Source organism: Triticum dicoccoides, chromosome 3A (genome assembly GCF_002162155.2).
Source record: "Triticum dicoccoides isolate Atlit2015 ecotype Zavitan chromosome 3A, WEW_v2.0, whole genome shotgun sequence".
Taxonomy (NCBI): Eukaryota; Viridiplantae; Streptophyta; class Magnoliopsida; order Poales; family Poaceae; genus Triticum; species Triticum dicoccoides.
Genome location: NC_041384.1, coordinates 595,458,848 through 595,522,477, shown reverse-complemented (window position 1 = coordinate 595,522,477; position 63,630 = coordinate 595,458,848). Strand labels below are relative to the sequence as shown.

The 63,630-nt window shown below is 48.9% G+C and overlaps 4 protein-coding genes across 4 annotated transcripts; all 4 read left to right on the top strand.

The window, feature by feature from the left end:
- Positions 1-3,140: 3,140 nt before the first annotated feature.
- Positions 3,141-5,466, top strand: LOC119269437 (amino acid transporter AVT6C-like). The gene is made up of 5 exons (XM_037551264.1): positions 3,141-3,640; positions 3,760-3,909; positions 4,242-4,445; positions 4,539-5,004; positions 5,083-5,466. Exons 1-5 carry the CDS (start codon positions 3,232-3,234, stop codon positions 5,231-5,233), a joined length of 1,380 nt encoding a protein of 459 aa, XP_037407161.1. The 5' UTR covers positions 3,141-3,231; the 3' UTR covers positions 5,234-5,466.
- A 9,800-nt stretch (positions 5,467-15,266) lies between these two features.
- LOC119269436 (TOM1-like protein 6) lies at positions 15,267-20,111 on the top strand. The gene is made up of 9 exons (XM_037551263.1): positions 15,267-15,500; positions 16,378-16,456; positions 16,647-16,745; positions 17,684-17,797; positions 17,972-18,120; positions 18,227-18,308; positions 18,426-18,511; positions 18,692-18,919; positions 18,990-20,111. The coding sequence occupies exons 1-9, from the start codon at positions 15,352-15,354 to the stop codon at positions 19,921-19,923; spliced, it is 1,920 nt and encodes a 639-aa protein (XP_037407160.1). The 5' UTR covers positions 15,267-15,351; the 3' UTR covers positions 19,924-20,111.
- A 4,155-nt stretch (positions 20,112-24,266) lies between these two features.
- On the top strand, positions 24,267-27,514 carry LOC119272635 (EP1-like glycoprotein 3). The gene is made up of 2 exons (XM_037554083.1): positions 24,267-24,671; positions 26,438-27,514. Exons 1-2 carry the CDS (start codon positions 24,267-24,269, stop codon positions 27,512-27,514), a joined length of 1,482 nt encoding a protein of 493 aa, XP_037409980.1.
- A 4,317-nt stretch (positions 27,515-31,831) lies between these two features.
- LOC119269435 (protein NUCLEAR FUSION DEFECTIVE 4-like) lies at positions 31,832-34,073 on the top strand. The gene is made up of 2 exons (XM_037551261.1): positions 31,832-33,049; positions 33,297-34,073. The coding sequence occupies exons 1-2, from the start codon at positions 31,914-31,916 to the stop codon at positions 33,778-33,780; spliced, it is 1,620 nt and encodes a 539-aa protein (XP_037407158.1). The 5' UTR covers positions 31,832-31,913; the 3' UTR covers positions 33,781-34,073.
- Positions 34,074-63,630: the final 29,557 nt, after the last annotated feature.

Sequence of the window (63,630 nt, the reverse complement as noted above, 5' to 3'; positions counted from 1 at the left end):
CCATCAGCTGCTGCTTCTGCCGTAGTCAAGCCCACCGCATCAGGGTATAAGAGTAATTTTCTTCTCATTATAGATATACCTACATAGTCTTCTGCCAGTTTGAGTACTCACGACGAACGCCGTCCACACGCCCCAGAGCACTTCGAACACGAGGCCGCCAGCGAGCATGGGCAAGGGAGCTGGCGCCGCCGGCGTGGACGAGCCGCTGCTCCCGGAGCTCTCGGGCGGGCACGGCGGCGGGGCGTCGGTCTCCGGCGCGGTGTTCAACCTGTCCACGAGCATCATCGGCGCCGGCATTATGTCGATCCCGGCGGCAATGCGCGTGCTCGGGGTCGTCCCCGCGCTCGCCCTCATCGCGGCCGTCGCCCTCCTCTCCGACGTCTCCGTGGAGTTCATGCTGCGGTACACGGCCTGGGCCAGCGGCACGCCCTCGTACGCGGGGATCATGGGCGACGCGTTCGGCCGCCGCGCCGGCGCCGCGGCGCTCAACATCTTCATAGCCTTCACCACCGCCGGCACCCTCGTCGTCTACCTCATCATCATAGGTACTGTACGAGGCTGAGCCGCTCCGATTGGCATTCCCGACCGTGAACCGTGGCGCGCGCCTAATCTCGTCGGAGGTCGCAGGGGATGTGCTGTCCGGGAGCGTGGAGGGGGGAGGCGAGCACGCCGGGGTGCTGCAGGAGCTGTTCGGCCGGCAGTGGTGGACCGGCAGGGAGTTTGTGATACTGGCCACGGCCGTCGTCGTTCTGCTGCCGCTGGTGCTCCTCCGCCGCGTCGGTGAGTTCGCGTTCAATTCAATGCACTGCACCTTTGTTTATCTTAGTTACAGTAGTTCGATTGACTTTCATTTTTGGCAATACTACTATAGCTAGGTGGCTTCCTGGAGACCATGTGACAGCCAGATCGTAGCTTTCTTAGAAAAAACTGATAGCCAGATTAGTGAGTTGGCGATCAGTTCTGATTGTGACATGATCTTCCCATACATGCATGTGGGGTGGGGCAGTCAGACTGGGATCTGATAGAATGAGCTAGGACTCCCTCCGTTCCTAAATAAAAGAAGATTCTAATATGAACTACGTACGGAGCAAAATAAATAAATTTAGATTTTAAAATATGTTTATATGTGCATCCATATGTACTTCATATTAGAATCTCTATAAAAGGTCTTGTATATTTAGAAGAAACGGAGGGAGTACTCCCTTCATCCCATGTTAATTGACGCTTAAACAAATGCCTTTTTTTAGAACTAAACAGATGTATCTATTATTGAAGAGTACAATTTAGTGATTAGTTGTGACCTGTGAGTTTGACTTGAGCGATTTAGCATAGTTTTTGGACACAAAAATGAGTAATGCTTAAGCTCGAATGTATCTTGGGTGTTTTGTGCTTGTTTCCGGGGATATGCATAGATAAAACTGCGAGCAAAAACCCAATTTGAGGAAATGGCAGAGCGAACTTGCATAGAATGAAAAAGGTTTATTCAAAAGTAAATTTTTCATTGATTACTTTAGGCGAAAAAGGAGGCATATTTGTGCCTCGCTCTTTTTATTTCAAAAAGAGCACTGCTACACGGACGACACTTACCATCTTAAATTTGCACGACATGCCATATCACACCATTTATGGGCAAGTCTAAACAGCAACAACCAGTTGGATTATGTCATGTAAGTAATTATGTTTTGGAAAATAGGATAATTCTCAAATCTCTACATTTATTGGTATCGAAAACAATGACAACCAGCGTCATCCATTGATATCGAACAAATCAGGTTTACAAAATCCAAAACCATCCATATAAGGCCTACCTCGCGGCATCTTCTTTACAATCTTATCCAAACCGTATGACCATTGACTATATTCGCCGGTGAAGCAATTTTGCAACCTAACAAAAGGCGTAAGACCCTGACGCAACATCTTTGAGAAGGAACTGTCGCTGGCATGCCGATGACTGATCCAACCACAAGTAGAACCTGGAGCTATCACCCTCAAAGCATAACTAGGAGTCAACACCTTCAAATATGAAAGACGCCAACCCAAAATGATAAATCATTGGTTTTCACACCGAGAGAATAAAATCTCGATGTCAATTGCTAGTTTCGTCATCCACCTCTATTCTAGCCTGCTCACACAAGCTGGCTGAATGAGAATTCAACGAAAGAGGAGACACCATCACATTACTTCCAGTTGACGCCACACCATCTTCTCGCCGATTGTTGTCGTGCCCACCAGCATAGGCTAGATTCCGTGAGGTCCTCGTGCACACCGCCCAAGGCAGCCATCGATGGTCGGATGCAACCCGCCGCCCCTCACAACACGGCAAACCACCATCCCCTCCAAAGTGTTGTTCGGTTTCCTTCACAACAAGGAAGAGCCCTGCCACCCCTCACCAGCAGCCGCCTTAGAAGGAGGTGAGGAGAGGGGTGAGAGGAGTAGGGCGCAGTGGCGGAGACAGGGGGAACCAGCAGGGGCCCTGGCCTCCCCCTAACATCTGGATTTTGCTGCTAATCTGCTATGAACAGTGACATAATTAGTAATCTATTGCTGCTGAAAATCTATTTTGCTTTAGCTTGGCCCTCCCTAACTTGTTTTAGCAGCACTTGGCCCCCCTAATACATATTTCCTGGCTCCGCCACTGGTAGGGCGGCCGTGTAAATACTAGGGTTTTGTCCTCCACGCCCAATGTACCTCCCTCCACGGAAGAAAAAAAATCGTAGAAGGATTAGAGCGAAAAAAATCGTACTCCCTCCGTCTCGAAATGTTTTCATTAAAATGAATAAAAGAGATGTACGGACGGAGGGAGTATCAAGATCTGCACGTCACTCAATAATGGTCTGCAGGTCACTTGCACTTGCACGGCAGAAGAAAATATACTGCACGCGAAACACATTTCAGAGGAGGCAGCTAGAAAATGGTTTTGGACAGCAAAGTAGGCCACGGTCTAGTCGTCTGTAGCGCTACTCCGCTGGTGCTCGTGGGAAGCACGAACGTACGGTCGCCATCTGGCTTCTCTACCAGACAGGTCCACCACCACCGCAGCGGCAGTAATCAAGCCGTGGAGCTCCACTCGATCGCCCATGTCCGTGTGACTCAGCTCTTATCCCTCGGCACAGTCACCCCGTCCCTTTCTCACCACTCCTCCATTCACGCTCTCGAGCCGCCGATTACAAATTCGCACCCACTCCGCCGCTGTGCTCTCTCCCTCCCCTTCTTGCTTTTATCAAGTCAACCATGGTGTCCAAGAGCTCGCGCGGCCCCGGCATGGCCGCCGGCGGCAGCGAGGCGGAGGAGGCGCTCCTGCTGCCGGAGCGCGTCGTGGGGGACCTCGCGGGGGCGCCTCCCGGCAACGCGTCGGTCCTCGGCGCGGTGTTCAACGTGTCGACGAGCGTGGTGGGCGCCGGGATCATGTCGATCCCGGCGGCCATGCGGGTGCTCGGCGTGGCCCCGGCCCTGGCGCTCATCGTGTGCGTCGCGCTCCTCGCCAACGTCGCCGTGGACTTCATGCTCCGGTACACCCGGGGCACGCCGTCGTACGCGGCGCTGATGGGCGGCTCGTTCGGCCGGGCCGGCGCCAAGCTGCTCAACGTCTTCATCGCCTTCAACTGCGTCGGGACCCTCACCGTCTACCTCATAATCATCGGTAATCAATCCCGGGAAACCCCACAGGCTCTGGCGCGCAGTGCAGTGCCGAGCGTGGCGCGCACATGCTTGCGTCTGGTGTGGTGAGAGATCCTGAGTGTTGGGAGAGTTTTGGTGCAGGGGACGTGATGTCCGGCCCCGTGGGCAGCGGGGAGGCGCACGCCGGGGTGCTGCCGGAGTGGTTCGGCCCGCACTGGTGGACCGGCCGGGATGCGGTGCTGGTGGCGGCCGCGGTGATTCTCCTGCCTCTTGTGCTCCAGAAGCATGTAGGTACGTACCCCGCCGCTCGAATCGGGCACAGCTATCTGGTGCGCGACCGAATCGGGCATTCGACCTGTTGACGTAGCAAAAAAATTTGTCTAAAAAACCAAGCTACGGGTAGATCGTGAGGCCAGCCATGTCGAGGACGAGCACGTGGCGACGTGGCGTCGTGGCCCGGCGATTGCTCAGTGCACTGTCGCTGTGCACCCTCGTGCTGCATCTTTGATTGTACTAGCCAATGATTGATTTCCATTCAAGTGCCGACAGTGGGGAATGTACCACTACCACCAGTAGAGTTGCAACGACAAAACAAGATAAAATGGTTACTGTAAATTTTGCAGATTCGCTGAGGTACACATCGGCAGTGTCCATCCTTCTGGCGGCGGTGTTCATGCTCATCACGATGGGGATCGCGGTCTACACTGTCTTCACCGGCACCGCGAAGATGCCGCGGATGCTGCCGGACTTCTCCACCCTCGCGTCCCCCTTCGAGCTCTTCACCGCCGTCCCGGTCATCGTCGTCGCCTTCACCTTCCACTTCAACGGTACTCCACATCGACCGCGCCATATGCTTCACAGTAGCTTTCTTCAAATATTCGACGCTGTACAGTACAGCTCACCTGTGTCTGCCTTGGCAGTGCACCCGATCCGCGCGGAGCTCAGCAAGACGTCGGACATGAAGTCGGCGGTGCGCATCTCGCTGGTGCTCTGCGCCGCCATCTACGCCGCGGTGGGCTTCTTCGGCTTCCTCCTCTTCGGGGACGCCACCATGCCCGACGTGCTCGCCAACTTCGACCGCAGCTCCGGCTCCGGCGTCCCGCAGGCGCTCAACGACGCCGCGCGCCTCAGCTACGCGCTGCACCTCGTGCTCGTCTTCCCGCTCCTCCACTACTCGCTCCGCGTCAACGTCGACGAGCTCCTCTTCCCAGGCCGCCGCCCGCTGGCCACCGACACGCGCCGCTTCGTGGCGCTCACGGCCGTGCTCATGGCGGTGCTCTACGTGCTCGCCATCGCCATCCCCAGCATCTGGACGCTCTTCCAGTACTCGGGCTCCACGTTCGCCGTCTGCATATCGCTCATCTTCCCTGGCGCCATCGTTCTCAGGTGCGCCATTGATCACTTGCTTGTACACATAAAACTTAACATTTCCTGGCCTAATCCGACACCTTGAAACTTTTTCAGGGATGTTCACGGAATAGCGAAGAGGAAAGACAAGGCAATGGCAGCGATGATGATCACTCTGGCGGTGATCACGAGCAGCATCGCCATTGCTTCCAACGTCATGAGCTCCATCAAGGGCGAAGTGAAAGGTGTTAATGCCGGAGCTAGCTAGCATGTACAGTTTCATTATTTATATAGCTATAATATAAATCAAAATTCTTTCACCCGCAAAAAAAAAAAAGAGTTCCTCCGCTTTAGGTTTTGATCGTGGAAAATGTCACACGAGGCATTGTGTATGTTGTCTGTAAGAACTAGCAAATGGCAGTCGGCCGTTGTTGTATAAAACAGTTGCCATACATTTACCGTGTATAAATATCAGGCGAAGAAAAAAAACGCTTTTTGTCAGACGAATTTGCTGTGGATACGATGTTTCATGTCTGACGCTCGAATCGAACGGGGGATTAGTGCCGTCCAACTGCAGCTGATGATGGCCACCGTACGGTAGTGTATACAGCTTCAAATCCCACTCTCGATTTCTGAAAAATATATAATCATTTCTGCTTCGGTACAACGTCCTAAACACATCAATAACACGTTAGCTACATGTAAGGCGACTGAATTATTATTTTCGGTCAGTCAAATTTGTGGCTATCGATTCAAAATGCTTTGTGATAAGTACATGTGTAGGAGATCGACAAACTCTGTTACTTGTTCAGTTGATTTTTTTTTGCCTATCCTTGGTCAGAGCACGATGCGCCTTCATGCATGCATGCATGTCTACAGTTCGTGGCTCTTGCATGCACATGCATTGATGAAATGCATCCCAATATTAGTGTGTGCATGCTTTTTTTGTCCTTGTGTTTGCTTTTATTTTCTGCGCATGTTTGCTTTTGGTTTCTATTTTTAATTTTTCAGTTGAGTTTTTTTTCTCACTTTATTTATTTTCAGATGTTGAGTGTGTGTAAAAGTATACATGCAAGTACTACATGTACAAATTACATTAGAGTACGGAAATATCACTCTTATATGTTTATTCTATATATTATAAGAAGTGCATTTTTTGTGCTGATTTTCTGGAAATTTTGTATTTTCTTTCTTTTTTAAGGGTAATACCAATGCTATTTTTTCTGCTAAATTTTACTAATTCATTCTTTAAAAATACTTTTCAATTAATATTTTTTTATATGTATGCACACAAGTACTATATAATATGTCTGCAAATTATACTAGATTGTGGAAGTTGCATTATTTTACGTGTATTCACCGCATATTACAAAAAGTGCAATTTCACTCAATGTTGTGTGCAAGTTCTTTTAATTTCATTTCTTCTTAAGAGTAATACCAATGTCACTAATTCATTTTTTTTGCTAGAAAAACTTCACTTTTTATTATGTCTTAGTTTTTATTTCTTTTTCTTTTTTAACGTTAATACCAATGCCCCTAATTCATTCCTTGTTTAAAAACTTCTTTTTTATGTAAATTTCACTATTATCAGTGTATTCTTACATACACTAAAAAAGAGCAATTAATGTGTAAATTGTTAAAAGTCAATACTGAGGGCACACATACATTTTTCTTAGAAAACTTTTTTTTATTTCTATACCATCACTAAAGACATATACGTACTCATATCCATCATCCCTAAAAAGTCGAACTGTTAATGTGATGTACGTGTGACCCATCCATTATCCATGCATGTCATGCCCAAGCCCAACAATTGCATGCACGCAAGCATGCATGTACCCAGCCAGGCATATAAGAAATTAGGTCCCCTCGCCTCCCGCTGCCATGTTGGCGTTGAGAGGTGGGGGGACATCGGATCTTCAAGATATTTATCTTCTTCATCAAGTCTAGTGATCATCATAGTTTTGCGAGAATAAATTTTCTCCCGTCCTTTTGACGGTGCCATGAGGTTTGAGAGTTTTTTTGTTTTCGTAGATCTGATTATTCGAGTTTGATGAGCTTATGTTGCTGTGTCAAGATAAGTTTTTGCTGGTCTGATTCTTTGTGGAGGTGAAATCTTGAATCGACACCATGGTGAAGATATAGTGATTCGACGGCCTGCACTTCTAGGTGATCATCCCCGACCCAAGTACGTTCATCGATTAAGGCTTTCTATCTTTTTGGATGGGCGATTCAAGGCGCTTTCAAAAACCATTATTGGTAATGTTCGTGCGGGTGAAAGAGTGACAACGCCGTTGCTCCAGTCCAATTGCAGCTTATTTACCAAAGTCTATGGAGTATTTCTTCGAGCAGAGATTGATATCACGAAGAAGGTGATTTCAAGATATTTCGTTATATTCTTAGTCATAGGAGTTACTTTGTCTTTTTTTAATCTTAGGTCCAAATCGGTTTATCTACAATTGTTATAAGCATGAATAATGTTACAAGTGCTTCTAAAAAAAGCCAGGCATAGCGTTGCCAGAGGGGGGGAAATTGACTGACCCAAAATACTAAATCAATCGACTTGTATGTAGCCGGTCCACATCAATAATCGCCCACGCTCTAAAATTAGAGAGCTGTGGCATCAAACTCGAGACCTACCGCGGTTGTGAGCGCGTTGATAACCATTAGAACCAACCAGCTTTGGTGATGTACTATATACGTAGCGCGGTTTCTTATCAACTAAAATGGATGTACTGTAGCAGTTCAAACCAGCACTATACAACCGGGCCGGACACTGTAGCGAACCGATCGAGGGGGTATTGTAGCTAATGTGTTTTTTAGTTTTTGAAAGAACGAATGTTTTTCAAAAATACAAAATGTTTTTCAAAATATTAACTTCTTTTGGAAACACGGTTTTTTTCAAGTATGCAAACCTTTTTTTATGGGAAATACAAATATTTTTAATTTTTTTGAACAATTTTTCAGAATTCTGAACATTTTTATGAAAGTGTGAACATTTTTTCAAAAATATGATTTTTTTTCAAATTTGCAAACATTTTCTTGAAAACATGAACAATTCATAAAATTTGCAAACATTTTTTTGAAAATACAAACACTTTTTCAAATTTGCGAGCATTATTTGAAAACAAAACATTTTTGTCAAATTTATAAACATTATTATTTATTATGGCTTTAGTATTTTTTTCCTTTTCTATTTTTTTTGTTTTTCTTCTTTTTTCAGTAAAATGTATCATAAGTTCTAAAACTATTGAAGGTGTGTCAGTTTAGTCCTATAACTTCGAAACTGTAATTTTGGGTCCCAAAACAATGTAAGTTTGTTCATCTCGGGTCCTAAGCTTGCATGGCCAAAATCTATTTTGGTGAAAAAAAAATTCAAATGAGCCATTTTTTTAAGGTCCTAAGCTTGCATGGCCCTCCATACGCTTCCACATCGCAATGTGTGTTGCAACCTGCACGACCACCACCTGCGTGGCCATGAGGTGCAGGACAGCCTCGCCGAGAGGTTTGGCGCGGCCGCCGGGGAGATCCCAAGCCAGTCAGCATGGAGGACGACATCCCTCTCTCTCAGCACGTTCGCCGGGGAGACGTCGAGCTAATCGGGATGGAGGACGGCATCCCTCTCTCTCGGCGCGTCCACCGGGGATACCCCGAGCTAATCGGGATGGAGGACGCCATCCCTCCTCTCTCTCTCTCATGACATCTTCGTTGCCCCGACACCCTTGTCATAGAACTTGTCGTGTAGGTTGTTGTTTAGGCACGAGTATGGCCACGAGTGGGGAATTGTCGTTGCTATCACACGGCGCGGAGGAGTGTGCAGAATTTGCGAAGCTGGCGCAAAGGTCGGTGAGAGTGACATAGCCCCAGCAGCAGCCACAAGTGGGTAGCAATTGGACATTGTGTGATGTGTCGTTCTGCCACTGTGGGGTGAGGCCGAGATGACCGGTCTACTCTCCTTGTTGGAGCTCAAGCCATTATGCCTCTAATGGCCCGCGTTTCGAAGTTATAGGACTAAACTGACACACTTCCAACAGATTTAGAACCTAAAACTGCAGTTTCGAAGTTATAGGACTAAAATGACACAACTCCAATAGTTTTAGGACCTAAAATTGCAGTTTCGAAGTTGTAGGACTAAACTGACACACCTCCAATAGTTTTAGGACTTATAATTCATTTTACTCAATTCAGTTTCTACTTTTAAAGCTTTATTATTCTTTTTGAAACCCGTTCAAATATTTGAGAAAATGTTTGGAGTACCAGAAAATGTTCTTATTTTCAACTATTGTTTACAATTTGAAAAAAATGTTCTGGAATTTCATAAAATGTTCCCATTTTTTATTTTTCTGCCCACAAATTTAAGATATGTCTGTGTTTCAGAAAAGGTTGATAAATTTCAAAAGGTACGTGGTTTGCAATTTTTTTCAATATTTTCATCAATTGTTGGCAATTTGTTAACTTTGGAAAAAGTGTTCAAGTTTGTATAATTTTCATACAAAATTTGAAATTCCGGAATTGTTGAAAAAAATAATGATTAGGACAAAAAAGTGTTCATATTAATATATAATGATGGAAATTGCAAATAACAGAAGCATTCAAATTAGGAAAAACTATATGCTCGGAGATGCACCTGTCTAGCATAGTCTGGCACACTCCTCTTAATTGGTGTTTTTTGAACTATGAATAAATGACCCAAACTTCTATAACGGTCTGGCACGGACATACGAGGCATCCATGCGAAAATTGAACGAGTCCGGGCACTGTTTACATGTTGCGACACGTTTGGCCATTTATTTATCATTTTTCATCGTCGAGAAAATTTCAGAAAATGCAAAACTTGTAAAAAAAATATCTAAACTACTTGGCATGATGCCTTGGGGCCATTTGACGGATGTCGGAAAACAATGAGCTTTCAAACAAATCCTTTTGGCCTAACCAAACACCCTTCGTTGACCATTGTCTATATTTTGGCATCCTTAAAATGAGCCCAACTTTGCAAGATGGTAGGCAATGCCCATGGTAGGCACCCATGATTGGTTTGGACGACTTTCGACCATGTATGCAAGTTGCGACATGTTCGGTCATTTATCAACCTTTTTAAATGGAGAAAACTCCAGAAAATCCAAAACTTGTCAAAAATCCAAACAACTTAGCATGATGTCTTGAATTGTTATACAAGGCCATGAAAAAAATTGGGGCCATTTAAGGGGTGTTGAGAAACAAGGTGCTCCCAAGCGGACCCTTATAGCCTACCCGAACACTGTGCGTTGAATATGGTATTTCTTTGGAAATCTTATGATCGGCCGCAAATTTTGCAAGCAGGTGGGCATGCCCATGTTAGGCATACATGCCTGGCTTGAATTACTTCTGACATATGCACGTTGCGTCACGTCTAGTCATTAGTCAACCTTTTTCATCGAGAAATTCCAGGAAATGCTAAACTTGTTGAAAACATAAACAACTTGCTATGGTGCCTTGAATTGGCATACAAGGTCATGGAATACAATTGAGGTGATTTCAATGATGTTGAGAAACAACGTTCTCTGAGACGGAGCCTTCTGACCTACCCGAACACCCTCCATTCAACATGGTCTATTTTTATACGTCCTTGGAACGACCCCAACTTTTTTCCACTAGGTGGGCATGCCCAGGATAGGTACCCATGCCAGGTTTGAATGATTCCCGATATTATATGCAAATCGCGACACGTCCGACCATTTATTGGTCTTTTCTAACCGAGAAAACTTAAAAATATATAAAACTTGTCAAAAAAACAAAATAACTTTTCATGGTGCCTTGAATTGATCATAGAAGGCCATAAAATAATGGGGCCATTTCAAGGATGTCGAAAAACAACGTGCTCTCAGACAGACCTTTCTGGCCTACCCGAACACTCTCCGTTGAATACTGTGTTTTTGTGGAGATCATTGAAATTACCCCAACATTTGCCACCATGTGGACATGCCCATGGTAGGCATCTATGCCAGGTTTGAATGACCTCCGACACTGTATGCAAATTGCGACACGTTCGGCCATTTATCGGCCTTTTTGACCGAGAAAACTCTAGAAAATGCAAACTTGTCGAAAAACCAAGCGAAATGGCACGGTGCCTTCAATTGGTCGTAGAAGGCCATGGAAAAAATTAGGGGAATGGATGCCTACCATAGGCATGCCCAACAACTGGCAAAAGTTTAGGTCATTTTAAGAATGTCGAAAAAAACATTATCAACGTAGGATGTCTAGGTAGGCATTCATGCCAGGTTTGAAGGGAAAAAGTATTTAAAACCACAATTTAAAGTACTTCAAACTTTTATTTTAAGTTTTTAACATAACTAATAAATATAAAGGAATAAAATTATAAAGAATAAATGCTTAAAAAGCATTTAATAAATATTTGAAGGAAAAAAGAATTTAAAATAATAATTTTAAATATCTACTTAATACTGTTATTTAGTATTCCAAACGATATCAGATTCTTGAACAGGTTTTAAAAAGGATAATAAAGTTCAAAAAGGTGAAAAATGAATTAATGAAAAAAGAGAAGAATATCGAAAAAAACATTTAGGCCTTGCCCAACTAAGCGACGACATCGCTGCCGTTGAGCATCTGTTGGAATTTGTTTGGAATTTAAAAAATGTTACTGTTTTTCTTAAATGTTCACAAACTAAAAAAATCTCCAGGCAAATTTAGACCACATTTTTTGCTTACAAATATTTGTTCATCCTTCTGAAAAATGTTTTGAAATTTCAAATATTGTTTATGTATTCAAAAAATATTTGTTTTCAAAATTTTGTTTGTGTTTTTCAAAAAATAAATGTTCGCGTTTTGACATTCTGAACAAATTTTGAAAGACACAAACATTTTTCTGAAATTCCCTTACAATTTTCAAGAATGCGTATATTTTTAAATTTATGAAAAGAATTTGAAAACGACAAACATATTTTGAAATTTTGAAAGGGCGGCCATTTTTTGAAAAAAAAGAAGAAATGTAACAGGAAAAAAACATAAGAGAAAAGAAAGAATAAGAAACGGTGGAAAAAAGATTGGTTCGGAAAGTGTTCGTAAAATCTATTTAAAATTCCCAGCCCGTTCGTTACTTAAACTAGATGATGCCTCGCACGTTGTTGCGGAAATATTTTGCAGTATTTTAGTGAAATTTTGGTTATATGGAACATGAATATTTCAAATAATAGTTTTTAAAATTATATAAAAATTAAATCTAATTCCATTATAGAATGGAATTTTACATGCATGCATGTTTGCATGTTGAAGTGGATTTTTAATATGCATAGTTGCATGGTGAGGTGGGTCTTTCCTATGCAAGTTGAATGATGTGGTGGTATGCTTGCATGTTAAGAGAAATATGTAGTGGAGGCTAGCTATTTAGATATACTCCCTCCGTTCCAAAATTCTCGTCTTAAATTTGTCTAAATACGGATGTATCAAGTCACATTTAGTATTAGATACATCCGTATCTAGATGAATTTAAGACAAGAATTTTGAGACGGAGGGTGTAGAAGATAGAAGATGTCTGGCTTCACAACCTTCACTAAAGGCAGACAGTCCGTGTCGCTATGCATGCACGTCATGTTGTAGGCGGACACGTGTTTGATCCCAGCTAGTGTGATCTTTTTCGTTAACTTTCATTGCGTGCTACCGCAAATGGGCTGGCGTAGGTGAGCCGCCTTTTGCGAACGTATGGCGTATACGTATACTATGATTTGCGAAAGGTTCCTATTACCATGAACGACTGAACTAAATAAATAAATAAATAGGATGAACAACTTTTGTGAGAATCAGGCGTAACCATGGTCTACTAATGGTCCCATTCATATGGCTACACAAACGCAGGTAAAAGGTGAAAGGAACAAATTGGAATGGCGATTGTGGTCCGTTTGAAGTCTGGAGTCTGAAACATGAAATGAAATCTAGGGCGAAAAGGCCGTCGTGTTATTCAGTGGCAGTGCTGGCCATGCTGTCAAATGCTGTGTTTTGTTAGTTAGCGTGTGTGATCATTCGATGCTGCCACTGCGTTTGTGAAGTGGTTGGTTGTTGCGCTACATAAATGAAGTGAACACGCGTTCTTCCAGCTCAATTATATACCTGTCACCACATAGAGAATTGGTAGTTACGTAGGCATAGAGTTAGGCGATGATAAACCAGAGTACTACAGACGAGGCTCCAAATGACAACATTTTTCATTTCGATCCCTCCAAGTGTCTCCAGGTCGACTCAAGGTTACCAAACGAACAAAAGCTACTACGTGTCAGTCTGCATGGCTGAAACTGCAAGAAAGAATTGACATGTAAAGAGTGCCCATCTGGTTGCAATCTGCACAACATGTAATTTTTTCAACTGGATCTTAGGCGAAACGGAGCACCTATTTCATTTTAGACGAGAACTGACCTGCTGAATGGTTAGGAGGACAATGATATCATTAATAATCAAATATCATATTTGACACTTTGTTCTTTTATATAAAAAGATGGAATATTTGTTTGGTGGGGGGTGACGTTCCGTTGATAGCAAGGCGTTTGTGGTGATTTTGTTAGTCTCAAGACCCGTTGGCTCAGTCTTACGAAGATGATGTGTTTATTAGAGTGAGTGTATGCACATGTTTGTGAATGTCTGCATTTGTGTTTCTTTTAAAAAAAACTTCAAAAGTCATAGCACCACAGGAAAAAACGAAAATGCTAGAAATCAGGCGTCAAATTTCCATGCATGGAGAATCAAAGTTTTTTTTATGGCAAATCGTGTTGTTGGTATAACAATTCTTTTCAACAAGCATGGCAAATCCTAGCAAAAAGCAAAAGAATACGAACATGCTAGTGTTTGCTAGGCTTCCTAAAGGGAATTGTTAGGTTCGCTCACGACACGTGATTTGCTGTCAGAATTTACCACGCTTGCTGAAGGGAATTGCCAGGCTCGTAATACGTAATTTGCTGTGTTTAAAATTTCGACATCAGATTTTTTTAACGGTTCCAAAAGAAAAGGACGCCGATAACGTCTACACATGTGGGCGTTAAAAGGTCTGACCACATGTTTTGTGTGGTGTCTAAGAGAATCAGCCCACACATATATGTGTAAACAAAACAAGTAATGTTCACACGTCTTTTTTTTTGCCTTGTGGTCACTTTCACATGTCTACGTGTGGGCAAAATAGATAACGCCCACACGTCCGTACATCAGGCCTCCTATCTCATGGTCCCGCTCGCCCTGCGTGACAGTCATCACGCGTCCCCGCAGTTGCCATGGTCCGAACCCTTTTTCATGTTCGTTTAACTGCAGTTGCCATGTTGCTGAACTACAGTTGCCATGGTTGCTCAACTGCAGTTGCCATCTCAGGTCAAGTGACAAATGCCATTTTTGGACAACTGCAGCTATTGCCATGTAGCACTAAAAACGACATGGCAAAATAACATGTTCGGGTAAAGGAGAGAGTTGACATCTGCTTACAAGCACACTAAAAGCAGTTGTCATGTACCCTGCAAAACACATGACAATTGATAGCTTTGGATGTGGAAGAAGAGGTGGGCGTATGGGCGCGGTGGTATCTTTAGGAGTTGTTATCTATTAAACACTAGACAATTGCCATGTAGCACTATAAAAAGATATGATAAAATAACATACATGTTCGGGTAAAAAAAGAGTTGTCATCTGCTTACAAGCATACTAGGGCAGTTGCCATGTACCCTACAAAACACATGGCAACTGATAGCTTTGGGTGTGGGAGAGGAGACGGACGTGTGGGCGAACTGATAAACGCCCACACACCAGCCCCTCTGTGTGCGTAGAAGACGGGCGTGTAGGCGAACTGCTAAGCGCCCACACACCAGCACTTCCACATGTGAAAGAGACATGTGGGCGACCGAATAAATGCCCACGCACCAGCCCACTCCTACGTGGCATAAAAAACTGGCAAAATATACCAAGATTCATGCAAACTCAAACCGATATTGATCAATGTCTGTGTGCGAGATGTAAACGCCCCACACGTGTGGGCATTAGTATTTTCGAAAAAAAAACTTAAGAAGGCAGGGTAAGAAAAAGATTGACCCGTTGACCAAGAGTAGCACCTTAAACTGCCAATCCAATCCCTTGGGCTGCCAGTACCGTGCGGGCTCCAGCCCATCCGTCACGACTGAAGCAAATTTACGAGACGGCGACAGATAAGAAGATAGCGCCATTTTGTTCAGGTCCAGCCAGCCACGCGGCCACGCCTTCCTCCGCTGCGCCCGTCCTCGTCAAAAGAAACCGACAACCAGATTTTTTACAACGACAAATCCCAAATCCCCTTCCGCTTCGCTAATAACGGCGCCACCGGTATAGTTGCTGCCCGTCCCCTCGGTAGCGCCGCGCGGAAACCCTAGCTAGCCGGCCGGCGAGGCGATGTACCCGTCGGGGGCCATGGTGGCGGCCGCGGCGGCGCCGGCGCGCCAGGCGGCGTCGCGGGTCGACAAGGCCACCAGCCACCTGCTCATGGGCCCCGACTGGGCCGTCAACCTCGAAATCTGCGACATCATCAACGCCGACGTCTGGTGGGTGATCCCCTTCCGCCGCCTCCCCTTCCTGGAGCCCCTCTCTCTGTGCCTGTGTTTGTTTCTGTTCCTGCGTGCGGAATTATGTGCGGAGTTTTGATGATTTTGGGCTCAGGGCTTGAGCCTTCAGTGGGACATAGTGTTGGCTTGTTCAATCGCTCCCTGTTCTGGCAGAAATCGGGGTTAATTTTTGGTATTGCGATGATAGGAGGCAATTTGGGCAAGGGGATCCAAGGCGAGCTTTAGCTTCTGGTGTGGATGTAATGGTCTAGTGGTGAATCGACCGCAGCTTAGCTTGAACGCTTAGCACGAAATCGTCCTTTGCCCTTTTGTAAGCTGTTGCTAAGAGACCTTATTATGGTCATGAAGTGGGGGATAGCTTCTGAAGGGCCGTGGCCAAAGGCCAAAGCTAGAGGTAATAGAGCTTACTGCATACATCTCACGGTGAATCATAATGATGAGGGGAACATGGCATGGGGGATTTGTGATTATGGTAAAGACTAAAGTGTTTCCAAAATTCATCATGCTAATTCTATCCGACTAACATTATAGTGATCATTATTAGTATGAAAAAGACCTCTGGGCCCCTATACCAATGGACAATCATGGTACAGACATAACCAGATTGAAGTATCACATTTGCTTAGAGGTGTACTATGCGGGCAGTGGAAGCGTACCTTGCATCTGCTTTTAGCACATTTATTCCTGTAAGAAATTTAACTGTAAACATATTTTGCACCTTTTTCACTTTTACTTATGCAACATGTGAACATTTGCATTCCATTGATAGTATTAATATTATACTTAAATAAATAGTGTTTTTTTGGGTCCAAGTAGCTGTCTGCCTACCATGCTAATTTGTAAACACCTTAATCAGGCAAACAAAAGATGTGGTAAAGGCAGTGAAGAAGCGATTGCAACATAAGGATCCGAAAGTTCAATACTATGCTTTGACGGTATGTACTGCAATGATGCCATGTTGCGCTCTGTAAAATTTCTTTTTGGAACACCCATTTAGTTTGAATCTAATGCAAATGTTGTTACTTCTCATATGTTTGTTTTAGCTTCTGAGAGCATATCTTTTCTTTGCTACAAGATTTGAAGATACTGTTGGTCCTGCTCATATTAGTTACAATTTTTTTGCAGTTATTGGAGACGATGATGAAGAACTGTGGAGAATATGTTCAGTTTGAAGTCGCTGAACAGCATGTTCTGCAAGAAATGGTTAAAATAATCCAAAAGAAGGTTGTTTTTTTTACTTCCCTCCTTGCCTTTTATTGTGCTTATCCTTACCCAACACATAAAGTCTAATTCTGTAAGATGATTATTTTAGCCTCAATAGTTCTCAATGGCATTGTATCTGTCTTGTATGATTGTATACATTGAGAACATACTAAGTAGTCTGTCACATTTAGAACCTCATGGGTACACTAATCCTTGTTCTTAGTCACTCCCTTTAGTGGGTTTTCACTGGTTCTCTTCTCGAGTAAGTAGCCTGAACTACTTTACCCAGGCATGGTTAATTGTTCAATATCCTACTTCCAATTCAAGTTCATGCAGTTATCAGAACCCTCCTATAACATACTCCCTCCGTCCCAAAACGCTCTTATATTATGGGGCAGGAGGCAGTATTAAGGTTATGTCGACCGATTTCTGTGCAGCACTAAATAATATCTCGTTCACCATTTTCACTTACGCAATTTTTTTCTAGTTGAGTTAGCCATGATTGTTGTAGTACTCCCTCCGGTCCTTTTTACTCTGCATATAAGAATTGTCTGAAGTCAAATTTAGTAAAGTTTGACCATATTTATATGAAAAATATATCAACATCTACAATACTAAAGTTACACAACATGTAAAGTAAATTCATGACGCATCTAATGATATTGATTTCGTATTGTGAATGTTGATATTTTTTTCTATAAACTTTACGAAGTTTGACTTTAGACAAATCTTATATGCGGAGTAAAAAGGACCGGAGGCTGGAGGGAGTGCGTTATCTCTGATCGTTACCACAAAATGGTTGACAATTGCACTGTTTTCGTAGCATAACGCTATTTGTCTTGTGGAAGATCCATTGCCAGCTTGCGCTTGTGACTAAATTCTACAGTATTCTATTTTCTCTGATGATCGGAGATGCCAGTAATAAGATTACAATCTTTGCCTTTTCGAATTCCTTTCAGAATGATATGCAAGTAAGGGATAAGATATTATTACTTTTGGACTCCTGGCAAGAAGCATTTGGTGGACCTGGAGGTAAATACCGGCAGTATCACTGGGCATATCTTGAAGTAAAGGTAGGCAACTAATCCCCGTCTGTTCCCTAAAGAAGCAAAAATATATTTCCCTGTATTTGATTCCAGAATCATATCCTGTTGTCAGCAACATGGTCATGTGAGGCAACACCATTCTTTTTTTCATGGAAATTAATCCTTTCAAAGTAATCATCTAATTGTGAAATTTTGTTACAGCGGACAGGTGTAGTGTTTCCAAGACGTCCCATAGATGCCCCACCAATACTTACTCCTCCTGCAATACACAGTTCTCAAAACTATGGTTCACCCGGATATGCTGCAGGAAGTTTGAATGAGAGGATGTCCTCCGATGTTGATACTCTGAGGTGATGCCTATTTTTATCGTGCATTCGACTTCATTTGACTTGCTCAATTATCACCCAGTAACTCCATTTATATCATTATATATGTTCTCCCCTTTCCCTGTTACAGTTTAGGAGACTTGAATAATATTCGAAATGTGACGGAGTTACTGAATGATATGGTGTATGCTTTGAACCCATCAGATCCAGAGGTAGTAAAAAGCCATCTCATCTGAATTTTTGACTTGTGCCCATCTCTCATGAAATGATTGTATATATTTTTTAAGTTCATGCTGATGAATGGCCTCTTAAATTTCTTTTGAACCCAGGCCGTCAAAGATGAAATCATCACAGATCTCGTGAGCCAATGTCGCTCAAATCAGCAAAAGCTCATGCAGTTTGTCAGTTCGACAGGGTAAGTTATCAAAGTGTGTTCTGTAAATATTTGCTGTCCTTTTGTTTGTTGTACTAAAAATCTAAAATGACCTTGCATGTTTTTTTCTTCATATTCACTGTTAGGTGCACATCATGTATCTTGATACTGCAGTTAGCTTACAGTGATATTTGATATATTCATTTTACATTGTTTATTTAGGAACGAGCAGTTACTAAAGCAAGGTCTCGAAATAAATGATCGCCTACAAAATGTGCTTACAAAATATGATGCCATCGCTTCTGGTACTCATTTGGCAGTTGAAGCTCCCGTGAGAGAGACAATTGAGTCTCCTAGGGAGGATCCACCAGCAAAACCATCCTCATCTCCTATTGAACAAAATGACGCTTCCAATGAAGAGGAGGATGAGTTCGCTCGGCTGGCTCAAAGGTATGTCCCATGCTATTGCTACTTGTACTTTCTTCACAAATATTAAGCTCCATGCTTTATTTGTCTGCAGAAAAAACAAATCTGTGATAAGTAGCGATGAGACGTCATCAAGCACAAGCACTGTGGACCTTGCCCTCGTACCCATTGATCTGCCAAGCTCAGAATCGCCCCCTTCTGTTGCAAGCAATGCATTGGTTCCCCTTGATCCAGCTCCTGTCACTAGTAGTACTCAAACAAAAGAGCAGGATATGATTGACCTTCTAAGCCTCACTTTGTGCAGCCCTACTGATGAAACTTCTACAGATTCTTCAGCACAGAGTCAAAATGGTCTCCAGCAGCCTCCAGATGGGCAACAAAATCCTACTGGTGTGCCCCAATATCCTTCAACCAACCAGCCATACTCAGTAAACCAAGGATATACTCCACAGAATAGCAATTATGTTGCACCTTGGGCCCAAACTGGACCATATCCATCTCAAGCCCAGACCGGACCATATCCATCTCAAGCCCAAACCAGACCATATCCATCTCAAGCCCAAACCGGACCATATCCATCTCAAGCTCAAACTGGACCATATCCATCTCAAGCCCCAGCATACACATCCGGATATCCAGTGCCACCTTGGGCTACACCTCCAACTGCCAATTCTAATCCTTTCCTGTCGGCTGCTTACCAAGAACAACTCCCCTCGGCCGTCTCTGGTGCCCCAGCAACCACCTATGCAGCTCCCTCACCTTCATATAGCTCTCCTCCAGCCTCCCAGCCAATGCAACAGTACAGTTCTGTGGCCTCTCCAACAAGCAATGGTCTAACGATGCCTCAAGCTCCAAATGGGAATCATCAACCGAAGGATTCTTCAGCAGCGGCAAGCAAACCTTACTACATACTCGATAATTTGTTCAGTGATTTGATTGACTTGAAGAGCACCAGTGGTGGAAATAAGACGGGTACTAGTTTGGGTAGCTCAAATGGTGGCCAGCCTATGATTGGTGGAAAGAAATAAGTTTTCTCTAAATGGCACTAGTCTGTGGCTACTACTTGATTCAATGTACATTTGCTGTATATCTCTATTCCCTCTTCTACATGTTTGATTGCGTTGGTTAATTCAGTGGGTTCAGTTGCATAGAGTGAGCTAGAACATTGGTGATGTACATAAATGATTAATTGCATCGAGTGGATTGTTACTTGTTACGGACTTGCGACACGTAAAACATGCTGGAGTTTGGTTTCCCATGTCATGCATTTACCAATGACAGGTACCAACTGATCCTTTATCTGCGAAATTTGTGATCGTTCCTTTGTCACAGGGATCATCTGTCTCTTTAGTGTTTGCCTCAGAATCATCTCCCACTCCTTTGATCTTCTATGTATTGTTCTTAGTTCTTGCTGAGGTTTCTTAACCTTGATGTGGTTTGCCGTGGGTAATGTTATGTCAAATACTCAATTTGTCACAGGGATCACATGTCTCTTATACACGGTTGCAGGCCTGGAACCATTGGTTTGTTATATGCCAATAGGAAAAGAAAAAAAATGATTAGCGTTTAGGCTACGGGACCTGTTTTCTAATAGCAGCACAGTCGCCACAAAATCATTTTGGAGTGCACTCTAGAATATAACTCAGATTTCCTAAATCGCAGCCTCTAGATTACCCCATCTATCTTTTTTGCTTGTACTCAAAATTTCTACTTCTATTCGTTGTTGATTGTTTTTGAGATAGCTTACCACTCATTTCTACCTCTATTTGGCACAGATTGAAAACCAAACTTTGGCCGGATCATCACGAAACACTTGCACAACATTGTAAACTAGATAGTTCATTTTTATATGGCGGCAAAATTCATCGCTTATCGATTGTACATATATGCAGCAATTAGTCTAGTAGATAACTAAACTAGATGTTACGGGGAGAACCTTCCTGAACTTTTTTTTTTGCATGATAATACATGTCTCATTCATATCACAAAGAATAAAGTACAAGTCTTATAAAGACCGATATGACAAAACTGAAAAGATAGTAAAACATTTCTGAGCTTGACGCCAACATCTGTCACTTGCCTCCGGCACCACCACAGCAGCCACCGAAGAAAAGAATGACGAATCACCTCCTCACCCGAGCTCGATGCGGCTCCATCGATGACAAGCAACTTTGCGGACCTCCAAGATGGCTCACCAAAAATGAAGCCCTTACCGTTGAACGAATCAGACCGGGGCAACACCCCGGACACGCCATCGAACTCCAGATCTGGCCCCCCACCACGACTAAAACGCCGAAGGAGGAAACCATATCTGCCATCCACGAACCACGAGCTCAACACATGCTCAGTCTTCCAAATGTCGTCGATGCAGACCACAATCTGCATCCGCTCCTGGACTACCTCCCAAGCTCCGCGTCGACACTGCAGCAAACGCCGTCGCAACAACGAAGCCTGAGGACACAGATCCACCACGAGGATGCCACCGCCGTCACGCCATCCTTACTTGAACAGTTTGGTTTCCAAATCCATCCACAACCATAGAACTGATGGCCTCGTCAGGGAAGGATTCGAAGAATCTTTATTCAGCATTGTCATCGTCGCCGTCGAAACAAAGACGATGAACAACCTAAAAACCTAGACTACGAGAGAGTAAAAGCGATCCACACGTGTGGATCCGGCGACCCTCCTCAGGACCGACGACCGAGGTCGCCAGCGGAGGGGAGCCGCCGAAGAGCGGCGTTGGAAGATCAGCCTCCCCTGGCGGCGGCTAGGGTCCCAGCCGCCAGGGACGAGAGGAAAACCTACACCGATGTGTCTGACCGTAGGAATTAGGGTACTTGCGCGGCGGGTTAACCTTCCTGGACTTGATAGTGAACAACAACCTTGGGAATAGTATTCTACTATTCTTCAATGTATATACCATGCCAATGTACGAGGACACGTTCTTAGATTTTGCCGGCGTTGGCTGCAGCCTTGGAGTCGCAAGCGTGGGTGTCTGCCTCCCATACCGGCGAGGCACCCTCCTTAGCCTCGAGGGTGATGGCACGTTCCTAGATGACACACTCCCTTTTGCGTCCATCGCCGACACGATGTATAACTCCGTCCAACCCGTGTTCATGTCGAAGACTGGGGTAGGGCGGGCGGCATGGCAGGTGTCCTAAGCCTCCGTACAAGCGAGGGAGTCACGCTGGCTTTAGCGCGGCTACGACATGACGAGCAGCGTGACAGGTGTCTCAAGTCTCCCTACGGTGAGGCCGTGAGGGCGTGACATTGCCGCGACACCGGACGATCGTCTAGCAGGACTCCACAAGCACACATTGATCCTCAACCTTTACTCTAGCATCTCGATGTTGGACCATCTCGTTGGCAAAATCATGCTCCTTCTCAGCGGCGGCGTCATCCTCCTCAACATGCTCCCATTGCATTTCTTTTGTGGAGGCCGACGGAGGGCCACAACAGCGCTTCTCCAGATAGGGCTGCAGGGCAGCATTGCTTCGACGGAGGAAATGGTGCGAATGGGTGTGGGGAGGGGAGGAGTGGTGATATAGGCATCGACACTCGACTTTTCTTAAGCGCACAAAGGGAATGTATGCGGGTGGCAGGAAATCTCATGGGAAAGGGCAATGTGACGGGAAAAATGTGGCGGTAATGTGTGCGAAGAGGATGGAAACATAGAGGCTCCCATAAATGGGCATGTTTCCAGGAGGGGGGACTTACCTATGGGACTAGTAATGGTGGCGGGTTGGGTTTGGAGTACACTCTAAAACAACCTCCAACCTCCAAATATACAGGTAGTTTTGGTGAAAGCCCGAACGTTGTATGTTAGATAAAACTAACCTGTACAATAAACTTCGTTACAAGAATAAGAAATTACATGTAAGCCCTTGAAGAAATCGGCACCATCTTCCTTCTGTATTCACCGGCGATGTGACGTGAGAAAAGCTCTTTGCTACCTCTGGGATTCTGTTCTCATCGGATCAGTTTTGTTGAAAACTAGGAGCTTGAAGAAGTAGCGGTCGGGAACTCGTCGATTTAGACCAAAAGATGTTGGCGATCACGATCTAGAAATATCGCCATCTTGGAGAAGCTGGTACCAAGGAGGGCCAGAATATAATCCCAACTCCGGCAAGACAGGAAGGGGCACAGACCTCGCGAGTTCCCCCACGGAGCCCCATCTGGCTAAGCTTCATCAGACAAAGAAGGAACCGGAGAACGAAAGTATGCCACGACATCATCCCCTCCATAGGGCGCCGCCGATCACCTAGACAAAACAAAGACAAAAGGACAAGATCAACCCTGACTGAAGCTCCACATGCCCTTCGTCGATGTCAAACAACAACATTGTAATGGGGACATGACCCGGAAATCTTATTCCTCATCGCTAATGGCGCCATCGCCTCACTACCGGCATCCAGACACTTAAACTTAACTCTAACTGAAGCTAGGGCTACCAGAGACATAGAGAGAACTTAGACTGCGCACCCCCCCCCCTCACCTCGCTAGCGGCAAAAGGCACCTAGAAGCAAGGGGAATTGACGGCAACGGGGCCTTAGGAGGAAACCCTAGCGTTTCTTCTCAGGAGCTAGAGGCACGGCTGCGGCCGGTTCCGAAACTTTAGTTAGGGTTTGGTTTCCAAAATTTTGGAAGACGGGGGTGTGGACAGAGAATCTGCTAGAGTACATTTTGCCACTCTAGCCTTCATTTGGACTGTCATTATGGAGTAGTTCTGACGCTTTTTCGTTTAGAGAATATGTAAGGAAGTCAATAATAACATCTGGGGCCAGGCCAAATAATCATTGAATATTACCATTTCCGCTAGAAAATGTTTAAGAAAATGATGTATCATGCAAAAGCTCTTTAGGACGATTCTCTCATTTTCAAAAGAAAAACACAACCTGATAGTTTTTAGTTTTTCCATAGTTAATGCAATGATGCAATTCCTTGAAGGCACTTCTCTCTTGTGATTCATCGAGCTTGTACGCGGTATTTCAGCCTCCATAAAACGAACGTTAGAATTGCAATCTACTTTGGTGCATGCACTCCCTAGAGTGCTAGTCATTAATGAGCAAATCCCTTTGCTTGAGATACTAGAAAAATTAAGCGAGTATCCTTTTTTAAAAATGGGATCGTGGACCCTTGCCGTTTCTAAGCAACCCATAAATTACTTCTTTTAGGGGTATAAGAAACCCATAATAAATTACATTACAGAACTAATCCTGCTACCAAATTCAATTTCAACAGCTAAATCCCCTCTCCTCATACGCGAGCCTTCACCACAATCTTAATAAATACACGGGCAACCACATCAAAATCTACCCATTTTGATATCCCCTACCCAAACTTTTTAACGGTAAAATACAGAGAGATCACAATGAGCCCCGGGTGCACCTGGGGCGCGCTGCTCCTCGCCGCGCTCCTCCTGCAACCCGCGCTCTCGTCGCCGGATTTCCGTGTCGGCGCCCGGTTCGCCGTGCGCCTGCCCGCGGCCTACCAGCCGGGCTTCGCCGAGTGGACCACGGTGCTCGAGGCGGCCGGCAAGCGGCAGCCCCGCTTCGCCGCCGCCGTGAGCGTGGAGGCCGGCATGGGGGGAGGGTACCTGTGCTCTCTCGTCGTCCTGCTGGCCAATGTCACGGTCTGGGCTTCGGATCGCTCCGACCAGGAGTTCGCGGCGCGGGCTGTCTGCCAGTTCGAGCTCACGAAGGACGGGCAGCTGCGGCTGACGGACGGCGCCAGGGCCGTCGTGTGGTGGTCCGGCACGGCCGGGCAGGGTGCCAAGGTGATACCCCGTCTCTTCTTTCCATCGTTCTCCATCATTAGTTTAATCGAGTCTAGATTTCTAGCTAGCGTGGTTTTTTGAATTGTTACGCCGAAATTTCCGATTTCTTAGTGCTAAATGCTAACACGATCGGAAATTTAAAATATGGACATTCCTAATGGCTAATGCATCGGGGTATAAGCAGTGCTTATTCATGTTGAAGATGGAACTGTGCATCGGCATTCGGCAATAGGAATCATCCGGGGATACGTGTCTGTCCACACATGTGCCTCGAAGAACCCATGGCATAAGTCTGTGAATCCAGAACTGCCAGGCAATATGAACTAGAAACCAGATTTTACATGCTCTCCAGATTCTAACTAGCACTCGGGGCCAATACACTTTTCGGATATGTTCGCTATCAAAGGCAATTATAAATACATTTTTTGAGGGGCAATTGTAAGTACATGTTCTATTTCATAAGGCGCGAAACCATAACGGATATGATCTATGCTATACGAGTATTTTGAAAAAGGCGCGGGAAATGCCGACGTAGAAAGAAATCTTTAAATTTGTTGGGCTGAAATAGAAAAAACCTTATTCAAAAGAAAAATGAGGCTTCAATAACTACAAGGCATATATATAAATTCTATTATAGCATTAATGGGTTTCATTGATATATAAATGATAATAAAATCCCTATCATTCATTGTCCTGTAGAATGAGTCCCCTCTTAAGCTATCTGAATGTTCAAATCTTGAGTTCTTTTGAGATGCTCCTAAACTGGTATGAGTCCTTCGTTTTCTATGGTCCACTGGCTCATATTAGTATTAATTCCCTCTTGGGAGATCAGATGCTATCAAAATATCATGTATGGTTAATATGGACTTTGCTCTACAAATAAGAAAGTAAATTAGAACGTATCTAAAGCACAAAAATAAATAAGGAAAGTATACAAATACACATTAAATGATATTATTTCTAATATTAATTATTGAAGTAATTTAGACATATTATGCTTATACCGGTTGTCACACGTATATATATACATATATGACATATGCATACCTTAAGTACAAAAACATAAAATTTACATATTCATAGATTCCTAAAATATTTGATTTTGGATATTTCTATGAAAAATGCCTAAGTATATCTCTTGCACAAACCTGTCACGTGGTGAAAGAAAAATATGTATGCATGAATAACACATACTAGCATATAGGAAGGAGTGGGCACTAAATCTGTCAAAACATATATTTTCAATCAGTTACACTTTGCCATGTTAATAAAGAACATATCATGTGCTCCCGGTACTCCAAAGCCAAAAATCACTCCATTAAAGTTGTGAAAAAAAGTCTGAATGTATTAGTACATATATAGATCATGAATCTACCATGACACAAAATTTTAAATTTCAGTATGATAGAGCTCGAGAAACGAATAGAAAAGTTCGAGGGTGATAGTAGCAATGGACTAATTAAATTCATAAACCCAATTTGTATTTGCTATATACATTGGGCATTTTAACCTCACTATTGTGATTTTGGGAGAACCAGAGTACCGCAAGGCTGGGAAGTGGGAACACATGAATGCCCAAAACAAATAAAAGGCCCCGGGCCTGGGCTCCTGACGAAACGTTTTTGTTTACGTAGCCAAATTTGTCTGAAGAAAAAACTAAGCCAAATTTACCCCTGGTACCGAATTCTCCTCGCAAAAAAAAACTCCTCTTCTCCTCATGCTTTTTTTATTTTATTTTCTGATTTACTCTTGCGGCACGTGCACAGGCTCTGCGCTTGGATTCCAAAACCGGCAACCTCCGTCTCCTGGACGACAAGAAGCATACGGTATGGCAAAGCTTCGACAAGCCCACGGGCAAACTCCTGCCGGGCCAGTGGCTCCGGGTGCCCTCGTACTTCACCGTGTCCCCGGCGAAGAATTCCTCGCCGTTCTACAGCCTCGAGCTCGACAGCGACAAGATCGCCGCCTACATCTACTTCGGGGAGCGAAAGTACTCCTACTGGGAGCTGGCCCCCAGCACCAGCAACCAGGCCATGGCGTTCGCGGGAATGGACGAGTCGGGGCTGACGATGTACGACGGGCGGCGGCGACCCGTCGCAAAGATCTCTCCGGCGGTGAACAAAGGGCCAGTCAGGTTCCTGGCGCTGGGAGACGACGGCAGCCTGGGGCTCTACGCCTACGACAGCCGTCACGGGAGCTTCACGCCCTCGTACGAGGCGCTCGCGTTCTGCGACCTCCCCCTCGCCTGCGGCGTCCTCGGCGTCTGCTCCCTCTCCGGGAGCTGCCGCGACTTCGCCGCGCGCGGCGTCCGGCCGGCGCAGGGCGGCACCCTCTGCAACGCGACGGCGACCGGCTCCGACGCCCTCCACGACATGGTGGAGGTGAGGGGCGTCACCACCGTTCTCAGGGCCGACTCGCCGCTCACCAACGTGACGGTGCAGCAGTGCGCGGACCAGTGCCTGCGCGACTGCTCGTGCGCCGCCGCGCTCCACGTGAAGGACGACGCCCTCGCCGGCAGCGGCGTCTGCTCCCACTACGAGCTGACGGCCGGGGCGAGGGAGGTGATCGGCGGAGGCGACGGCCAGGGGCACAGCTACTGGGTGAAGGTTCTCAAGGGGAGCAAGAGCAACTGTCGGGAAGACGAAGAGGATTACAATGCCAGAAACGAGGCGCTCACCAAGATCATGATCATCTTCGGCGTAGTGGATGTGATCGGCCTGCTCTTGTTTGGCGGGCTCTGCGCGTACTTCATCTGCCTTCGTGGGCGCGCCGCCGACGAGCATGCCTGTGAAGAAGATGGGGAAGCAGCAGGCCGCGACAGAGGAGCTGTACAAGACTCATAGAAGCTGATGGATGAAATCAACTGTGGTACAAATATCATAGGGAAAAAAAAACTTGGGCGTCAGCTAAGCTGAGCGCGCAACCATACCTCTAATTCTAGCTCAGCACTTCATAGCTGGAGAACCTCTGAGACTCGAAAATTCGAACCCATTGATAATTTGAAAACTTTGGACTTGAAAATTATTTTCTTTTTTGTTGAAAATCAAAACCTTAACTCGATATTTTGGCCATGTGTAACTTCCAAGCACTTTGAAATTAACAAGGCTCCTTCCGTTCCACAAAGTAGTGCATAGTAGGTTTTCCGAAAGTCAAACATGTCTATGTTTGATCGAGTTTTTAGAATGAACTATCAGTATCTATCAGTAAGAAGTACAATTCATGATGAATTTAATGATACTAATTTTGTATTGTAGGTACATATTTTTTTCACAAGACTTTGGATCTACACATGAAAAAAGTGGGATGTTTTATCTCATATTTGATATTAGTGAAATAAGTTTTGACCTTAGTTTAGGGATTTTCAACTTTAATTGTTTATCATTTGTTTTGCTCGAGGTCGCTCAGTATTGCTTCTGCTGTCTATACCATATTGTTGCAACACCACATATTCAATATATATCGATGCTATGTGGTATGTTTGGTTTGAGCCCAACTTTAGCATTTTGGGGAGGGTTTTGCTTGCCCGTTATTCGGCCACTATTGGAAGAAATAAGAGTGGAAAATTTAGTATGGGCATACCAAAACTTCGCCAAAGTATCTAAACAAAAGGACCAAAATTTGGGGTATGACAAAAAAAAATGGTAAATTAATTTGGAAACCAACAAAACATATTCATCTTTCCTTTCTTGACAAGTAATGATCTTAGATTACTACTCAAGTAGTGTTGGAAATATATTTACCGCATTGCGGTTTTCTAATCAATACATGTGGGTGTGCTTCCCGACAAAATGGACACTATCAGCAAACTCCTTTATTGAGTGTATCTTTCTATTTACGCTCCTTTCTCCAATACAGAATCACTAGGGGTTGCCCCCGTGCGCAGGTAAAAGTCTTGTCGGCGCGGGGGGCGCCGGGGGGGGGGTGACTTCTTTTTTTGTCGGGATGCGATCAAGGTGTGGGCCCCAACACGTGGCATCCCTGTTCTCTCTCTCACGCACACATTTTCCCTTTTTGACTGTTGGCGGCCCATCCCCGTTCTCTCTCTCACGCACACATTTTCCCTTTTTGACTGTTGGCGGCCCACGGCCATGTGTCTTTGTTCTCCCCATTGAAAAGCTCCATAATTTCCGAAAGTTCAAATTCTTTCGACGGTTTCATATTCTGAAAACTGGACCAAGATTTTCAGGAAACGAAACTTTAAATTCCGAAAGTAGCAAACACAAGAAATTTCACGAAATAGAAATCACCAAATATCGAAGAATTTTGGCAGGAAGCCACCAAATATGCAGAGTTCTGGTAGGAAGAGGCCCAGCAAGGAAAGAATAAAGCCCACTCTGCTATGACCAACCCGAGTCAAAAACAAATGGCCCAGACCACATATTCAATTGGGCCGACGAGAGGTTTTACGGCGCGCCGTGTCACTGACAACTGGTCCCTACGACTTGCGATCAGCGCAAGTAATTCGAAGCGAACTTGCCGTTGCCCACCGGCAGCCGGGAGAGGGCTTCTTCACCTCCTCGCCGTCACGGCAGCGGCCGAGCGGCGTTCAATCCTCCTTCTCCTTGTCCGCAGGCGAGGTCTCGGCGCCGCGCCACCTTGGATACATCTTTGCGCCCTCAGTTACACGTTTCACCCCTGAGTTCCTCTCAGCTTTCACCCCTGAATTCGCTTGGTCTCACTCTGCGGTTCAACTATCGCGTCCTCCCACTTGCTGAAGTTCACTTGGATTTCGAGACACGCCAAGGCCTTGTCCTCTGTGTTTCCCATGGCGGATGAGAGACGGGGACGCTGCATCAGCAGTGCAGTTCCTCCAAGAAACTACGGCATTCAGAAGAGAGCCGTCATGTCCAGTAAGACTTGCTTCAAGGACGCAAGAAGTGAACGAGGAAATTCTCGAGGACGGCAGCCGAGTCGCCTCGGAGAATGGGCACCGCCAAAATAGTTGAGTGAGGGACTCTGAATCATGAATCATGACGAGAGTTATCATGAGCAAATAAGTGGTGTAGTCTCGAGTCTTGACTGGACCTTTGACACATATCACGTAGAAACGGCAATCCCTTATTGCGAACTTAGGTTGTTTTGACTATCTGAACTGCCTTGGAGCTTCAGATTTCACACACCTAACTGGCTTCTCAAAGCGGGACATGTGGTATCTTCACGCCAGCAGAATGTAGATGGTAGGTTGGTTAGGCCTGCATTCACCCCCTTTTGAACCAGTTGATCATCATCCTACCAATCTTCCCACTCGTCGGACCGAAACTCTGAACTCTGGATGTTGAGCTATGGACTACATCACTTTGGCATAAGGGTTGCACATGGATGCTTTTTTGAAATTCAACCGAAAGGATTGTGACGCGGCGGTTCAGACGACGGAGCAACCGAATATGCAGTCTCTTTTCTGAGTCCTACCATGTGGCTTGTCCTCTCATGTTCTGACGGCGTTTTCATGTATTATTACCGGATGAGATCAGCATTTGCTCAGGGTGATCTCACATTCGTGTACATGATTATTTGTTGCTCTGAGCCTGAACCTGAACCTGAAGGCTGAATGAATGTGATTCGCGTGCCAACCGTGGCCTCTGGATATCTCGGAAATCAAGCGTGTTGGACATGAGTATACGTTTCCATCTGTTCGTCCAGTCCAACACGACGCCACCCATCATCGTGCATCTAGTCGAACGAACGGAAACGGCAGTTCAGTCAGTCCAGCTCCAAGTCCTGTCTGAATGCAGAACGAGATGGAATTCCATCCCTTTCCATTTGTTAGGCCTCAGGTATGGTCAGACTGCACTCCGTACAGGTACAGGAGAGGAGAGGAGCAGCTAGCCCGCCTCCCAGGTACCGGCGGCCACCGTATGCCCTGATGTCACCGTTACGCCGTGGGAACGGCGATTAATGGCGGGATCCGTCTTCACGCCGAAGCCGGCCCGAGGCATGGGTGCGAGCGCCAGATTCATTCAGACATGGCTGGGAGCCTGTACACGCCTCGCTCCTACGGGCCTGACATCACCTCTGTTGCCTGCAGGTCATGGCGGGTTCATTTTAATGGCGCCAAGGCGGGACGACAGTAACCGCGGCTGCGAGCGTGGCCGGAGACGCCGAGATTTAACCGTACCTGCGGGGGGGTGATGGGAACGCGGCATTACTGCGCCATGGAAACCGTGGCGATGTTTCTCAGGCGGGTGAAAGTGGCCGCCCGGCCTGAGGGTGACCGCCGGGGGACAAGGCGCCACGGACTCCCGGAGGTTCAGTGCATTTGAAAACGGGGCTGAGGTCGATCCGAGTGGCGGGAAACGCCTTCACGTCGACGCCCGGCTGAATCTCCAAGATGGCAAGAGCCCGTCCGCCGTCGCCCTCCCATATCTCGGACGAAACTGAACCCCACTCGTCGTCGGATACGATCGTACGAATTCGTCCATACCATACATACGTGATACGCGTCCCGTTCGGCTCCGGCTTCCGATTCAAACTAGGCAGGTATTGTGGTATATATGTACTGTATATGCGTCGGGCCAGGAAGGAAGAAGCCAAGCCGCAATCTTGGGAGCTCCCAAGTTCCGCCGACGCCGCAGATCGCGGAGATCGATCTCGGCTCTCGGCGATCGTCGTGTTTGGTTTCGCTTCGGCGTCCGGGGACGGCCAGATTCATCGCCGTGACGTCTACGAGAGCTGGCTGGCCAAATGAGTTGTGAACCCTGCAGTCTCCCTGTCGTCGTGGCTGCCGGGTAAACCGTAACCAGCTCGGGGTAACCATGGCCAGGAGCTCGATCCTGCCATAGGTCATCCGCCATTAATTTCTGGCTAGCTAGACAGCTCAGGCTGGTCAGCTTGGAGCAGCAGCGGCCACCAGGTGTCTCGCCGCGGCAGCACCGAGCAAACTTGGAAGCAACCGGCTGCGGTCTGAATTCTGAGTCCTGAGCTCGACCGGATCGGCGTGACAGTTACACCTCGGCCCTGGCACTGCTGGCCTAACTGTGTCCGGCCCGTATACTGGCTGACGGAGAAGCCACATAGCTGAGGCAGCAGCTCGCGGCCACGTCGGAAGCGGGCCCTTAACTGCCGGTGATTTACAGCCACAACCATCCGACTTGGACGAGGAGTCGCCGGTTGGTTTACCACCGGCGGTGCATAAATACCCAGCGGCCACGGGCCATAATTATTATCAGAGCTCCAGTGCCTCCAACACCACCACCACCACCCCGGAGCCCGGACGGAGCACGTACAGCTCTCCCCTCCCCGGCGATGTCGTCGCCTTCCTCGGCCCACTGGCTGAGCCTCGTCGGGACCATCTGGCTGCAGACCATCAACGGCCCCAACTCCGACTTCCCCGTCTACTCGTCGCAGCTCAAGGAGCTCAAGGGCATCTCCCAGGTGCAGCTCAACTTCCTCGCCTTCGCCTCCGACGCCGGCAAGCTCTTCGGCTGGTTCTCCGGGGTCGCCGCGCTCTACGTGCCGCTCCCGCTCGTCGCCTTCGTCGGCGCCTCGTTCGGCCTCGTCGGCTATGGCGTGCAGTACCTCTTCCTCGACAGCCCCGCGCTCAAGTGCTGGCACCTGTTCCTGCTCACCGCCCTCGCCGGGAACGGCATCTGCTGGATCAACACCGTCTGCTACCTCCTCTGCATCAAGAACTTCGCGTCCAGGAGCCGCGTCGCCGTCAGCCTCGCCACCAGCTACCTCGGCCTCAGCGCCAAGGTGTACACCAGCCTGACCGAGACCATGCCCCGCCTCGCCGACTCCAAGGCCAAGACGTACCTCCTCCTCAATGCCGTGGTGCCGATGATCGTCACCGTGTTCGTGGCGCCGGCCCTCAGGCTGTTTGACCTCAAGAGCGACTCCATGGCGAGCACGGACACGGCATTCCTCGTCATGTTCGCCATCACGCTCGCCACGGGCGCGTGCGCCGTGGTCGGCAGCATCGGCTCCACGGCCAGCGGGCTGTCGTCCAGGGAGCACATGGTGAGCCTCAGCGTGCTTCTGGCCGTGCCCATGCTCATCCCGGCGGCCCTCAAGATCCGCGAGAGCATGAACAAGATCTGGGAGGCCAAGCGCGAGAACAGGATCCACGATCTCGGCACCGACGACGCCGTGGTCGTCATCGAGGTGATGGACCTCGAGACCAAGGAGGAGGAGATCGTCGTGGCGGAGGAGAATCCACAGGAGGAGATCGGAGGCCTCCAGCTGCTCAAGAAGCCGGACTTCTGGCTCTACTTCTTCAGCTACATGTTCAGCGGCACCCTGGGCCTGGTCTTCCTCAACAATCTGGGGCAGATTGCCGAGTCGCGAGGTCTCGGCCAGACTTCCACTCTGGTCTCCCTGTCGTCTTCCTTCGGCTTCTTCGGTCGCCTCCTCCCGTCCTTCATGGACTACTACTCTGCAAAGTAAGCACTTCACCATTCTTTCCACACACACATGCATGATTAGATTAATGCTTATTTTCGTCTGATTGGGCCCTTGGGATCTTCTTGGAGTCTCCCTCCAGGATTCATGGGGGTCCTTTTAAATGGGAAACTTGTAACTATCAACAACTTCTAGTTCTAGAGTCGAATCTTCTCTGCTTTTGTCCATGCAATTTGTTACTTGTTTCCAGAAACAGCAGCTAACTGAATCTGTTGGTTTGTGGTGCAGAAGCGGGCACAGCATATCGCGGACGGGGTCCATGGCGTCGCTGATGGCGCCCATGGCGTGCGCCTTCTTCCTGCTGCTCAACCCGGGCAGCGTCTTCCTGTACGCGAGCACGGCCATCATCGGCACCTGCACGGGGGCCATCACGTCGGTGGCGGTGTCGGCGACGAGCGAGCTGTTCGGCGCCAAGAACTTCGGCGTCAACCACAACGTCCTCGTGTCCAACATCCCCGTCGGCTCGCTCTGCTTCGGCTACTTCTCGGCGTTCCTGTACCAGCGGGAGGCCGGCGCGCGGGGCGCCGCCACCTGCGCCGGCGCCAGCTGCTACCAGGCCACCTTCGCCATCTGGGGCGCCACCTGCGTCGTCGGCACGCTGCTCTGCGTCGTGCTCTACGTCCGGTCGCGCAGCTTCGCCGGCAGGCTGCCGGTGAGGTTACAGTGGCTGTCGCGCGTAGCTAACTTCCTAGGCGCCCGTCAGAAGGCTTGACCCTTGACGGCGGCGGCCATGGCGGGTGATTTGATTAACTTAGGAGACACGAAGCATCGGTCTGCCGCGATGCGATCGATGTAGCTTTTTGTTTTCTTCTTTTTCATGGCTTTTCTCTTCTTGACTGATCGATCCCACGGAGGGGATGCGTACACAGATCAAGCTGGACTGAGTAGATATTGTGCAGGTTGATCATCACCTTTTCGCTGCAGATATATATGCATATAAAGAGTGATTGAGGAAAAGCAGATTTTTCCTTTTTCTCTTCAAGTATATAATGCTTCTTCATTTCATTTTATTTTTTTCATGTTTTGGTGGCAGCATGTAGGAGTATCAACGTTGGGATGTTGATGAGTAGTGTACGTACCTGGAGCTGCAATTAACAATTAGTGCATGAAAGCAACAAGGGATGCCCTGTTTAGACTTTTATATGCTTGATTAATTACGAAAGTGGAATTCTACTAATTGATTGTGTAGTTTCGTGAGGTAGGCAGCTAGAGTTAGCTAGCTATACGTGTAGAGAAAAATCTGTTGGGCACATCCGTACATGTACGAGCGATGGAGTGAAAGCTTATAGCGGACCTTCCAAATTATGTGTCCGTAATTCAGCACGAAAGGTGTCAATCTGCGAAGGTCAAGGAAAACTCACCAGGCCGTATTCTTGTGATGTTATCACATGATTTTATAAACAAATCAAACTGTAGAAAAATGGTGACGAGGGAGGCTCCGTAGATCACGAAAATTAACGAAAATTCTAGACTTGATGGCTCGAGTGACAGTGTAACCCGCCTTTCAGGATCTTGTCTTGACCATGTAGCATGGCACACAGTAGGGTTCCATCTGCTATCGACCCGTCCCTTCCGACAATAGCATGCATCACTGGCATGCGATGCGTCCAATCAGCATCACCAATAAACAGGAACTGAGCATGGCACCACTGACATTTTACTAGTATCTATACTACACGCACGAAGGTCGGACATGCGATGCATGTGAGGCAGCGGCCGCCATTAAAGGATGTTCAAGGCTTCAAGCTGGTAGGTCGATCGATGGATCCAGCATCGGCCTCGCTCGTGGTCCTCTCACATGCTGTTCGACTTGGATCGATAGCGTTGCAATGCAATGATAAACGCAAAGTTCAGTTCCATCCTCCTTCCCCGTGTACTTGCATGGATGGGCCAACGCCCATTTATTCGCCGAAAGATTGCGGAGCCATCAGCCCTGCCACCCCTGCCGGATGTCATGCTAGCTCTATTTATCCAATCTTTCAGCTGGTGAGCTGATGTGCATTTATGCGTCTATGTGGTTGGCTCGCGCACACCGGTGAGGATGCTGCGGCGCAGCGGCTGCCTCCCCCACGCCGTCGGTGCATGCGGTGATGTCCAGCGCGCGCCCGATGGATAGGTCGCTTGTCTTCAGCCTGGGGTTGGACTCGCTTGGAAACTGACATGACGTTATATCTATGGGCTTGAATCTTGTCACGCTTAACGGACAGCGCACAACGCATGACTTGAACGGACAACGCACAATGCATGACTGGTCGATCCATGGCGCACTGGAGCTACCCAGCTAACGAACACGCTGCCTCAAATCGAGCCCAAATCTCGCGCTCTGTGGCTGCTACACTATATATTGTTGCCGCGCCCTCGCCCGGGGAGGAGGAGTGAATGAGGGACGATGCTTGGCGCGGTGCAGTGCAGTTATGGTGGTTGATGGCGGATGGTAATGGCGGCGGTTGTTGAGGAGGCAGAGCCACGCGAGATGGCCATGACATGTGTCCTGTGCGCGCACATGGCTGGCACGCCCGCGAGCGCGGCAAAAAGGAGCCCAGGGTTGGAGACGAAGGCGGAAGTGCGCGCTCTTTTCGGTCCATTTGTAAACGCAGCGATTTGGTGTGCTTCTGCTAGTTATTAGTTGGACATGCTAGTTTGTGGACGCCATGATGATTACGGTCGTGCGTCTCTTGTAGTAATCTTGCTGCTGCTTGCCATTGCTAGTGGTCGGGTCAGATTCGGTAATGCTGCTGCTGAAAGCGTGCCGTCAGCGGGCGGAAAATATCTGAGGCGTGGGTGTCACCCTGGCGTGCCGATGTACCCTAGCGCTCATTTTGATTTTTTTTTTGAGAAACTTTCAATCTAATCATAGTACGTCGTGACAATACATAGAACATCAGAGGTAACACAAAATACAACTCGCAAAGCACACCGTTGTCATCGCCCCTCCTCGCCGGAGCTATGCAAACCTTATTGTAACAGACAGTCAGGAAGTCGTCGTGCCAAGATCCCATAGACGCATTAAAACAACAATCATCGGCTTCATCGCCAATGGAAAGAGACCCAAACACATCTCCACACATCGTCCGAGAACGCTAAAAGCACCATCAAGAAAAAAATCAGACATGGGAGACATTACTCCTTCAGAAGGACAACGCCATCGTCAGCCAACCCAACCAAAATGATGAATATACCAAGAACAAGAGCGGCGCCCTCTCGCCGACGGGGGGCATGGTCCTCCACACATCCATGGCCTAAATGCTATCAGAGGCAGGGCGGACCGGCGACGACACCGATGGGAGGAGAAGCAAACATAATCGCCTCAGAGCCTCTTTTTTGGGAGGAGGAAAGAAGGACCTAGTTTTAATTATCTATTTTGCTCATCCGATGTCATTAATTTTACGTGGAGATTCGTGTGGGTATTTGTTTTACGCAATCATCAATTTCCGGTGTTTTGGATTATTTTTCTTACTAGAGCACTTGTTCTGATTTTGTTTTCTTATTATCACTTTCGCTTCAAACTTTTTTCCCAATTTTTAGCTAGTTTTTTTACTTGCCGTATAGCAAACCAAAAAATGCGCTAGGTATTGCACTGGAAAAGAAAATGGAAAAAAATCCATTGCACGTCTAGTATTATGCATTAGTTTTAGTTTTGTGGAAGAAAAGTCAAGCTTCCTTCCAATGCATTGATGTTTGAATACACACAAACATATTTTCATGTAAAATATGTCCGATGTTAACACCGAACAAATTGATGTACAATATATAATTTCTTTTTTGATGAAAATGCCGTCAGAGCAGCTTTTCATTGACATTGGGGGGTAGAAGACATACATACAACAGTTAAGCTTACAATGTTACAACTCATAGGGCCACCAGGGGTGACCGAGACACCAGACCCATGTCTTGTCTGGGCGTTTTAGTCTGGTTCCCTGGGTCTATGCATAAGGGTGTTAACTAATCGCCTGCCATTGTCCATATTCCAGCATCTTCGATCAGCCGCCCGACCGTCACCTCCCCTGACGCATAGTTGTTCTGAAAGATCCGGGCATTGCGCTTCTTCCATATAACCCACCATACCAACTGAATCAGTGAACTCCAGGCCTTCTTTTTGCAGGCCGGCATTGTTGCCGTGGACTCTTCTATCCATCCCAGCAACGATGTGGTTGCTTTCGATGGCGCCAAAGTGGCCGGGAGCCCCCAGTGTTGCAGCGTTGACTTTCATATGTCGACAGTGTAAGGACAAGCAGCCAACAAGTGAACCACGTCCTCGGGTTGCCCCGCGCAAAGCACGCATGTCGGACCATGAGGCCACCCCTTTCTGGCCAGCACATCGGCCGTATTGCACCTTCCAAGCAGAGCCAGCCACCCAAAGATTTTGCATTTGCCGGGAGCGTCTGATTTCCAAACGGAAGTTTGAAAACCTACTCTGGAGCAGCCCTCAAATTGTATAGAGTATGCCGATCGTGCTGTGTAGATGCCATCGTTTGTCCATCTCCAAGAGATGGTGTCCAGCCCACTGCCTAACTCCATGTGATTTACCTCCGCCCAAAGTGCAGTGAACTCCCGCGTTGCCTCAACTGTCAGGTTTTGCTTGAGGTGCTTGATCCACCTTCTATCCAACAGCGCCTGTGCAACTGTTAAGTTTTTCCTGGTGCAGTGCGCGAACAACGTCGGGTAGGTGTTCTGGGCTGGCGCCGTTGTGCCATGGTTCCTTCCAGAAGGAAATTCGCTCTCCATTGCCAATGTGGAAGACGACTGATGCATTGAATAGTGCCCTGACCTTGGGGTCGATAGGCATGTCCAGACCAAGCCACGGTTTACTCCCATCAGTCCACGTTTGCCAAAGCCACCTGGCACGGAGCGCAATACTCTGCGCCGCAAGATTTATGATCCCTTGGCCACCAAATTCAGTTGGGCGACAGACCCTTTTCCAGTTTACCAAGCATTTGCCACTAGTGGCCTCTTCCTTCCTTTCCCAAAGAAACCCTCTCCTGACCTTGTCGATCATCTTCTCGAGCCAGGTTGGCATATGAATTGCAATCATTTGGAAGATTGGCATTGCTGACAAAACCTTCTTAACCAAGTCCAACCTCCCGTCCAGACTTAACAGGGTCAGTTTCCACCCCTTCATCCTTCCTAGGATTTTATCACACACCGGTTGTAGTTCCCCTTTTTTCAATTTTGAGTCTGAGATGGGCATGCCCAAATATTGACAGGGGAAAGGCTTGACCGGACATTCCAGGCCTTGAAGGATCGACCCAACATCCACCCCCTCACAGTATATGGGCGTGACTGATGACTTGGAAAAATTGCAGTTGAGCCCTGTGGCCTCCCCGAACAGCAGCAGCATGCTCCTGACCGCCTAGATTTCACACGCTCTCGGATTGATGAAAAACACAGCGTCGTCCACGTAAAGCGATGTTTTGAAGGGCAGATTTTGGTGTCCAATGGGGCCAAGTATCCCTAGTTGCACAGCCTCATTACCGCCAAGCAGTCCATGACGATGACAAACAGGAGGGGTGATAGGGGGTCCCCCTGTCGTAGGCCCCTTCTATGGCTGATGTTGTCCGATAGCTCCCCATTGACAAGGATATTGGTGGTGGAGGAGCGAAGCAAAGCTGCCAGCATGTCTATCACCCTCCGGCCCACACCTCGAGCCTCGAGCAACTTCATAAGAAATTCCCAGGACACCGTGTCAAAAGCCCGCTGGATGTCCAACTTAACCATGAGGGCAGGCGTCTTTGCCCTACGAAACGCCCTTGCAAGGCCGCTAACATAGTTGAAACTGTCGTGAATGGTCCTTCCCCTGATGAAGGCGTTCTGGCAGGGTCTAACAAGCTCCAGCATCCTCCTCTGCAACCGAGCCGCAAGGATTTTAGTGACCAATTTAGCGAAGCTACAGATCAAGCTGATGGGCCTGTAGTCCTTGGGTTGCAGCGCCTCGGGATTCTTGGGAAGAAGCACCATGGTGGCTTGGTTGAGACAGTGCAGGTGAGTGGTGTCGTTGGTATGCACAGCTTGTAGGGCGGCCAAAAGGTCATCTTTAATCGTTGCCCAACATTGCTTATAGAATGTTCCAGTGAATCCATCCGGTCCCGGAGCACGATTCCCCTTCATTTCTTTGATGATCAAGTATACCTCCGTTTCAGTTATCTGTTCCTCTAGATCACTGAGATCGAGGGGACTGTACCCCAAGGCATCAAGGTTCAGGCAGTTATGTCTTCTGTCAGTTGTCCCAAAAATTGGCTCAAAGAAGTTGTATATGGCCTCCACTTTGGCATCCTGGTCAGTCACCACGACCCCACCGACCATGAGCCTGATGATGTGGTTTTTTCGCCGGCGTGCCGTGGCCTTGGACCTAAAGAAACGCGTGCCGACGTCCCCCTCCTTGATTCCATGAATCCTTGATTTCTGCCTCCATATGGCCCTATCGAGCGCAGCCAAGCCCAGCCTCTGCATCTTCAACATTGCCCTGAATTTCCTTTCCTCCTCGGTGAGAGCCCTTATATCCATGGCTTTGTCCATCCGCGCGATGAGCTCACTGGTGATCGCGGTTTTGAGCTTGATGTTATTGTGAAAACTAGGCTGCCACCTCTGTAATGCCTTTGCCGTTGCCCAAGCTTGGCTGCGAACCGACATATTGGGTCCGGTCCCGAGTTACATCCTTTCCATGCATATTGAATTGTCTCCTGGAACCCTTCCATCTTCTGTAATGCCCCGGATGTAACCTACCATATTTGTACTCCAACTCTTGCCATTTTCGGCTCTAAGTTATGAGATTCCCTCGTGGTTGGGTTTTCTCTTCCTTTTGCATTTTTTTCATGTCATGCATCTCATATCATGTCATCATCTGCATTGCATTTGCACATGTGTTTGTCTCATGCATCCGAGCATTTTCCCCGTTGTCCGTTTTCCATTCCGACACTCCTACGTCCTCCGGCGCCCCCTTTTGTCTCTTTTCGTGTGCGGGTGTTAAACATTCTCAGATTAGGTTGAAATTTGCCAAGCGGCCTTGGTACACCACCTGTAGACCGCCTGTCAAGTTTCGTGCCATTTGGAGTCCGTTTGATACTCCAACGGTTAACTGAGAAACCGTAAAGGCCTCGTGTGTGTTGCAGCCCAACACCCCTCCAAAGTGGCTCAAAACCCATCGTAACCTCCTCCATCCTCTCGGCCGTTCGATCACGATCGCGTGGCCGAAAACCGCACTTCATTTGGACTCTCCTAGCTTCCCCTACCTATATATATGTGCACCTCTCCAAAAATTCCCGGTCTAAACCCTAAAATTCCCCCTCCGCGCCGCTGGACACGTCCGAGCGACGTCGGACAAATCGCGCCGCCGCCCGCGGCCTACCACAGCACGCCACGTGGCGAGCCCGCGACTACTTTGTCGCCCCTCCAGCGCAGGCCCGCCGGGCCCAGGCGGGGCCCTCCCGGCCCGCGTGCCCGAGGCCAGCCGCCGCCCGCGCCCGCCTGCTCCGCGCCTCCACCGCCCGGCCTGACCTCCGCCGCCCTGATAGCTCGCCGGCGTGCCGTTCCCTTCCGCCAACGCCGGCCGTCGTTGCCTCCCTCGCCGACCTCCGCCCGCCGCGGACTCCGCCGCTCCTCTGCCACTCCGCCGCCGTGGACCCCGCCGCCTTGCCATCCCGCGGATCCGGCAAGTCCGTCAGCTCCGGCCGCCGTTCCCGTCCTTTTCGGCGAACCTCGGGCTCCGAGCTCCCAGATCCAGATCCACTAGGGTTGACCCCGATTTTCTCTCTAAGTTATTTTTGCATTATTTTGTAGCACTATTCATCATGCCATATCTCTGTCACCGTAGCTCCGTTTTGAGCGTGCCATATATCCAAATGTTCCTTAGGATGTTTTCTTTATTTTGTTCCATTGCACCATGATTGTTTGAGTCCATCTTGATGCCCAAATTGTTGATGCAAGAGTGCTTCATAATGTCAGTTCTTGTTTCTTAACAGATCGTGAGCATTTGTCATTTTGCCATGATTATTGTGTGCTGCATATGAGCATGAGCTCTACATGTGTTTTGGGCTATTCCATGCCATATTTACAGAGGTGTATGCCATGTATTTTTGTGATCAATGTGGTGACTATCACAAGCATGCAAAGTAGCTCTCGTGATGTTGCTAATTTCAGGGACTTAGAATTTCACTGTCTTTTCCCTGCTGTTATTTTTATGCCATGTATTCATGCTGGTCCAAGGTGATCCATGCTTCTTTTGAGTATCTTCAGTAAGGATGATTTTGACATATGGTTATGCTCTATCCATCCATGTCCCTGTTTGCATTTATGGAGTGCCCTAGCATGACTCAATCTTACTCTACTTTTGCTATAAAAAGTTCCTGGCAGATTGGTTACGTGTTAATCAATTTTGCCAAGGTTGTTGTAGTTGATCCATGCATGCTATGAGATTATTATTGCCATGGTTAGCTTCTTGATCATGTCTTCTTGCTGGTAGTATGCTTAGCTTGTCATGCAATGCCTTGTGTTGAGTGCATCGAGCTCGCAAACATGCCTTCATAACTTTGTTTTTGCCATGTCCAGTTTTCTGCTAAGTCGAATCTGTTAACGAAACTTGCTATGTTTACATGGGTGCCATCTTATCTTCTGATCCTTTGTGGCTTATGGTCAGTAAGGGACTTTTGTTATATGCTTTGAGTAGATTCATGCCATGCCTTGCTTTGCTATGTCATGTTCCTGTAACATTGCTTCCTGATGTTAATTCCTGGCATGTTATTTTCACTAAGTCTGAGATGCTGTTATCTTTTGCACTTTTGCCATGCTTGTTTGAACCTGCTATTGTGTGATTTAGCCGTAGCTCAGTGTTCATCTTTTGTCAAGCATCTTGAGTAGATCACTGCCATGTGCTTTGTTGCTATGTTGGAGTGCATTAGCTTAGTTTCTTGTTGCATTCTAGATGGCATCGTGCTGTTAATCGCAGAATTGTGCCATTATCATTTTGCTTGCCATTTGCAAACCATGCATCCGATTCCGGTGATCTTTATATCGATTTCGACCGAAATCAACTCATCCTTCCAGCGGCGCACTTGGTTTGCCAAGTTGAGGCCTGGTTCATCTTTTCCTTCCGGAGCATGCACATGCATTGCATAGCACATCCCGCATATCATGCCATGTTTTGCATCATGTTGTTTGCGCATTGCACCGTGGTTGATTGTGGTTTCCTTTTCTTGTGTTCTTGCTTTGGGTAGAGCCGGTAGATGAGTGCGTGATCGAGGAACCCATTGAGTACGCTTACGAGGATCAAGCTTACGTCAACTCGGAGAACTTTGCAGGCAAGATGACCATACCCTCGAAATCACTTCTATCTTTGCTTGCTAGCTGCTCGCTCTATTGCTATGCCGCGATACCTATCACTTGCTTCATCATGCCTCCCATATTGCCATGTCAAGCCGCTAACCCACTTTTCCTAGCAAACCATTGTTTGGCTATGTTACCGCTTTGCTCAGCCCCTCTTATAGCGTTGCTAGTTGCAGGTGAAGATGGAGTTTGTTCCTTGTTGGAACATGATTATTGTTGGGATATCATTATTATATCTTGTTTACTTTAATGCACCTATATACTTGGTAAAGGGTGGAAGGCTCGGCCTTATGCCTGGTGTTTTGTTCCACTCTTGCCGCCCTAGTTTCCGTTATACCGGTGTTATGTTCCTTGATTTTGCGTTCCTTACGCGGTTGGGTGTTATGGGAACCCCTTGACAGTTCGCTTTGAATAAAACTCCTCCAGCAAGGCCCAACCTTGGTTTTACCATTTGCCTACCTACCACCATTTACCTGCCCTTGGGTTCTGCAGACTCAAGGGTCATCTTATTTTAAACCCCCCCAGGCCAGTGCTCCTCTGAGTGTTGGTCCGAACCGAGCCGCCTGCGGGGCCACCTCGGGGAAACTCGAGGTTTGGTTTTACTCGTAGCCTGTCTCATCCAGTGTTGCCCTGAGAACGAGATACGTGCGACTCATATCGGGATTTGTCAGCACATCGGATGGCTTTGCTGATCTTGTTTTACCATCATTGAAATTTCTTGTAACCGGGATTCCGAGTCTGATCGGGTCATCCTGGGAGAAGGAATATCCTTCGTTGACCATGAGAGCTTGTGATGGGCTAAGTTGGGACACCCCTGCAGGGTTTTGAACTTTCGAAAGCCGTGCCCGTGGTTATGGGAAGATGGGAATTTGTTAATATCCGGTTGTAGAAAACCTGACACTTAACTTAAATTAAATGAATCAACAACATGTGTAGCCATGATGGTCTCTTTTCGGCGAAGTCCGGGAAGAGAACATGGTCTCGTGTTATGCTTGAACGTAAGTAGTTTTGGGATCACTTCTAGTTCACGACCGTGCTTTGCTTCTCTTCTCGCTCTCATTTGCGTAAGTTAGCCACCATATATGCTAGTGCTTGCTGCAGATCCACCTCACTACCTTTTCCTACCCATAAGCTTAAATAGTCTTGATCGCGAGGGTGTGAGATTGCTAAGTCCCCGTGACTCATAAATTACTTCCAAAACCAGATGCAGGTGCTGATGATGCCAGTCCAGGGGATGCAACCAAACTCAAGTGGGAGTTCGACGAGGATTCAGGACGTTACTATGTTTCCTTTCCAGATGATTAGTAGTGGAGCCCTGTTGGGGCGATCCAGGACCTATGCATTTGGGGTTGTCTTTATTTTGGTTCCGTAGTCGGACCTTGATTGTATTCTGAATGATGTAATGCTATATTTATGTATTGTATGGAGTGGCGATTGTAAGCCAGCTCTTTATTTGTTTCTTATTCAGTACATGGGATGTGTAAAGATTACCCCTCTTGCGACATGCCTACTATGCGGCTATGCCTCTAAGTCGTGCTCCGACATGTGGGAGATATAGCCGCATCGTGGTTGTTACATCCTCACCCAATGATTCTCAAACCGGAAAGCTCGGGAGTGCCGGAAGGAAATATCACAGTTTAGCAGTAGTGGGAAATGGTCTGACATCTCCGAGGAAAGTGCTTGTAGCAAGCAGTTTGGCATCAATCCCTCCCATTCCCCATTGACCAGCACCCGGTCGAGCTTTACCAAAGTTGCATTCCTCTGTTCATTGCACCAAGTGTAGCGCCGCCCATGTAAGTATAGTCTTTTGCCTGCACCTCGTTGATGAAGTTTCGAAAAGCCGCGAGACAGCGCCGATTGATTCGCTAGTTGCTTTTGTCGGCCGCCCGGGCAATCAAGTTAAAGTCGCCCACCATGGCTACCGGTGTGCCCGCCGGGAAGCCCCCCTGTAGCACAAGCCTTAGATATTGCAGGAAGGATATTTTGTCATCAGTTCCTTGTGGTCCGTAGATGGAGATTAGTCCAACAGGCTGCCCGGCAGCGTTTGTGCCGTGAGCCGCGATGAAGTGTTGGTGCACCGAAATAATTGGAAAAGTATAGTGATCGCCCTTCCAGGCCAGCAACACCCCACCCCGCGTTCCATCGGCTGGCAGGAAGGCAAACTCCAAAAATTCAGCCCCGCAACACTGTTGCACAGTTACCGCATCCATGATAGACAACTTCGTCTCTTGCAAACACACTAAAGATACACTGTTTTGATACACTACATCCTTGACTACCTTCCTACGGGCCGGGTTGTTGAGCCCCCTTACATTCCGGATTAACCAGTTGTCTTCCATATGGAAACTATGTCGACAATGCCGCAAGAACGACGGGACTATGCCGTCACCATCACCGCGGTCCTGCACCCCTTTCCATCCCGTGCAAGGGCCGTTAGGGCGTCAATCTGCACCGTGGTCAGTGGTTTGTCGAAGCAGGCGGTGTAGGCTTTGATTCGCAGCTCCTTTGATTCTCCTCGCTCTGGAATCGCCAGCCCATGCTTGGACATGACCAGCTGCCGTGCCTGCTTCATCACGCCCCCATCTCCCTCCAAGAATAGGTTCCTCTTGCACATGAGGCGGTAACTGTGTCGAGTCGCTATTGCAGGTGCCCTCACCGGTCGCCTCGGGCGGCACCGGACCAGCTTTGCAGTGGGAAGGATCCCTGGCGTGATCGGCTTGGCCACCAACTCCAGGAAGCGCGCCGTTGCTTCTTCCTGGGTGATTGGCATGGTGCTGTTGCCGCTGCATGTGGGGCTGATTGGCTGCATGCCCCCCATGCATGCGGGTGTGGTGAACTGCCGGTGGGGACCGCGATGCTAGAGTTGACAATATATAAATAAAAGAAGAAGATTTGTGTTGAGGTTATTTGAAAAAGATCCTAAGGACATCCTCTTTGGAACCTGTCACTGACCTCACTACACTCATGTTGTACATCCACTGTACTAGGACAATACCCGTGTATTGCAATGGGACATAAATATTCTAATACGTTAGTCATGATTCATTTGCCCATACTAATGTGATTGTGTAATAAATGTTTATTAATTCCTGCCTGGGATTGTGCGAATAAATGTTTATCAAATCTTGCATGTGATTGTCTAAATAAATGTTTATCAAATCTTGTCATTGTGTAATTAAATGTTTGGTACTCCTGAGTAAAATTAGGTGGAATTGATGTAGAAGGTAAGTAAATTAAGCCGATTAATTAGAATACATGGTAGGTGCGAAAATAGAGTTTGGGGGGACTAAAAAACCGACCGGGAGAAAAAAAAACTGTGATGTGATGTTTTTTCTTAAAAACATCAACAACTTTATTAATTAGAAACAATGGTTACATCGTCTAAAAGAACGGGTAGACTATTTCCCATAGGCTCCTCGAACCAATTCTTTGTGACCAAACTTTTTGCTAATCTAGCAAGCTCATGAGCTACTTTATTCTCTTCCCTATTACAATGTTCAAAACTAGTAAGAGGAAAATCACAAGCCATAAAATAGCAATCATCGAAAACTGTCGCCGCTCCTCCTGCAGAATGTCCTCCATTGTTCATTGTGTCAATGACTTCCATGTTGTCAGAATTAATAACGAGATGATTGCAGCCCACCTTTTGTGCCAGCAACAAGCCAAACCACGCTTCGCTGTCAGAACATCCGCACACCAATGCATCTTCCAATTTCCTCCAACCATGAAATTCCCTTTGTCATTCCTGAGAACAGCTTAGCAGATCCCATAGGAGGTCTACTACACGCTCTATTTTCCCTCTTTGCACTACATGAATGGGTATTTACATAGTTTACCGTCATGGCACGAATCCCCATCGAGATTTGGTACGCCTCTTGAGACTTTCCCTTATGAAACAACTTATGTCTATTCCACCATAAATACAACACATTTATCGCGATAAGCTCCCGTGCGTTCTATAGATGCAATATAGATAGTTCCTGATCTGGCATGAGGAGTAAGAATTCAATGACTACCTCTCCAACATGGTCAACAACACAAGCTTTTTTAACCACATCATACATGCCAACTTGTCCCACACCTCTTTAGCCTTCTAGCACCGAAATAACACATGTTTTGTATTCTCTAGCCCATTTGACCATGATGGGTAAATAGGCGAAAATTTATTGTGTCTATTGACAAGCATAATAGGACAACGTCACATGTAATGTATGCCAGATAAATATTTTTACCTTCACCGGACAAGCTAATGTCCAAATCTTACCCCAAATAGGATTGACTCTACTTCTGCCCATACCATTTGTGTATTACAATTTCCTCCCATGTTATTTACTTCATCCCTCCAAATATGTTGATCGAACGGTGAACAAACCATTTTTGTGTAGCTCCAAGTAATGAAATCTGGCATATTATGCATAGGGAGAGGGATCGCCAGGACTCGTTGGGCATCAATTGACCATAATGTTTGTCTCACCAAATTTTCATCCCAAACATTCATCACTGGATCAATAAGATCAAAAACTTTTGACATAAGATGCCCTCGTCTAGGAGTAATAATTTTCCTATTTTCACAATTGGGGTCCAATTAGCATCTCTCCATATATCAATATTTTGTTCTTTTCCTACTTGCCATATGTAACCATTTCCGACAGAGTCCATTCCCTCCATAATGCTTTGCCAAGTGAAAGAGGAGCCCTTTTTTTAAACTTGCGTTCATTAGATCACCCTCAGGGAAATACTTGGCTCTTAAGATTGTGGCACATAACGAATCAGGATTATCAAGGAGACGACAAGCTTGTTTGGATAACAATGCCGGATAAAAATAATGTACATCTCAAAAGCCCATTCCTCCTTGATCTTTTAGAACACACATCTTCCATCACGCCATCCAGTGCATCATTTTTTGGTTGTCCTCGTCGCGCCACCAAAAATGCGACATTGCATCAATAATTTCTTTGCATTTTTTAGGAATTTTAAAGATGGACATGGTATAAGTTGGAATAGCTAGAACAACAGATTTGAGCAAAATTTCCTTTCCTCCAGCAGACAACAATTTTTCTTTCCATCCACTAATTTCATAATAATTCGATGGATTAGGAACTGAAAACGATCCCTATTGTCCATACACACTTTGGCTGACAAACCCAAATATTTGTCATCGAGTGCTTCAGTCATAAAAATCAAAATTGTACAAATTTGCACCTGGTCTTCCACTTCTGTATTGGGGCTTAAAAATACGCTAGTTTTTCTACACTCACCAATTGTGAGGCGGCACAATAAGAATTCAGAACTGATCTCAGAGCCTCCGCATTTATGGCATTTGCTTGCATAAGGATCAAATAATCATCGGCAAAGAGAAGATTGGAAATTGTAGGGGCTTCTCTGCTGACCTTAATACCATAAATACTACCCATCTCCTCTATGTTTTCTAATAGGGCAGTTAGGGCATCTCCAAGGAGGACCTGAAAACCTCCTGCAACCATCCAGACCACATTGTTCAGACCGTGGAAGCCATCCAAACCGGCACTATATTAGTCCACGGAGCGGTCCGGACGCGATTTCTCCCGCAAACCGGAGACAAAAGTGGGGAAGGTTTGCAGGAGTACAGACCGCTCCCAAGCCCGCTTCTGACCACCCTTGCCCACCAAAAACAAACCATCCTCCTGTCCCGCGCTTTCCATCCCACGCCTCGCGTCGCTTGCCGCGCCGCATTCATGCCACCCCAGAGCTTGCAGCGGCCGACATTGATGCCGTGATTTGACCGGACGGGGAGGCGCCGCAGACGAAAGCGACCTCTCAAGTGTCGCTGTTGCTTTAATGCGGGCGCTGCATCCCGAGAAACCAACTTCGGCAGCTGCGCCGCATTGAAGCGGGCTGATTGCCCCTCCGCTTGCCCTGGTCGTGGCTACTTAAGCCACACTCTGGCGTCGTCCAGATCCGCACCCTCCAGAGCATCGCACCGTCCTCCTCCCCCTCTCCGAGCCCAGCAGCGATGTCGAAGTCCTGGTTCTCTGCGCTGGCACGCGGCACCGGCGGAAATTCGTCGTCAGGAGGATCATGGCGGCGGCGCCCTCGCTCACCTGGAACATTCGCATCCATGATGGTGGGCTCCTCCAGCGACGAGGAGGACTAGCCATGGCAACGGCCACATCTACTCTCGGAGGTGGCTCCGACGGAGGAAGAATTCGTCCGTAAGATGGAGATCATGATGGAGCGCTCGCTTCGTCAGTTGGGTCCGGCGCCACCTTCGCCGGTGCACGTGAAGGAGGAGCCACCGGTCCCGTCGTGGGTCCATATTAAACAGGAGATGATATCCCCACTCTGGCAGGTGAAGGATGAGCCGACATCCTCACGCCGGCAGGTGAAGGACGAGCCAACGTCCCCGCCACGGAACCCTGGCCTCCACATCGGCGGCCGCATGAAGCAAGAGTCTGCGTCCCCCCAGTGCCTCCGCCATGCGAAGGAGGAGCTGCACAGCTGCTATGCGGGGATTGACAAGCCCTTATCACCACCATGGCGCCAACGCCACGTGAAGTAGCCGCAGCCCGCGATCGCCAAGGTGCGTGGCCGCATCCTCCACTATCTCGGAGGCAGTGGTTACAGCGGTGCCTCCACTCTCTTGCCATGGTATCCGAGGCAGAGTGCATAGCGCGGCGGTAGGCGAGTGGATCTACAACGACCCGGACCTCCTGCCTCCCCGCGACGCTGCACCGCCGCCTCGCATCACCGCCACGCCGCTAGCCGTCGCCCCACTGCCGCTACCGCGCCACCCCGCTCGCCGGAGTTACCGCCGCCGCCGCTGCCGGTTTATTTTCGCAAACTGGTATAACCGCTAAACCGGCCTAGTTTTTTTTATTTAGTTTGGTTTACTTTTTTTGATCGGTTTATTTATTAGGTTAAATTAATTAGTGAGCATTCGCTCGTTCGGTTCTATTAACGAACGAATTCGTTCGTTAGTCTCTGTTAGCGGACGTTCGTTCGTTAGATTTTTCTTTTTAGTTTAATTTTCAGCGAGGGACCTATCTGTAATTATTTTGGTTGCAGTTTAGTCCCTGATCTTTAAACCCTCACTACTTTTTGCTCATGTATCCAAATCCAATGAAACCAACGCCAAAATCTTTGTCTTGTTCCCCTCTGTCCAGATAAACAACTTGAACATGTGTTTGAAAGTTTAAAATTTGGTTTCAAGTATATTTGAATTTGAACTTCTTTTGATCGTAGTTTGTGTTTTGTAACTCCGATTCGATTGATTCTTTTTGCAAATCGAAGCTCTTCACTTGAACTTTCTGTTTAGATCTTTTCTCTTGGTTTTACCTTTGCATATTATGCTTGAGTTCTTATGTTTGCTATTGTTTGTTCACGATAGAGTTTCCGGAGTGCGAGGCTTGCTACTACGAATCTCTAGGGTTTTCCGATCGTCAGCAAGGCAAGTAACACTTTGATCATATCCCTTTTATTACCCAGTTATTAAGCATTAGTTTCAACCCTAAAACATTGCATGAGTAGGATTTGATAACATGTGGGTGTTGGGAAGTAGTTGATGAGGTAGGAACCTATTGTCTTTTATCAAACCCCGGGTACTATACATTATGCTCATACTATTTTGCTATGCTCGTAGACGTGGGTTGGTATGTGAGATTCATGAAAGATGTGAGAGTTATTTATAACTAAGGGAAACTTAAGGTGGTTACTTTAATACACATCTAGGTGGATTAGTTGTGGGCACCTGGGGATATACCAGTGTTGTCCTAGGAGATCCCGGGGTACCCGTGTGATCCTCCTATGGAATGCCACCCAGGCTCAAAGGGATCATAAGATTATTCATGCTAGAAACTTCCGTGTGCATCCACAAGCCATTATGGGCTCTGGCATAGTCGAGTAAGTTGTGGGAATCCTTTCCATGATGGGCTAGCAGATGTAGGGGATTGTAGGTGTACCGGCCTATCTATCGGTTAAGGGGACCTCTTCGGAAAGACTGTGTCTTGGTCATCCGTTTCTCAAACATCATGCAGTGCGAGAAATACAATGGAGGAGATCGAGTCTTGTGGGGAAAAGTACGCAAACCTCTGCAGAGTGTATAAACTAATCATGGTTAGCCGTGTCCCCGGTTATGGACATCTTGAGTATCTGGTAGTTGAATTATCGTTTTGATCTTATCACTTTACTTAATGATTTTTTGGGTTATTAATGTTAATTTGGGATTGAGTTGGGGGTACCTTCTCAATAATGTCATCAAACTTTGTACTTAAATAAATATAATCCTTTGATGTAGGAAAACATTTAGCTTTATGCAAATGATAACCATAGAGCCTTCACCAGCCCAATATGCATGTAGTGATAGCTGTTATTTGTTCATTGCTCTGTGGTGTTATCTTGCCAGCATATTCCATGTGCTGACCTACACGGCTACAACGTATCATGTTGCAGAGTTTTTAGACGAAGAGTAAGGTGCGATAGGTCGTTGTCATGCACTCAGTTTTGTCATGGAGTTGTATGGACTCAATTATCTGCGAAGCTTCCACAATTATCTTATTTAGATGGCCTTCAGCCATATTATTGTAATAAGTACTCTATTTGAGACACTCGTTTTTTTGACTGGGAACTGTAGGAAAAAAACCCATAGCATATCAAAACTTTATTAAAAAAGAATGCAAATACAAAGGGGGATTACAAGGGGTAATCGGACTAATCTAGAGAGTAAGAGAATAAAAAGAGAAGATTACAAAACAGGGGCCTCAAGGAGGCAGAAATGAGACCCATCTAAGGAGGTCATCCTTGTAGGCAGCTTTCACTCTATATTGCATCAAGCTAATATCATGAATGAATGCACTTCTCCATTTATGAAACCTAGCTCTCTCATGCCTGAACACTTTGGCATTCCTGATGATTCATATATTCCAGCATGCAATAAATACCACTTCAGTGAAAAAGGGCTTCCCAAAGCTCCTTCTAGCATTGATAACCAAATCAGCCATGGAGTCACCAGATGACCAATCAACTTGCAAATAGTTCCAGACTCTGACGCTGAAGTTGCAAATGAAGAACAGATGATCTCTTGTTTCCCTAGCCTGGAAAGGACATAGAACACAATTGACTCCATCCTCCAGATGCCAATGCCTCCTTTCCACCATGTCCTTATTGTTTAATCTGTCCATAATGAGCATCCAAGCAAAACCCTTGATTTTCATTGTACAAGAGGACTTCCAGATCCAATTGGTCAATGGGTTAAAGGACTCTGATGCAAAAGTATGGGAGTAAAACATCTTTGGCTTGTATCCCTTGGCAGTGCCATGCCAAAACCAGACATCCTTGGACCCAGGTGCTCTATTGTGGCCGTCCATCAGAGACTGGAGAGTGGCTAGGTCCTCAAAAGCTTGGCTAGACAAAGGAAGATGGAAGTGCTGGAACACGTCTTGTGAGTCAAAAACTCTTTAATAGTGATCCAGGGGTCCTTAACATATGAAAATAGCTGGGAGAATCTATATTGAAGGTTAGAAACCCGTTGATCAAGCTGCCAGTTGTCTGACCACATGAGGGCAGTGTCACCTTCATTTATCTGCACCCAAGCGCACTCTGAAGCTTTGCATGATCTGGCATATATCTTTCCACCGGAAAGAGCCACAATCAGTAGTTCCCTGAGGCACTCTGCCATGATAGTAAGAGTCCCAGATTAAAGACACCTAGGGAAGGTCTTTCTTATTGAGGAAGTTATTTGCATGTTTGAGGAGTAGAGCTACATTCTGAACACCAAGGTTGAGAATACCAAGATCCCCCTTGTTTTTTGGCCTATAAATAAGGTCCCAAACAGCAAGTGAAGGAGCAAGCTCACCCCTATGTTTCCTCCAGAGGCATTGCCTCTGAATTCTCTCTAGTTGTTTCAAAATTCCAGTAGGAACATCCAAACTGCAAAGAAAAAAATGGGCATAGAAGACAATGCAGAGTTTAAGAACTGCAGTCTTTCTCCTTGATTTAAAAAAGAGGAGCTAGATATCATTCTCCTCTCCATGCAGTCCACCAATGGCATAAAATCAACCATTTTTGGCCTTGTAGTTCCCACAGGAAACCCAAGGTAAGTAAAAGGCATTTTTCCAATCCGACACCCAAAAGCAGCAGCTAATTCAGTCATCATAGCAGAATCCACATTGATTGGTATAATAAATGATTTGTGGTAGTTCACATCAAGACCAGTGGACACAGAGAAGACCTTCAGCATATCCTTCAGAGCTACAAGTTGATCCTTGTCAGCAGGCAAAATAAACAGTATGTCATCAGCATACTGAATCACAGGGTAATCTTGGTCATGACAAGGTATAGGAAGGTGAAGGATGCCTCTTCTAAACATGTCATTAATGATAGTCTGTAAAAGATCAGCAGCAAGGACAAAAAGGAGGGGGAGACTGGATCACCCTGTCTGACACCCTTTTTGCAGATGAACTTCCTACCAGGAACTCCATTAAGCAGAACAGATGAGGTACCTGTGGATAATAGCTACTTCATCCAAAGAATCCACTTCTCATTGAAGCCCTTACATCTCAAAATTTGCACTATAGCCTCATGCTAAAGGGAATCAAAAGCCTTCTCAAAATCCAGTTTAAGTATTACAATTGGTCTCTTTGACTGATGACACTGGTGCAAATACTCAAAAGTCCATCCAATGCAATCCTGAATTGTTCTACTTTTCATGAAACCATACTGGTTCTTGTGAACACACTGCATAATCACCTCTTGAAACCTATTTGATGCCATCTTAGATGGGAATTTAAGACCCATTCCAGTTAAAGAGATAGGCCTAAAATCACCCACCTCTTCAGGTGATAGCTTTTTAGCCACCAGAGTGATGTATGCGTCATTAATATTTTCTAGCTGAGCAGAACCATCAAAGAAAGCCTGGGCCAGCTCATAAAAATCCTTAGAAATTATGTGCCAGCACTTCTTAAAGAAGAAACCATTAAACCCATCTGGACCTGGGGCTTTATCCACAGGCATATGCTTAACAACATTATCCATTTCCTCTTTCTCAAAAGGCTTAGATAGAATATCTAAACCCTCTACTGGATTTGAGACACTCGTTGTAATAAGTGTGTGATTGAACTCTGCAATAAATCCTCGAGTACTGTGTGTGTCAGCAATACCGATCCAGGGATGACACTTAAGCACAGACACTACGGTCCATTGGGATCGGGTCGCTACAGGTATTTTTGTATTTTTGGTTTAATAGGTCTGAAAATAAATGCAATGGGAAAGTAGATCGCAAAGGCAAATATATGAGAAAGAGACCCGAGGGTCGTAGGTTTCACTAGTGGCTTCTCTCGAGAAAAATAGCAAACGGTGGGTGAACAAATTACTGTTGGGCAATTGATAGAACTTCAAATACTCATGACAATATCCAGGCAATGATCATTACATAGGTATCACATCCAAGATTAGTAGAATGACTCCTACATGCATATACTACTATTACTCCACACATCGACCGCTATCCAACATTTTTTAGAAAAGGAGGAGGACCCCCGGCCTCTGCATCTTGGCGATGCATGCGGCCACTTTATTAATTATTCTCACAAGACCTTACAAAGTCATACAACAGTAAGACTAAAGGCACCGTCTAATCAACAACTGTCGCTACTCCTATCCAATTGATGAAGGGGCACTAATAGCCTGAGCCTAATACCAAATAGACATCGCAGCCAAACCTAAACATCTAAGACATGAGGTCCCAACCGGGACGCCTGCCGGGTATGGGGCACCTACCAGTCCGGCGCACTCCTCAACCAGGACGTCTGCCGGGTATGAGGCCGCCGCAGCCGCCTGCCACCAATCCATCTTTAGAGCTGTACTGATGCATCTACCATGCCAGGTCCCTCTGCCATCGATGCCACCACGACGCCAGACAACGTCGTCCTCCTGCGCGAGTCCAGCCTCGCACATCGAACTCCGAATCTGCACTACGCCAGGGAGTCAAGATCCGTCGCCATCAATGTGTATGGTGAAGCACCGCTCCACCAAAGATGTCGTACGTGGTCCTACGAAGCCGAGTGCACCTCCAAGAATGCCGCCCCCAAGGGGGTAATGGCACATGCTTGCCGCTGACATCCGATCAGCTGCTCTAGGGTTTCCTCCGGAGGTATTGAGTGGAGTTGGGAGTTTCACCTCGATGATGCCTTCATGAAGGAAATGATGATAGGGGCATCGTCATCATCGGCTCCCGCCATGGACGAAAAACCAGGTTTTCACCCGGATCCGTCCCAAGAAATCCACTCGACAACCCGTGCACCATCTCAACTGCCTTCAAAGCCCCAGATCCAGCCGCCTAGATCTGGTGACCAACCGCAACAATAGTGCCACCGTAGGATCCCTGGCGCACCGGCCACTGCCTAAGTGTGCCACCACCGGAGCCTAGGAGGAGGGCTCTCACCCTGCCTCGCCAAGCCACGAGAGCCGCCGAGATGGATCCCGCGCGCTCGTCACCGTCTTTGATCCGAACCAATCCATAGCAGATCACCTTCACGGATCCGCCTTGGATAGGGACTGCACCACGCCATGCCGCCATAGGAGGCCCTAGCTTAACCAGCCGCCACCCTCCAGGGCCGCCGCCTCGGGATCCAGACAGAACATCGCCACTGCCACCGGCCATGTTCCACCGCCGCCGACCGGCCAAGCCGCCAGCCACTGCGACCTCTGCCGCCATGACCAAGCACGTCCACCGATCAGCCGGCACCATCAGATCTTCCACGAAGCCCTCCGCTTCACCGCCTCCTCCCATCACCACTGTCGGCGTCCTGGGAATGGGGGTCCCCAGACTTGCCTGCCTGCGGCCCGCGGCGTGGCTGAGCCTGCAGGCCGTATGGCCCATCTTCACCAGCAAAGCATCCAAGACCCTCACGATGCAGATGATGCAAGACCTCCTCGGGAGTAGCCTAGCTAGGCAGGCTCACGAGGAGCGGAGATATCAAGGCGGGGCAAACCTCATGAGACCCTCTTGACGTGAGCCATGACGCACAACGCCAGGTGGGCGCCAGCGCGCGCAACGTCCTTGTTTCCTCTTTGGTGCTAAGGAGGCCAGCGCAGGCGAAGAGTACCGAGGCATCAGGCAAAGGTTGGTATATTGGTGCAATGAGACCAAGACCAGGAGGACGGCAAGACGGAGGTCATCGTGGAGCCCAAGACGGTGTCACCACCAGAGCCTTTCATAGGCGGAGACCACCTTTTGTCAGGATAGCTTGTACTAGCTGTCCCCCTTTGAATTAGCCCGCCATTGTTGGCTCCCTTCCTGCTCAATATTTGGGAAGAGGACCAAGGCCTATATAAGTAGAGCTAGCCACAGTAGTAGAGGCATCTCATCTTAACTTGATCCAACCCGACCGAGAGCCTACTCACAAGAACACCTCAACCTCAGGAGGCTGTTCTTCCCTTGTACTGTTCATCATCAGCCCTAGAGGCAATCCACCACCACCACACTGGAGTAGGGTATTACACCACAACGGTGACCCGAACCAGTATAAATCTTGTATCTTCCTATGTTGCGAGTTCGTCGAGTTCGTCCGCGAGATCTTAGTGAGCTAGGGCATCGATTGGTGGGAAGGAAAGGCTTCGCGCGCACCCCAGTGTTTGAACCTTAAGGGTTTACCGGAACCCCACATCCGACATTTGGCGCACCAGGTAGGGGTGCGCCGTAGCCTCCCTTCCATCAGTCCGTCGCTCCGTTGTTTCCATGGCGGACGCTCGCCGTGCTCGAGCTGAGCGTCGGGCTGCCCTCACCGCCCGCGTCGCTCAGACGGCTCCCGTCGGCGGGCCACATCACCGTTCTCCGTCCCCCGCCGCCAACGCTGCCACCGGCCCGGCAGGGAACGAGCAGCAGGCGTCTTTGTTGCATCCTTCGGTGCGTCGGGACGGCCTCACTGCCACTCCATCGCTGACCCCTGCCGGTTCTTCATCTCACGCGCATCGCGCTCCCATGGAGGCATGGGCTGCGCTCCTCGCAGTGAACGAGCTCCTGCGCTATCGCCCCATCGACGACCTCTGCGAGGAGTGGCTCGAACGCGTCGCCGAGCTCGTCCACGCCGCGGGGGGCTCTCCGGCGCTGTCCCACTCTCTACGTCCCCCTCAACTAGCCACGGGCGATGGGGCTCATGGTGCTCCTCCACCACCTCAGCCCCAAGACGTCGCCTTGGCACCAAGGCGCGCGGCTCCACGACGTGATCCACCGCACCCGGCGCCCGCGCGCGAAGAAAGAAGCTGCCAAGAAATTCCGCGGCCATGAGAAGCCGCACCTGCACACCCCGCGCCACCTTGTCAAGACCGCGCACCGCCCGCAACAATGCAGCGCGGGCCTTGTCAAGACCAAGCTCCACCTTCAAGGCGGGCCCTGGCAACCACGGCTGGCTGCCGCGCCTTCACTCCCAAGCTGCGTAGCGTCGCCTGGCCGGGCAAGTTCAAGCCGGATCTGCCTCCACGCTACGACGGGACCGCTGACGCCGTGGAGTTCCTGCAGCTCTATGAGCTGGGCATCGAAGCGGCCAACAGCGACGAAAAGGTTATGGCAAACCGGCTTCCATGCCTCTCAAGGATGGAGCTCGCTCCTGGCTCCTGAACCTGCAGCATGGCTCGATCTCCTCCTGGGACGAGATGTGCGACCGTTTCATCGCCAACTTCCAGGGCACTCGCGACCGCCCCCCAGCCGCGGGTGATTTACGCCGCATCAGGCAGCAGCCAGGAGAGACCCTCCATAAGTACATCCATCGCTTCAAGAACACTCGCCTCAAGATCCCCAAGGTCACGGACGAGGCCATCGTCTTCGCGTTCTCCGACAGCATCCGTGATGTCAAGATTAAGGAAGAGCTCGCCATCCACGAGGAGCTCTGCACATCTCAGGAGCTGTTCAACCTGGTGAACAGGTGCGCAAGAGCAGAGGAGGGGCGCCTCTCTCTCCTTGAGCCGCCAGCCATGGGCGCGGAGGAGAAGAAGGCCAAGGCCAAGGACGTGAAGCACAAGGACATAGCTGTGCTCGCAGCGGAGCCCGACATCAAGCGAGGCAGAGATTAGCCCGAGACATCCAAGAATGGCCGACCATTCTGCACCTTCCACAACCTGAACACCCACAATACCAGCGACTGTCAAGAGCTCAGAGCCATACGAGAAGGACGCTACGGTCGACGCCCCGAGCGCAACGACCGGGGCTACGGCCATGGAGGAGGACGTGGAGGCGGATGTTGGGGCGACCGTGGCCCGCGCCAAGAGTGGCGCGACCGGCCTCGTGAGGACCGCTCGCAGGACCAACCTCGCGAGGGTGCCTGGAGGGACCCGCCTCATGAGGATCGCCCCCAGGGCAACACCGGTCTTCCCCCGCTGCCGCCACCAAGAAGGAACGACGACCACCGCCAGGACGAGGGGGCTGGGGGCTTCTAGGAGCCGCGCGCGATCGCCTGCATTTTGGGCGGCTCCCAGGCCCCAGCCTCCCAGCGCGTCTTCAAGCAGTTTGCTCGCGAGGTGAACGCGGCGCTTCCCAAGCTTGAGGCCACGCGCCCGCTCAAGTGGTCCCAATGCACCATCACTTTCAACTCGGTGGATCAACTCAAGTGCGCAGCCACCGCTGGCACCCTCCCTATGTTGTGTTCCCCTGTCATCAACAATGTGCAGGTCACCAAGACCCTCATCGACGGCGGCGCAGGGCTCAACGTCCTGTCCGTCGCCACCTTCGACAACCTCCAAGTGCCATATGAGCAGCTCCAGCCCACCAAGCCTTTCTCAAGAGTGACCGACAGCTCCACCATGCCGATAGGGCAGATCCGCCTGCCTATCACCTTCGGGGAGCGCAAGAACTACCGCACTGAGCTCATCGACTTCGACGTCGGGCACATCCGCCTGCCGTACAATGCCATCCTCAGGTATCCAGCCCTGGCCAGGTTCATGGCACTCACTCATCACGGCTACAACATTCTCAAGATGCCAGGAAGCGGAGGAATCATCACGGTTCTGTGTGAAGAGAGGGATGCCGTGTGCTCCCTCGAGCGCGCCTTTCAAGCCGCATCAATCGATGACCCTGACAGCAGAAATGAGGGCCCTCTGGAGACCATCCCCAAGAAGAAGCAGTCACGCCGCACAGGACCTCAGGAGGACGGCGTCGCAGCAGAAGCCATGTCAGGACCAGTGCCCGCTCTAGGGGCGCCTCCCTCAGTCACATAGGAAGGCACGCCCGGCTCCCTCCTCAGGCAGGGCTCGGGGGCTCTCTTCTGGAGGGCCTGGGACCTTGCCAACCTCACGAGGGAGGTGCTTGGGCACCACTTGGAGGCGTGCTTCACGGCACGCGACCCTGAGGAGAGCACAGGGCAAGGAGTGCCCACCACCCAGGAGTTCATCACCAAGACCACCCAGGAACTGCAAGAAGCAAGAGCCATGCGCGGCGACGGCTGCCCACAAGGCGCAGCTCCGCATCCTGGCAAGGATGTTGGGCTGCGCGTCTGCATCGATGTCCCAGGGCTCAACAGGGCCGCATCTCAGGAGCGTTTCTGGCCTTCACATGTGGGCCATTGCGAGGGCCCGCTGCACAGCTTCGTTCGTATGCCCTTTGGCTTGCCAAGCGTGGCGTCAGCCTATCAGCGCAACATGCGACGTGTCCTAGCGGTTTAGGAATCCAGGTACCACGCCGTTCTGGAGGAGATGGAGACAGTCTTCAGGGAACCTCCCGAGCCCCCAGAGCCTCCCGAGGCTCAGGGTTCTGGCGGCTCATGAGGAGTCATTTCTCCAGTGCACGCCTTCAGCTGCACCAACTCTGCTTCATCTACAGAACCAGGTGACATCTTCCAAGCTCGTTTAGCTGGGAGCGCCCCACGGGCTGCATTATTCCCAGGCCACGTGGGTCCGTCCCTGTGGCATGTATCCCTTTTGCTTATGTCTTCAGCTTACCTTGTTGGGGGCGCCCCTCGGGCTGCATCATCCCCAAGCCGCTCGGGACGGACCCGGTGGCATGTATCTTCCTGCATTTATCCAAGCTGATCTGCTCTCCATGCCTAACCTGCCAACTGATAGCACCTGCTCGATCATTATCCCCCCGGGGCCTCCACACAGGCACGACGCTGGTGCATGGGTCCATCCTTGCCATGCTGACAAATCTGAGCGGTCGAGCTCTGGCTCGCGGAACGCCCCGCGCACGTCACCTCACCTGGCCCTCAGTGCCTTCTCCTCATCCAGAGCAACCAGAGGCAGGCTGACAGCTGTAACAGCAAACTGTGTTTCTTCTTGTGCCAGTTCACAGGGACCCCGTGGGAAGGATAGCAGGCGGCACCACGAGTCTCCTTTTCTCTCGTGCAATTCGCTTGCGCGTTAAAAGGGGGGCTCCTGAGCATCGCGACTTAGGAGCTCTTACTGGCTCTCTAGCCCTCACCCCTGGCCTTGACCACGGCATCGCGACCTGGCTTACCAGTGGCGGCTGAGCTCGCTCGAGGGCCGGGGCCTGAGGACATAGAGCACTAAGGAGAGCATGAAGGGAGGGGAACTCGTATGGGCTAGCCTAGCTAAGCTGCACGAGTAGGCGCGCAGCCCTAGCGCAATGCTAGGAGTCGCCACGAGATCGACGAGATAAGTCCCGCACTCGGATTGGCTAAATGTTTGGGCCTAATGGTCACTCACGCCTTGCCGCAGCCCCGTTGCGGCCACGTCAACTCCCTTTCTCGCCTTACCATGCATGCTTGAGCGCTAAGGGGGACCTCCTGAGCATCGCGCCTCAGGGGCTCTTACTGGACCTCGGGCCGCACACCTCCTGGCCTTGACCACAGCACGCGACCTGGCATACCAGTGACGGCTGTAGCCTGCCTGGGGACCAGGACCTGTCGGCATAGAGCAACAAGCTATAGCGAGAAAAGAAAGGGGGACCGAGCCTTAATGGGACATGCGTTCACCAAATTCTCATAATAAGGAAGATAAGCACAAAGGACATTACGGATAATTCATGCCCCAACAGGGTAATTCATGATTCATTGCAAGAAACAAAAGCCGATACTAAGGGGAATCTTATCTACATCCTCCCGTGGTGGACGCCATCATCAACAGTTGGCCACGGGAGGCCAGCGCCAACCCCATCCAGATCAGCGGCGGCGACGGCTGGACGTCGCAGCTCTTCCCTGAGCGCGGCGAGAGCTCGGGGGCACGTAACTATCATCGCTCGTCTCCAGAGTCTCATAGAGCTCAGGAGAGCTGCTGGACTCCCAAGGGCTACTGCTGCTGGAGTGGTCGCGAGCAGGGCGCGCATCAGCCTCGCGCTCCTCTCCGAAGCAGCACTCCAGGCGGCGGCCCTAGGCATCGAAGACCTTGAGGAAGAGCGTGGATACGCCATCGTACTCAAAGTGGATCGCAAGGGCGCCCCTCGCACGACAGACCTGCGCGATCTCGCCCCAGCCGCGCGTCATGAAGATCTTGCCGGTGGGGACCGCTTCGATCTCTGCTCCAGTCGTCGGAGCGCTGCAGTCGGCGTGCTGCAGCCAGAGCTTGAGAGGCCCCCTCGGCGGCATCACGTTGGAGAAGAACCGCGGGAAGCGGATCCAGGAGATCGGAGGCATCGACGCCCACAACACCAACTCGCGCGAGGAGTCCGCGGCGTGAACTCCAGGGGCGACGGCGCAAGTCGTCGAGGCGCGGCGGCCCTGGATGCGGCGTGGGTGGCGCTTCTCGTCACTCCATTCTCCCGAGCCCTCGGCTTGGGCGTACAAGGGCAGCGGGTACCCCAGAGGAGGCCGCTCGCACCAAGGCCTCGACACCACCTGCATCATCGCCTCATGACGGTGATGAATCGATCTCTTCTTTGGTGGAAGAGGCCCCGGATCATCGCGGGGAGCCTTTCCTTTCTCTTCAGTAGAAAACTTTCTGATGGGCGCCATTGTTGTTGGCAGTGGAGCAAGGAGGAAGAAGCAAGCAAGCAAGGAAGATATGGGTAACGGGGGCTCCGCCCCCTCCCTATTTATAGCAAGAGAAGGCCAACCGGCATCTCCCACGATTGCATGTAATGATGGTTTTCCTTGCATGTCGCAGGTACTTGTCAAGTCATGCAGTTGCCAAGGCAACATGGGGAAGCGGAGACGCCCACGTCCAATCAACCGCCATGCGTCAATCGAGGTCACAGGCTTTTGGGGCCCATAGTGCTCCGAACTTGGCCCTTGGCTTCGCATCGAAGCTAAGCCCGAGCGCACCTTGGGCCCGGGGGCTACTTTCGGCATCCTGGGAACGGGGGTCCCCAGATTTGCCTACCTGCGGCCCGTGGCGTGGCTGAGCCTGCAGGCCGTACATCCCATCTTCACCAGCAAAGCATCCAAGACCCTCGCGAGGGTCCAAGCATCGCGAGGCGGACAATGCAAGACCTCCTCGGGAGTAGCCTAGCTAGGCAAGGTCACGTGGAGCAGAGATATCAAGGCGGGGCAAACCTCACGAGACCCTCGTGACGTGAGCCATGATGCACGACACCAGGCGGGCGCCAACGCGCGCAACGTCCTTGTTTCCTCTTTGGTGCTAAGGAGGCCAGTGCAGGCGAAGAGTACCGAGACATCAGGCAAAGGTTGATATATTGGTGCAACGAGACCAAGACTAGGAGGACGGCAAGATGGAGGTCATCGTGGAGCCCAAGACGGCGTCACCACCAGAGCCTTTCGCAGGCGCAGAACACCTTTTGTCAGGATAGCTTGTACTAGCTGTCCCCCTTCGAATTAGCCCACCATTGTTGGCTCCCTTCCTGCTCGATATTTTGGAAGAGGACCAGGGCCTATATAAGTAGAGCTAGCCACCATAGTAGAGGCATCTCATCTTAGCTTGATCCAACCCGATCGAGAGCCTACTCACAAGAACACCTCAACCTCAGGAGGCTGTTCTTCCCTTGTACTGTTCATCATCAACCCTAGAGGCAATCCACCACCATCACACTGGAGTAGGGTATTACACCACAACGGTGGCCCGAACTAGTATAAATCTTGTGTCTTCCTATGTTGCGAGTTCGTCGAGTTCGTCCGCGAGATCTTAGTGAGCTAGGGCATCGATTGGTGGGAAGGAAAGGCTTCGCGCGCACCCCAGTGTTCGAACCTTAAGGGTTTGCCGGAACCCCACATCCGACATTTGGCGCACCAGGTAGGGGTGCGCCGTAGCCTCCCTTCCATCAGTCCGTCGCTCTGTTGTTTCCATGGCGGACGCTCGCCATGCTCGAGCTGAGAGTCGGGCTGCCCTCACCGCCCGCGTCGCTCAGACGGCTCCCGTCGGCGGGCCACATCACTGTTCTCCGTCCCCCGCCGGCGGGGAACGAGCAGCAGGCGTCTTCGTTGCATCCTTCGGTGCGGCGGGACGGCCTCACTGCCACTCCATCACTGACCCCTGCCGGTTCTTCGTCTCACGCGCATCGTGCTCCCATGGAGGCATGGGCTATGCTCCTCGCAGCGAACGAGCTCCTGCGCTACCGCCCCATCGACGACCTCTGCGAGGAGTGGCTCGAACGCGTCGTCGAGCTCGTCCACGCCGCGGGGGGCTCTCCGGCGCTGTCCCACTCTCTACGTCCCCCTCAACAAGCTGCAGGCGACGGGGCTCATGGTGCTCCTCCACCACCTCAGCCCCAAGACGTCGCCTTGGCACCAAGGCGCGCGGCTCCACGACGTGATCCACCGCGCCCAGCGCCCGCGCGCGAAGAAAGAAGCTGCCAAGAAATTCCGCGGCCATGAGAAGCCGCACCTGCACACCCCGCGCCACCTTGTCAAGACCGTGCACCGCCCGCAGCAATGCAGCGCGGGCCTTGTCAAGACCAAGCTCCACCTTCAAGGCGGGCCCCGGCAACCACGGCTGGCTGTCGCGCCTTCACTCCCGAGCTGCGTAGCGTCGCCTGGCCGGGCAAGTTCAAGCCGGATCTGCCTCCACGCTACGACGGGACCGCTGACCCCACGGAGTTCCTGCAGCTCTATGAGCTGAGCATCGAAGCGGCCAACGGCGACGAAAAGGTTATGGCGAACTGGTTTCCCATGGCTCTCAAGGATGGAGCTCGCTCCTGGCTCCTAAACCTGCAGCACGGCTCGATCTCCTCCTGGGACGAGATGCGCGACCGTTTCATCGCCAACTTCCAGGGCACTCGCGACCGCCCCCCAGCCGCGGGTGATTTACGCCGCATCAGGCAGCAGCCAGGAGAGACCCTCCAGAAGTACATCCATCGCTTCAACAACACTCGCCTCAAGATCCCCAAGGTCACGGACGAGGCCATCATCTTTGCGTTCTCCGACGGCGTCCGTGATGT

Bases quoted from the DNA above. Each gene is read 5' to 3' on its own strand.
- LOC119269435 (XM_037551261.1), top strand. From the start codon at position 31,914: ATGTCGTCGCCTTCCTCGGCCCACTGGCTGAGCCTCGTCGGGACCATC. The intron at 33,050-33,296 runs GTAAGCACTTCA...TTTGTGGTGCAG, and splicing joins ATGGACTACTACTCTGCAAA to AAGCGGGCACAGCATATCGC.
- LOC119272635 (XM_037554083.1), top strand. From the start codon at position 24,267: ATGAGCCCCGGGTGCACCTGGGGCGCGCTGCTCCTCGCCGCGCTCCTC. The intron at 24,672-26,437 runs GTGATACCCCGT...GCACGTGCACAG, and splicing joins CGGCCGGGCAGGGTGCCAAG to GCTCTGCGCTTGGATTCCAA.
- LOC119269437 (XM_037551264.1), top strand. From the start codon at position 3,232: ATGGTGTCCAAGAGCTCGCGCGGCCCCGGCATGGCCGCCGGCGGCAGC. The intron at 4,446-4,538 runs GTACTCCACATC...CTGCCTTGGCAG, and splicing joins CTTCACCTTCCACTTCAACG to TGCACCCGATCCGCGCGGAG. The intron at 5,005-5,082 runs GTGCGCCATTGA...AAACTTTTTCAG, and splicing joins CCTGGCGCCATCGTTCTCAG to GGATGTTCACGGAATAGCGA.
- LOC119269436 (XM_037551263.1), top strand. From the start codon at position 15,352: ATGTACCCGTCGGGGGCCATGGTGGCGGCCGCGGCGGCGCCGGCGCGC. The intron at 18,309-18,425 runs GTAGTAAAAAGC...TTTTGAACCCAG, and splicing joins TGAACCCATCAGATCCAGAG to GCCGTCAAAGATGAAATCAT. The intron at 18,512-18,691 runs GTAAGTTATCAA...TTGTTTATTTAG, and splicing joins CAGTTTGTCAGTTCGACAGG to GAACGAGCAGTTACTAAAGC.